The sequence below is a fragment of the Xenopus tropicalis genome, chromosome 5, assembly GCF_000004195.4.
Source record: "Xenopus tropicalis strain Nigerian chromosome 5, UCB_Xtro_10.0, whole genome shotgun sequence".
NCBI lineage: Eukaryota > Metazoa > Chordata > Amphibia > Anura > Pipidae > Xenopus > Xenopus tropicalis.
The window spans coordinates 102,331,150-102,392,097 of NC_030681.2; the positions used below are offsets into that span (position 1 = coordinate 102,331,150).

A 60,948-nucleotide genomic window follows, 5' to 3' on the forward strand; every position below is an offset into this window, starting at 1 on the left:
GTTAGCAGAACCTTCAACAAACGTAATGTCGGAATCGTCATCAGCTAAACTTTTTCAAAACACGGCCAGTGAAATGACTACTAGTATGCAGCCTTCCTCTAGCGAATTTCAAGGAGTGTCTACAATTTCACTGACTGAATCTGACACATCAAGAGGTTCCTCTCCCTCAACACCGGAGCATTTGCCTAGTTCTGCCGATGAATTATCCACAGCCTCTACCGTTGCTGAGCATTCGACACCAGCTTTTGCTATCCCAACACAATCTGTACCCTCAGGAACATCTTCTACTTCAACATCTGAACCTGCAACCCGTTCTGACGTGGAAAGTATGACGCCATCTGTCACCTCATTCACTGAATCCACAAATGCTGCTACCGAAACTGTACCTATTAGAACACCCTCCTCATCATCGACCTTATTCGAAAATGCTTCACCTGACCTCACTAGTAGCATGTCAGCAGAATCTTCAACAAACGTAATGTTGGGATCGTCATCAGCTCACCTTTTCCAAAACACAGCCAGTGAAATGACTACTACTACACAGCCTTCCTCTAGCGAATTTCAAGCAGTGTCTATACCATCAGTGACTGAATCTGACACATCAAGAGGTTCCTCTCCCTCAACACCGGAGCATTTCCCTAGTTCTGCCGATGAATTATCCACAGCCTCTACCTTTGCTGAGCAATCGACAACAGCTTCTGCTATCCCAACACAATCTGTACCCTCAGGAATATCTTCTACTTCAACATCTGAACCTGCATCCAGTTCTGATGTGGAAAGTATGACGCCATCTGTCACCTCATTCACTGAATCCACAAATGCTGCTACCGAAACTGTACCTATTAGCACACCCTCCTCATCATCGACCTTATCCGAAAATGCTTCCCCTTACCTTACTAGTAGCATGTCAGCAGAACATTCAACAAACGTAATGTCGGAATCGTCATCAGCTAAACTTTTTCAAAACACGGCCAGTGAAATGACTACTATTATGCAGCCTTCCTTTAGCGAATTTAAAGGAGTGTCTACAATTTCACTGACTGAATCTGACACATCAAGAGGTTCCTCTCCCTCAACACCGGAGCATTTGCCTAGTTCTGCCCATGAATTATCCACAGCCTCTACCGTTGCTGAGCATTCGACACCAGCTTCTGCTATCCCAACACAATCTGTACCCTCAGGAACATCTTCTACTTCAACATCTGAACCTGCAACCAGTTCTGACGTGGAAAGTATGACGCCATCTGTCACCTCATTCACTGAATCCACAAATGCTGCTACCGAAACTGTACCTATTAGCACACCCTCCTCATCATCGACCTTATTCGAAAATGCTTCACCTGACCTCACTAGTAGCATGTCAGCAGAATCTTCAACAAACGTAATGTTGGGATCGTCATCAGCTCACCTTTTCCAAAACACGGCCAGTGAAATGACTACTAGTACACAGCCTTCCTCTAGCGAATTTCAAGCAGTGTCTGTACCATCAGAGACTGAATCTAACACATCAAGAGGTTCTTCTCCCTCAACACCGGAGCATTTGCCTAGTTCTGCCGATGAATTATCCACAGCCTCTACCTTTGCTGAGCAATCGACAACAGCTTCTGCTATCCCAACACAATCTGAACCCTCAGGAACATCTTCTACTTCAACATCTGAACCTGCAACCAGTTCTGATGTGGAAAGTATGACGCCATCTGTCACCCAATTCACTAAGTCCACAAATACTGCTACTGAAACTGTACCTATTAGCACACCCTCCTCATCATCGACCTTATCCGAAAATGCTTCCCCTTACCTTACTAGTAGCATGTCAGCAGAACATTCAACAAACGTAATGTCGGAATCGTCATCAGCTAAACTTTTTCAAAACACGGCCAGTGAAATGACTACTAGTATGCAGCCTTCCTTTAGCGAATTTCAAGGAGTGTCTACAATTTCACTGACTGAATCTGACACATCAAGAGGTTCCTCTCCCTCAACACCGGAGCATTTGCCTAGTTCTGCCCATGAATTATCCACAGCCTCTACCGTTGCTGAGCATTTGACACCAGCTTCTGCTATCCCAACACAATCTGTACCCTCAGGAACATCTTTTACTTCAACATCTGAACCTGCAACCAGTTCTGACGTGGAAAGTATGACGCCATCTGTCACCTCATTCACTGAATCCACAAATGCTGCTACCGAAACTGTACCTATTAGCACACCCTCCTCATCATCGACCTTATTCGAAAATGCTTCACCTGACCTCACTAGTAGCATGTCAGCAGAATCTTCAACAAACGTAATGTTGGGATCGTCATCAGCTCACCTTTTCCAAAACACGGCCAGTGAAATGACAACTAGTACACAGCCTTCCTCTAGCGAATTTCAAGCAGTGTCTATACCATCAGTGACTGAATCTGACACATCAAGAGGTTCCTCTCCCTCAACACCGGAGCATTTGCCTAGTTCTGCCGATGAATTATCCACAGCCTCTACCTTTGCTGAGCAATCGACAACAGCTTCTGCTATCCCAACACAATCTGAACCCTCAGGAACATCTTCTACTTCAACATCTGAACCTGCAACCAGTTCTGACGTGGAAAGTATGACGCCATCTGTCACCTCATTCACTGAATCCACAAATGCTGCTACCGAAACTGTACCTATTAGCACACCCTCCTCATCATCGACCGTATCCGAAAATGCTTCCCCTGACCTCACTAGTAGCATGTCAGCAGAACCTTCAACAAACGTAATGTCGGAATCGTCATCAGCTAAACTTTTTCAAAACACGGCCAGTGAAATGACTACTAGTACACAGCCTTCCTCTAGCGAATTTCAAGCAGTGTCTATACCATCAGTGACTGAATCTGACACATCAAGAGGTTCCTCTCCCTCAACACCGGAGCATTTGCCTAGTTCTGCCGATGAATTATCCACAGCCTCTACCGTTGCTGAGCATTCGACACCAGCTTCTGCTATCCCAACACAATCTGTACCCTCAGGAACATCTTCTACTTCAACATCTGAACCTGCAACCAGTTCTGACGTGGAAAGTATGACGCCATCTGTCACCTCATTCACTGAATCCACAAATGCTGCTACCGAAACTGTACCTATTAGCACACCCTCCTCATCATCGACCTTATTCGAAAATGCTTCACCTGACCTCACTAGTAGCATGTCAGCAGAATCTTCAACAAACGTAATGTTGGGATCGTCATCAGCTCACCTTTTCCAAAACACGGCCAGTGAAATGACTACTAGTACACAGCCTTCCTCTAGCGAATTTCAAGCAGTGTCTGTACCATCAGAGACTGAATCTAACACATCAAGAGGTTCTTCTCCCTCAACACCGGAGAATTTGCCTAGTTCTGCCGATGAATTATCCACAGCCTCTACCTTTGCTGAGCAATCGACAACAGCTTCTGCTATCCCAACACAATCTGAACCCTCAGGAACATCTTCTACTTCAACATCTGAACCTGCAACCAGTTCTGATGTGGAAAGTATGACGCCATCTGTCACCCAATTCACTGAGTCCACAAATACTGCTACTGAAACTGTACCTATTAGCACACCCTCCTCATCATCGACCTTATTCGAAAATGCTTCACCTGACCTCACTAGTAGCATGTCAGCAGAATCTTCAACAAACGTAATGTTGGGATCGTCATCAGCTCACCTTTTCCAAAACACGGCCAGTGAAATGACTACTAGTACACAGCCTTCCTCTAGCGAATTTCAAGCAGTGTCTATACCATCAGTGACTGAATCTGACACATCAAGAGGTTCCTCTCCCTCAACACCGGAGCATTTGCCTAGTTCTGCCGATGAATTATCCACAGCCTCTACCTTTGCTGAGCAATCGACAACAGCTTCTGCTATCCCAACACAATCTGTACCCTCAGGAACATCTTCTACTTCAACATCTGAACCTGCATCCAGTTCTGATGTGGAAAGTATGACGCCATCTGTCACCTCATTCACTGAATCCACAAATGCTGCTACCGAAACTGTACCTATTAGCACACCCTCCTCATCATCGACCTTATCCGAAAATGCTTCCCCTGACCTTACTAGTAGCATGTCAGCAGAACCTTCAACAAACGTAATGTCGGAATCGTCATCAGCTAAACTTTTTCAAAACACGGCCAGTGAAATGACTACTAGTATGCAGCCTTCCTCTAGTGAATTTCAAGGAGTGTCTACAATTTCAGTGACTGAATCTGACACATCAAGAGGTTCCTCTCCCTCAACACCGGAGCATTTGCCTAGTTCTGCCGATGAATTATCCACAGCCTCTACCGTTGCTGAGCATTCGACACCAGCTTCTGCTATCCCAACACAATCTGTACCCTCAGGAACATCTTCTACTTCAACATCTGAACCTGCAACCAGTTCTGACGTGGAAAGTATGACGCCATCTGTCACCTCATTCACTGAATCCACAAATGCTGCTACCGAAACTGTACCTATTAGCACACCCTCCTCATCATCGACCTTATTCGAAAATGCTTCACCTGACCTCACTAGTAGCATGTCAGCAGAATCTTCAACAAACGTAATGTTGGGATCGTCATCAGCTCACCTTTTCCAAAACACGGCCAGTGAAATGACTACTAGTACACAGCCTTCCTCTAGCGAATTTCAAGCAGTGTCTATACCATCAGTGACTGAATCTGACACATCAAGAGGTTCCTCTCCCTCAACACCGGAGCATTTCCCTAGTTCTGCCGATGAATTATCCACAGCCTCTACCTTTGCTGAGCAATCGACAACAGCTTCTGCTATCCCAACACAATCTGTACCCTCAGGAACATCTTCTACTTCAACATCTGAACCTGCAACCAGTTCTGATGTGGAAAGTATGACGCCATCTGTCACCTCATTCACTGAATCCACAAATGCTGCTACCGAAACTGTACCTATTAGCACACCCTCCTCATCATCGACCTTATCCGAAAATGCTTCCCCTGACCTCACTAGTAGCATGTCAGCAGAACCTTCAACAAACGTAATGTCGGAATCGTCATCAGCTAAACTTTTTCAAAACACGGCCAGTGAAATGACTACTAGTATGCAGCCTTCCTCTAGCGAATTTCAAGGAGTGTCTACAATTTCAGTGACTGAATCTGACACATCAAGAGGTTCCTCTCCCTCAACACCGGAGCATTTGCCTAGTTCTGCCGATGAATTATCCACAGCCTCTACCTTTGCTGAGCAATCGACAACAGCTTCTGCTATCCCAACACAATCTGAACCCTCAGGAACATCTTCTACTTCAACATCTGAACCTGCAACCAGTTCTGACGTGGAAAGTATGACGCCATCTGTCACCTCATTCACTGAATCCACAAATGCTGCTACCGAAACTGTACCTATTAGCACACCCTCCTCATCATCGACCTTATCCGAAAATGCTTCCCCTGACCTCACTAGTAGCATGTCAGCAGAACCTTCAACAAACGTAATGTCGGAATCGTCATCAGCTAAACTTTTTCAAAACACGGCCAGTGAAATGACTACTAGTATGCAGCCTTCCTCTAGCGAATTTCAAGCAGTGTCTACAATTTCAGTGACTGAATCTGACACATCAAGAGGTTCCTCTCCCTCAACACCGGAGCATTTGCCTAGTTCTGCCGATGAATTATCCACAGCCTCTACCTTTGCTGAGCAATCGACAACAGCTTCTGCTATCCCAACACAATCTGTACCCTCAGGAACATCTTCTACTTCAACATCTGAACCTGCAACCAGTTCTGATGTGGAAAGTATGACGCCATCTGTCACCCAATTCACTGAGTCCACAAATACTGCTACTGAAACTGTACCTATTAGCACACCCTCCTCATCATCGACCTTATTCGAAAATGCTTCACCTGACCTCACTAGTAGCATGTCAGCAGAATCTTCAACAAACGTAATGTTGGGATCGTCATCAGCTCACCTTTTCCAAAACACGGCCAGTGAAATGACAACTAGTACACAGCCTTCCTCTAGCGAATTTCAAGCAGTGTCTATACCATCAGTGACTGAATCTGACACATCAAGAGGTTCCTCTCCCTCAACACCGGAGCATTTGCCTAGTTCTGCCGATGAATTATCCACAGCCTCTACCTTTGCTGAGCAATCGACAACAGCTTCTGCTATCCCAACACAATCTGAACCCTCAGGAACATCTTCTACTTCAACATCTGAACCTGCAACCAGTTCTGACGTGGAAAGTATGACGCCATCTGTCACCTCATTCACTGAATCCACAAATGCTGCTACCGAAACTGTACCTTTTAGCACACCCTCCTCATCATCGACCGTATCCGAAAATGCTTCCCCTGACCTCACTAGTAGCATGTCAGCAGAACCTTCAACAAACGTAATGTCGGAATCGTCATCAGCTAAACTTTTTCAAAACACGGCCAGTGAAATGACAACTAGTACACAGCCTTCCTCTAGCGAATTTCAAGCAGTGTCTATACCATCAGTGACTGAATCTGACACATCAAGAGGTTCCTCTCCCTCAACACCGGAGCATTTGCCTAGTTCTGCCGATGAATTATCCACAGCCTCTACCTTTGCTGAGCAATCGACAACAGCTTCTGCTATCCCAACACAATCTGTACCCTCAGGAACATCTTCTACTTCAACATCTGAACCTGCAACCAGTTCTGATGTGGAAAGTATGACGCCATCTGTCACCTCATTCACTGAATCCACAAATGCTGCTACCGAAACTGTACCTATTAGCACACCCTCCTCATCATCGACCTTATCCGAAAATGCTTCCCCTGACCTCACTAGTAGCATGTCAGCAGAACCTTCAACAAACGTAATGTCGGAATCGTCATCAGCTAAACTTTTTCAAAACACGGCCAGTGAAATGACTACTAGTATGCAGCCTTCCTCTAGCGAATTTCAAGGAGTGTCTACAATTTCAGTGACTGAATCTGACACATCAAGAGGTTCCTCTCCCTCAACACCGGAGCATTTGCCTAGTTCTGCCGATGAATTATCCACAGCCTCTACCTTTGCTGAGCAATCGACACCAGCTTCTGCTATCCCAACACAATCTGTACCCTCAGGAACATCTTCTACTTCAACATCTGAACCTGCAACCAGTTCTGACGTGGAAAGTATGACGCCATCTGTCACCTCATTCACTGAATCCACAAATGCTGCTACCGAAACTGTACCTATTAGCACACCCTCCTCATCATCGACCTTATTCGAAAATGCTTCACCTGACCTCACTAGTAGCATGTCAGCAGAATCTTCAACAAACGTAATGTTGGGAATCGTCATCAGCTCAACTTTTCCAAAACACGGCCAGTGAAATGACTACTAGTACACAGCCTTCCTCTAGCGAATTTCAAGCAGTGTCTTACCATCAGTGACTGAATCTGACACATCAAGAGGTTCCTCTCCCTCAACACCGGAGCATTTGCCTAGTTCTGCCGATGAATTATCCACAGCCTCTACCTTTGCTGAGCAATCGACAACAGCTTCTGCTATCCCAACACAATCTGAACCCTCAGGAACATCTTCTACTTCAACATCTGAACCTGCAACCAGTTCTGATGTGGAAAGTATGACGCCATCTGTCACCCAATTCACTGAGTCCACAAATGCTGCTACCGAAACTGTACCTATTAGAACACCCTCCTCATCATCGACCTTATTCGAAAATGCTTCACCTGACCTCACTAGTAGCATGTCAGCAGAATCTTCAACAAACGTAATGTTGGGATCGTCATCAGCTCACCTTTTCCAAAACACGGCCAGTGAAATGACTACTAGTACACAGCCTTCCTCTAGCGAATTTCAAGCAGTGTCTATACCATCAGTGACTGAATCTGACACATCAAGAGGTTCCTCTCCCTCAACACCGGAGCATTTGCCTAGTTCTGCCGATGAATTATCCACAGCCTCTACCTTTGCTGAGCAATCGACAACAGCTTCTGCTATCCCAACACAATCTGAACCCTCAGGAACATCTTCTACTTCAACATCTGAACCTGCAACCAGTTCTGACGTGGAAAGTATGACGCCATCTGTCACCTCATTCACTGAATCCACAAATGCTGCTACCGAAACTGTACCTATTAGCACACCCTCCTCATCATCGACCGTATCCGAAAATGCTTCCCCTGACCTCACTAGTAGCATGTCAGCAGAACCTTCAACAAACGTAATGTCGGAATCGTCATCAGCTAAACTTTTTCAAAACACGGCCAGTGAAATGACTACTAGTATGCAGCCTTCCTCTAGCGAATTTCAAGGAGTGTCTACAATTCAGTGACTGAATCTGACACATCAAGAGGTTCCTCTCCCTCAACACCGGAGCATTTGCCTAGTTCTGCCGATGAATTATCCACAGCCTCTACCTTTGCTGAGCATCGACACCAGCTTCTGCTATCCCAACACAATCTGTACCCTCAGGAACATCTTCTACTTCAACATCTGAACCTGCAACCAGTTCTGACGTGGAAAGTATGACGCCATCTGTCACCTCATTCACTGAATCCACAAATGCTGCTACCGAAACTGTACCTATTAGCACACCCTCCTCATCATCGACCTTATTCGAAAATGCTTCACCTGACCTCACTAGTAGCATGTCAGCAGAATCTTCAACAAACGTAATGTTGGGATCGTCATCAGCTCACCTTTTCCAAAACACGGCCAGTGAAATGACTACTAGTACACAGCCTTCCTCTAGCGAATTTCAAGCAGTGTCTATACCATCAGTGACTGAATCTGACACATCAAGAGGTTCCTCTCCCTCAACACCGGAGCATTTGCCTAGTTCTGCCGATGAATTATCCACAGCCTCTACCTTTGCTGAGCAATCGACAACAGCTTCTGCTATCCCAACACAATCTGAACCCTCAGGAACATCTTCTACTTCAACATCTGAACCTGCAACCAGTTCTGACGTGGAAAGTATGACGCCATCTGTCACCTCATTCACTGAATCCACAAATGCTGCTACCGAAACTGTACCTATTAGCACACCCTCCTCATCATCGACCGTATCCGAAAATGCTTCCCCTGACCTCACTAGTAGCATGTCAGCAGAACCTTCAACAAACGTAATGTCGGAATCGTCATCAGCTAAACTTTTTCAAAACACGGCCAGTGAAATGACTACTAGTATGCAGCCTTCCTCTAGCGAATTTCAAGGAGTGTCTACAATTTCAGTGACTGAATCTGACACATCAAGAGGTTCCTCTCCCTCAACACCGGAGCATTTGCCTAGTTCTGCCGATGAATTATCCACAGCCTCTACCATTGCTGAGCATTCGACACCAGCTTCTGCTATCCCAACACAATCTGTACCCTCAGGAACATCTTCTACTTCAACATCTGAACCTGCAACCAGTTCTGACGTGGAAAGTATGACGCCATCTGTCACCTCATTCACTGAATCCACAAATGCTGCTACCGAAACTGTACCTATTAGCACACCCTCCTCATCATCGACCTTATTCGAAAATGCTTCACCTGACCTCACTAGTAGCATGTCAGCAGAATCTTCAACAAACGTAATGTTGGGATCGTCATCAGCTCACCTTTTCCAAAACACGGCCAGTGAAATGACAACTAGTACACAGCCTTCCTCTAGCGAATTTCAAGCAGTGTCTATACCATCAGTGACTGAATCTGACACATCAAGAGGTTCCTCTCCCTCAACACCGGAGCATTTGCCTAGTTCTGCCGATGAATTATCCACAGCCTCTACCTTTGCTGAGCAATCGACAACAGCTTCTGCTATCCCAACACAATCTGAACCCTCAGGAACATCTTCTACTTCAACATCTGAACCTGCAACCAGTTCTGACGTGGAAAGTATGACGCCATCTGTCACCTCATTCACTGAATCCACAAATGCTGCTACCGAAACTGTACCTATTAGCACACCCTCCTCATCATCGACCGTATCCGAAAATGCTTCCCCTGACCTCACTAGTAGCATGTCAGCAGAACCTTCAACAAACGTAATGTCGGAATCGTCATCAGCTAAACTTTTTCAAAACACGGCCAGTGAAATGACTACTAGTATGCAGCCTTCCTCTAGCGAATTTCAAGCAGTGTCTACCATTCAGTGACTGAATCTGACACATCAAGAGGTTCCTCTCCCTCAACACCGGAGCATTTGCCTAGTTCTGCCGATGAATTATCCACAGCCTCTACCTTGCTGAGCAATCGACAACAGCTTCTGCTATCCCAACACAATCTGTACCCTCAGGAACATCTTCTACTTCAACATCTGAACCTGCAACCAGTTCTGACGTGGAAAGTATGACGCCATCTGTCACCTCATTCACTGAATCCACAAATGCTGCTACCGAAACTGTACCTATTAGCACACCCTCCTCATCATCGACCGTATCCGAAAATGCTTCCCCTGACCTCACTAGTAGCATGTCAGCAGAACCTTCAACAAACGTAATGTCGGAATCGTCATCAGCTCACCTTTTCCAAAACACGGCCAGTGAAATGACTACTAGTACACAGCCTTCCTCTAGCGAATTTCAAGCAGTGTCTATACCATCAGTGACTGAATCTGACACATCAAGAGGTTCCTCTCCCTCAACACCGGAGCATTTGCCTAGTTCTGCCGATGAATTATCCACAGCCTCTACCTTTGCTGAGCAATCGACAACAGCTTCTGCTATCCCAACACAATCTGTACCCTCAGGAACATCTTCTACTTCAACATCTGAACCTGCAACCAGTTCTGACGTGGAAAGTATGACGCCATCTGTCACCTCATTCACTGAATCCACAAATGCTGCTACCGAAACTGTACCTATTAGCACACCCTCCTCATCATCGACCTTATTCGAAAATGCTTCACCTGACCTCACTAGTAGCATGTCAGCAGAATCTTCAACAAACGTAATGTTGGGATCGTCATCAGCTCACCTTTTCCAAAACACGGCCAGTGAAATGACTACTAGTACACAGCCTTCCTCTAGCGAATTTCAAGCAGTGTCTATACCATCAGTGACTGAATCTGACACATCAAGAGGTTCCTCTCCCTCAACACCGGAGCATTTGCCTAGTTCTGCCGATGAATTATCCACAGCCTCTACCTTTGCTGAGCAATTGACAACAGCTTCTGCTATCCCAACACAATCTGTACCCTCAGGAACATCTTCTACTTCAACATCTGAACCTGCAACCAGTTCTGACGTGGAAAGTATGACGCCATCTGTCACCTCATTCACTGAATCCACAAATGCTGCTACCGAAACTGTACCTATTAGCACACCCTCCTCATCATCGACCGTATCCGAAAATGCTTCCCCTGACCTCACTAGTAGCATGTCAGCAGAAACTTCAACAAACGTAATGTCGGAATCGTCATCAGCTAAACTTTTTCAAAACACGGCCAGTGAAATGACTACTAGTACACAGCCTTCTTCTAGCGAATTTCAAGCAGTGTCTGTACCATCAGAGACTGAATCTAACACATCAAGAGGTTCTTCTCCCTCAACACCGGAGCATTTGCCTAGTTCTGCCGATGAATTATCCACAGCCTCTACCTTTGCTGAGCAATCGACAACAGCTTCTGCTATCCCAACACAATCTGAACCCTCAGGAACATCTTCTACTTCAACATCTGAACCTGCAACCAGTTCTGATGTGGAAAGTATGACGCCATCTGTCACCCAATTCACTGAGTCCACAAATACTGCTACTGAAACTGTACCTATTAGCACACCCTCCTCATCATCGACCTTATTCGAAAATGCTTCACCTGACCTCACTAGTAGCATGTCAGCAGAATCTTCAACAAACGTAATGTTGGGATCGTCATCAGCTCACCTTTTCCAAAACACGGCCAGTAAAATGACTACTAGTACACAGCCTTCCTCTAGCGAATTTCAAGCAGTGTCTATACCATCAGTGACTGAATCTGACACATCAAGAGGTTCCTCTCCCTCAACACCGGAGCATTTGCCTAGTTCTGCCGATGAATTATCCACAGCCTCTACCGTTGCTGAGCATTCGACACCAGCTTCTGCTATCCCAACACAATCTGTACCCTCAGGAACATCTTCTACTTCAACATCTGAACCTGCAACCAGTTCTGACGTGGAAAGTATGACGCCATCTGTCACCTCATTCACTGAATCCACAAATGCTGCTACCGAAACTGTACCTATTAGCACACCCTCCTCATCATCGACCTTATTCGAAAATGCTTCACCTGACCTCACTAGTAGCATGTCAGCAGAATCTTCAACAAACGTAATGTTGGGATCGTCATCAGCTCACCTTTTCCAAAACACGGCCAGTGAAATGACTACTAGTACACAGCCTTCCTCTAGCGAATTTCAAGCAGTGTCTGTACCATCAGAGACTGAATCTGACACATCAAGAGGTTCCTCTCCCTCAACACCGGAGCATTTGCCTAGTTCTGCCGATGAATTATCCACAGCCTCTACCTTTGCTGAGCAATCGACAACAGCTTCTGCTATCCCAACACAATCTGAACCCTCAGGAACATCTTCTACTTCAACATCTGAACCTGCAACCAGTTCTGACGTGGAAAGTATGACGCCATCTGTCACCTCATTCACTGAATCCACAAATGCTGCTACCGAAACTGTACCTATTAGCACACCCTCCTCATCATTGACCGTATCCGAAAATGCTTCCCCTGACCTCACTAGTAGCATGTCAGCAGAACTTTCAACAAACGTAATGTCGGAATCGTCATCAGCTAAACTTTTTCAAAACACGGCCAGTGAAATGACTACCAGTATGCAGCCTTCCTCTAGCGAATTTCAAGCAGTGTCTACAATTTCATTGACTGAATCTGACACATCAAGAGGTTCCTCTCCCTCAACACCGGAGCATTTGCCTAGTTCTGCCGATGAATTATCCACAGCCTCTACCTTTGCTGAGCAATCGACAACAGCTTCTGCTATCCCAACACAATCTGAACCCTCAGGAACATCTTCTACTTCAACATCTGAACCTGCAACCAGTTCTGACGTGGAAAGTATGACGCCATCTGTCACCTCATTCACTGAATCCACAAATGCTGCTACCGAAACTGTACCTATTAGCACACCCTCCTCATCATTGACCGTATCCGAAAATGCTTCCCCTGACCTCACTAGTAGCATGTCAGCAGAACTTTCAACAAACGTAATGTCGGAATCGTCATCAGCTAAACTTTTTCAAAACACGGCCAGTGAAATGACTACCAGTATGCAGCCTTCCTCTAGCGAATTTCAAGGAGTGTCTACAATTTCATTGACTGAATCTGACACATCAAGAGGTTCCTCTCCCTCAACACCGGAGCATTTGCCTAGTTCTGCCGATGAATTATCCACAGCCTCTACCTTTGCTGAGCATTCGACACCAGCTTCTGCTATCCCAACACAATCTGTACCCTCAGGAACATCTTCTACTTCAACATCTGAACCTGCAACCAGTTCTGCCGTGGAAAGTATGACGCCATCTGTCACCTCATTCACTGAATCCACAAATGCTGCTACCGAAACTGTACCTATTAGCACACCCTCCTCATCCTCGACCTTATTCGAAAATGCTTCACCTGACCTCACTAGTAGCATGTCAGCAGAATCTTCAACAAACGTAATGTTGGGATCGTCATCAGCTCACCTTTTCCAAAACACGGCCAGTGAAATGACAACTAGTACACAGCCTTCCTCTAGCGAATTTCAAGCAGTGTCTATACCATCAGTGACTGAATCTGACACATCAAGAGGTTCCTCTCCCTCAACACCGGAGCATTTGCCTAGTTCTGCCGATGAATTATCCACAGCCTCTACCTTTGCTGAGCAATCGACACCAGCTTCTGCTATCCCAACACAATCTGTACCCTCAGGAACATCTTCTACTTCAACATCTGAACCTGCAACCAGTTCTGACGTGGAAAGTATGACTCCATCTGTCACCTCATTCACTGAATCCACAAATGCTGCTACCGAAACTGTACCTATTAGCACACCCTCCTCATCATCGACCGTATCCGAAAATGCTTCCCCTGACCTTACTAGTAGCATGTCAGCAGAACCTTCAACAAACGTAATGTCGGAATCGTCATCAGCTAAACTTTTTCAAAACACGGCCAGTGAAATGACTACTAGTATGCAGCCTTCCTCTAGCGAATTTCAAGGAGTGTCTACAATTTCAGTGACTGAATCTGACACATCAAGAGGTTCCTCTCCCTCAACACCGGAGCATTTGCCTAGTTCTGCCGATGAATTATCCACAGCCTCTACCGTTGCTGAGCATTCGACACCAGCTTCTGCTATCCCAACACAATCTGTACCCTCAGGAACATCTTCTACTTCAACATCTGAACCTGCAACCAGTTCTGACGTGGAAAGTATGACGCCATCTGTCACCTCATTCACTGAATCCACAAATGCTGCTACCGAAACTGTACCTATTAGCACACCCTCCTCATCATCGACCTTATTCGAAAATGCTTCACCTGACCTCACTAGTAGCATGTCAGCAGAATCTTCAACAAACGTAATGTTGGGATCGTCATCAGCTCACCTTTTCCAAAACACGGCCAGTGAAATGACTACTAGTACACAGCCTTCCTCTAGCGAATTTCAAGCAGTGTCTATACCATCAGTGACTGAATCTGACACATCAAGAGGTTCCTCTCCCTCAACACCGGAGCATTTGCCTAGTTCTGTCCATGAATTATCCACAGCCTCTATCTTTGCTGAGCAATCGACAACAGCTTCTGCTATCCCAACACAATCTGTACCCTCAGGAACATCTTCTACTTCAACATCTGAACCTGCAACCAGTTCTGACGTGGAAAGTATTACGCCATCTGTCACCTCATTCACTGAATCCACAAATGCTGCTACCGAAACTGTACCTTTTAGCACACCCTCCTCATCATCGACCGTATCTGAAAATGCTTCCCCTGACCTCACTAGTAGCATGTCAGCAGAACCTTCAACAAACGTAATGTCGGAATCGTCATCAGCTAAACTTTTTCAAAACACGGCCAGTAAAATGACAACTAGTACACAGCCTTCCTCTAGCGAATTTCAAGCAGTGTCTATACCATCAGTGACTGAATCTGACACATCAAGAGGTTCCTCTCCCTCAACACCGGAGCATTTGCCTAGTTCTGTCCATGAATTATCCACAGCCTCTATCTTTGCTGAGCAATCGACAACAGCTTCTGCTATCCCAACACAATCTGTACCCTCAGGAACATCTTCTACTTCAACATCTGAACCTGCAACCAGTTCTGACGTGGAAAGTATGACGCCATCTGTCACCTCATTCACTGAATCCACAAATGCTGCTACCGAAACTGTACCTTTTAGCACACCCTCCTCATCATCGACCGTATCCGAAAATGCTTCCCCTGACCTCACTAGTAGCATGTCAGCAGAACCTTCAACAAACGTAATGTCGGAATCGTCATCAGCTAAACTTTTTCAAAACACGGCCAGTAAAATGACAACTAGTACACAGCCTTCCTCTAGCGAATTTCAAGCAGTGTCTATACCATCAGGGACTGAATCTGACACATCAAGAGGTTCCTCTCCCTCAACACCGGAGTATTTCCCTGGTTCTGCCGATGAATTATCCACAGCCTCTACCTTTGCTGAGCAATCGACAACAGCTTCTGCTATCCCAACACAATCTGTACCCTCAGGGACATCTTCTACTTCAACATCTGAACCTGCATCCAGTTCTGATGTGGATAATATGACGCCATCTGTCACCTCATTCACTGAATCCACAAATGCTGCTACCGAAACTGTACCTATTAGCACACCCTCCTCATCATCGACCTTATCCGAAAATGCTTCCCCTGACCTTACTAGTAGCATGTCAGCAGAACCTTCAACAATCGTATTGTCGGAATCGTCATCAGCTAAACTTTTTCAAAACACGGCCAGTGAAATTACTACTAGTATGCAGCCTTCCTCTAGCGAATTTCAAGCAGTGTCTACAATTTCAGTTACTGAATCTGACACATCAAGAGGTTCCTCTCCCTCAACACCGGAGCATTTGCCTAGTTCTGCCGATGAATTATCCACAGCCTCTACCGTTGCTGAGCATTCGACACCAGCTTCTGCTATCCCAACACAATCTGTACCCTCAGGAACATCTTCTACTTCAACATCTGAACCTGCAACCAGTTCTGACGTGGAAAGTATGACGCCATCTGTCACCTCATTCACTGAATCCACAAATGCTGCTACCGAAACTGTACCTATTAGCACACCCTCCTCATCATCGACCTTATTCGAAAATGCTTCACCTGACCTCACTAGTAGCATGTCAGCAGAATCATCAACAAACGTAATGTTGGGATCGTCATCAGCTCACCTTTTCCAAAACACGGCCAGTGAAATGACTACTAGTACACAGCCTTCCTCTAGCGAATTTCAAGCAGTGTCTATACCATCAGTGACTGAATCTGACACATCAAGAGGTTCCTCTCCCTCAACACCGGAGCATTTGCCTAGTTCTGCCGATGAATTATCCACAGCCTCTACCTTTGCTGAGCAATCGACAACAGCTTCTGCTATCCCAACACAATCTGTACCCTCAGGAACATCTTCTACTTCAACATCTGAACCTGCAACCAGTTCTGACGTGGAAAGTATGACGCCATCTGTCACCTCATTCACTGAATCCACAAATGCTGCTACCGAAACTGTACCTATTAGCACACCCTCCTCATCATCGACCGTATCCGAAAATGCTTCCCCTGACCTCACTAGTAGCATGTCAGCAGAACCTTCAACAAACGTAATGTCGGAATCGTCATCAGCTAAACTTTTTCAAAACACGGCCAGTGAAATGACTACTAGTACGCAGCCTTCCTCTAGCGAATTTCAAGCAGTGTCTATACCATCAGTGACTGAATCTGACACATCAAGAGGTTTCTCTCCCTCAACACCGGAGCATTTGCCTAGTTCTTCCAATGAATTATCCACAGCCTCTTCCTTTGCTGAGCAATCGACAATAGCTTCTGCTATCCCAACACAAACTGAACTCTCAGGAACATCTTCTTCTTCAATATCTGAAATTGCAAATAGTTCTTCCATGGAAAGTATGAAACCATCTGTCACCTCATTCTCTGAATCCACCAATGCTGCTACGGGAACTTTAACAATTAATACACCCTCCTCATCATCGACCTTATCCTATACTGCTTCACCTGACCTCACTAGTCGGATGTCAGCAGAATCTTCAACAAATGTTATATCGGAATTGTCATCAGCTAACCTTTTCCAAAACACTTCCAGTGAAATGATTACTAGTACACAGCCTTCCTCTAGCCAATTTCAAGCAGCGTCTACACTTTCAGTGACTGAATCTGACACATCAAGAGATTACTCTCCTTCAACACCAGAGCATTTGCCTAGTTCTGCCGATGAATTATCCACAGTCTCTGCCTTTGCTGAGCAATCGACAACAGCTACTGATATGTCCATGCTTTCTTCTTCTACCATATCCCAAAGTTATCCTTCTCAGTGGAGGGGCAGTGTGCCATTTTCAACAGACAAGCATTTGGTTACAACTCTGACTTCAACCACGGAATCTGAAACTCCTAAAAGCACCTCTTTCTCATCACTAGACTATTTTACTATCTCCCCAACTAAACCGTCCACAGACTCTAACTCACCAGCCGAACAATCAAGTGTCTATATATCTTCTGCATTACAAAGTATTGGTCCATCAACTACTGTAGCACAGGGCAACACATCTGATTTGACAAGCAGTGTGTCTTTTCCCAGCCTTGAAAATACTGCTAGCACTTTATCGACTCCAGCACAATCTGAACCTTCAGGAACATATTCTTCCTCAATATCCCAAAGCTCTCCTTCTCTGTGGAGCAGCAATGTGCTGTTTTCAACAGTTGAAGCGTCCACAGGCTCTACCTCACTTGCTGAAAATTCAGGTAGATATTTATCTTTCTATATTTTTCTCAATCCTATGGAACTGTACCCCCTGTGAAATTTTTATTATCTGCCAGTCTTCTTGTGATTTTTCAAGTAGTTACTCATTTATTCTTTTAATTTAACCATTACCACTTTTACTAATGAAATTTCTTCATTTTCTTCTACATTCTGTCATCTAGAAAATATTTTGCATATTCTATAATGCCCTAACTGACATTCACATCTTTGTCATCTTTTTCTTTTAAAAGTGACATATTTTACTTGGCAATTGGTCAGTCTATTCACACTAATTTACACTAATGGGCAGATTTATCAAAAATTGAGTGGGCATTTTTTGTTGATTTGCGAAAAAACGTAGTAAAAATACACAAACTCAAATATTTTTGTTTACCTTTTTGAAACCTTGAATTGCCATATGTATTAATGTACAAAAATGTGAAAAGTCACAAGACAAACCCCACAATTAAAGTCAGGCTTCCATTGAAGTCAATGGATATAGTGTCTTGAATTTATATTTATTTATTTTCCCAATTCATTAAAACATCTAAGATGTTCATTCCTACTGAAAATAGGATAAATTTAATAAACTAATGTTTGATGGGAAAAAATGAAAAGTCCCTTATGTTTGTTGAGTTTTTTTTCGTGTTCAGTGCTTTTTTTAATACATCTTGAATTTTGATAAATTGAAACATTATGAAGCCAAATTTATTAAATTAGTTACTTTACATTACTTTTGTTTCCTTTCCTTTTATAACAAAGGAATAGGTAATCAGGCAAGAATAAATTTTTTTTTTTTAAAAAATAAATACTTTGTATTGCTTTTGAACAACCTCCAATGTTTGTACCAAATGGCTATAAGGATTATTTTCTCACTTAGCTTAAAGCACCCCTTTTGGATAACTCTTAATACATCTGTACTTTTTTCTAAATTTGGTAAAACTTTTAATGTTTTTCATAAAGTGTGCCATTTTTTTTTTTCTTTTCTTGTAAAGCAAATTAATTGGTATGCCAGGGAGTTCTGCAGGGACTTTAGCCACACATGTCTTGCTTATCCTAGCCTATTGTGTGGCATTCATGCTATAGCTAGAATTGTTTCCTATACTGAAGGCAACCATGTCTACTGTGCCTTATACAGTATTTACAGCAAGGCAAAGATCAGGGACCAGACAGTGGCTCTTGGACTGTCTTTTTACTATGTACTCAAATTACTAAATTGAATCTTTAAAAAAGTGTAGCCTTTCAAAACCCATAAACCTGTGGAGCTCAATTAACGTCACCACTTGGCTGCCCCTTTACCTATAAAGGAAGTGTCAGGTTATTTAATATTGCTTTTACTTTATTATGTCTTTACTAACAAAAATGGGAATATATTTTGAATTTTTCTAGGTACATCATCTACGTCATCAAGAATATTAACACCAAATAATACAACTACTTTACCCACTACCGTGACTAGTGTGCTTACAACTACTAAACCAAATAATATCACTTCTACCAATGTGACAGATAAAGGTAAAAAAAATACATGCTTTAACAACAGTCAGAAAACGAATGTATGTATGTATATTTTTATTTATAAAGCGCTACTTATGTACACAGCGCTGTACAGTAGAATACATTAATACAAACAGGGGGTTAATAAGATAATAGATAAATACAAAGTATAGCAATAAATACAAATAAATACAAGATACAGTAACAGTTGCAATAAGTTAAGAGTCAAAGACACAAGAGGATGGAGGTCCCTGCCCCGTAGAGCTTACAATCTATATGGGAGGGGTAATACAATATAAGTGCTGATTCCCAGATCAGGTGCTGGGCGAGTGCTCCAAAAGGTAGTCTTTTAGTTTGGTTTTAAAAAGACTGAGAGAGGATTCTCTCCGGAGGAAATCAGGGAGGGCATTCCAGATGTAAGGGGCAGCAAGGCAGAAGGGTTTAAGGCGGGAAACAGCAGTTGTAGTGGGGGGCGCAGCCAAGCGATTGCTCTGCGAGGAACGAAGGAGTCGGACAGGGACGTACGGAGACACAAGGGAAGAGATGTAGTGAGGAGCAGAGGAATGGAGGGCTTTGAAGGTTAAGAGAAGAAGTTTGTAAGATATTCTTTGTTTAATAGGAAGCCACGATAAGGCCTTTAGCAGGGGAGGGGCCTGAACTCTCCTGGATGAGAGGAGGAGAATTCTGGCAGCAGTATTTAATATAGACTGTAGGGGGGAAAGATGGGAGTTAGGGAGGCCGGTTAATAGCAGGTTGCAGTAGTCCAGTCGGGATAGGATGAGGGCATGCATGAGCAGCCTAGCTGTTGCAGTAGAGAGAAAGGGACGGATTTTGGCAATATTGCGTAAGAAAAAGTGACAGGTTTTGACAGTGGAGTTAATGTGGTCAGAAAAGGAGAGACTGGAGTCAAAGATCACCCCCAAACAGCGTGCCGAATTGACAGGGTTGATGAGGGTGCCTTCAATAGAGATAGAAAAGGGGGGGGTAAGACCAGGCTTAGGCGGAAAGATCATTAGTTCAGTTTTTGTTAGGTTCAATTTGAGATGGCGTTGGTTCATCCAATTAGAGATAGCCAGGAGGCAGTTAGAGATTTGAGTCTCAGTTTCAACTGTTAACGAAGGGGTCGACAGATAAATTTGGATATCATCAGCATACAGATGGTATTTGAAGCCAAATGAACGGATAAGATCTCCCAAGGACAGCGTGTAAAGGGAGAACAACAACAGCCCAAGTACAGAGCCTTGGGGTACCCCCACATTAAGAGGTACTGGAGATGAGGTTTTGTTAGCATAGGAGACAGTGAAAGAGCGGTTAGAGAGGTAGGAAGAGATCCAGGATGCAGCCTGACTGCGGAGACCAGTCGAATGCAGAATTTGCATCAGGAGTGCAAATGCTAAGGAAGGAAGTCTTCCACACTTTAGTCGTGTAAACATCACTACCTAGAATCAAGCATGCATTTCTTATCACACTACTCTAATAACCCAGTGTCATGATACTGGCAATTCTCTACAGATTTTTTTTAGATTACTTTGTGGAAAATGCCATACCCATGGTAATTGTCTCATCGCTTTTTGCCAAAAACTTATGTATAAAAATAATCAAAACAGGTTTTCTTGTAACTTACATTTTTATTGTCTTTTTGAGAAAATCTTATTGAAGCCTTTTGTACAGTTAGTCATACATGTCTCATTAGGCACTGCAGAGGCATGGTTATAGATTAGCATAGGAAACTATCAGTTATACACAGAGCATAAGGAATCTAAACCAGCATCTCAGAGCCTTGTCAGTTATGTATTGCCCTGTGTGTGGGAGTATAGGTAATTAACAACAGGAAACACAAAGAAAAATAAAAAACAGTAACTTCAGAGAAGACACTTGACTGCAGCTTGGTAATGTACATAGATCCATGGTTAATGGTTAAGAGTAGTTCCCAGGAAAACCAAACTTTAAGGAATTTTATTCTGCACTCGTGCCAAACTGTATTCAAATTGTGTAATAGCATTGACCCTCTGTTTCACTAATCACTATAACATTTCATTCTCATACTGCTCATACAGTGTTCAAAGAAGATTTGTACTTTGTACTTTAGCTACATGTCCATGAAGGTTAGCTTACCTCCAACAGTGAAAAAAACACGGGTAATGTAACCTATAAGAAACATTAGGGTTGATTCACTAAAGTGCGCTAAAACAAGTGCTAATTATAGCATGCTGTAAAAATTAACGCATTCAGTTGCGCACTATTTAACGCACGCGATATGCGTCTTAACGCATGCGATAATACTTTAGCGAATTGCGCATTTTTTTCGCGTCAATTTTAACACAAAAAAGTATGCAATAAGCGTTATCGTGAATCAACCCTATTGTTTTTTTTTCATAAGTCTGTCCTAATCCTATCAAAAATTAATGGTTACCACTATTAGTAAAAGAGTCTCGGGGCAATTTAAGAACGCTTTGATTTTTTTTTTCGTCAATACTCCAAAAAATCTGATTTCAACAATTTGCCAGCTAAAACTTGCCAAGATCATGTAGAAGTCAATAGCAGATGCCCCTTCCCTTCCCTGGAGAATCCTTCTTTCCTTTGAAACTTTATAGGTTTTTGGATTTTTGACGCTGGGAAAAAAGTTGCACTTTCGTGACTTTTCTGTGACTTTTTCCTGTGCTGACTTTTTTCAGTTCAGACTTATAAATGTAAGACATTTGTGGGAAATGAGTTTATTCAAATGTTTAAAAATAAAAAATGAGAAATGTAAAAGTTTTAGTATATCTTTTCTCAGTGTCAAATATTCCCATCTTATAAATATAACTTAATTAATAAGTACATCCTGTTTTTCCCAAAACATTTGTGTATTTTGGAAGCATATAAAACAATTTACATCCACACATTGATCAATAAGGTCATGAAAGTGAAACATTATAATATTTATAATGTAATTTTTACATTTCTGTGCAAAACAAGAAGTGAATGTCTTCTGTAATGTGTCTTGCAGATATATATCAATGTCTAAGCAGTCCCTGTAGGAATGGTGCCACATGCACAATTATGGGGAACTCTTTCTCCTGCCTATGCCTTCCTGGATATACTGGAAAACTGTGTCAAATTGGTAAGTTAAAAGCACTCCAAATGTCCCAGTCTGAGCCTTTAGAAGGATTAATATCAGCATATTGACTATTAACTGTAATATATCAAAAATGGATTTCTAAAAAAAAAAAAAAAAACTAATTCATGATCAAAACCCTGTGCCAGTGTAAAAAAAAATAAAATTTATTTTTTAGATATTGATGACTGTGCTAGTAATCCTTGTTGCAATGGAGGAGTCTGCATAGACAGAGTTAACAATTTTTCCTGTCAATGTCAGAAGGGATGGCAGGGCAACAATTGTAGCCAAGGTGAGTAGAGCTTCCCAAATGTGGTGCAACATTCTATAGTACTAACAATGCTAGATTTCAGTTTTACTAAAAAACGCATTAAGGTTGATTCACTTAAAGGGCCTGATTCACTAAAGGGCGATAAAAATGATTGCACGCTTTTTCGCGTTAAAAAACGCAAAATAATTTGCGCGCGATTCACCATAGTATTATCGCGTGCGAAAAATCGCCATTTTCGCATGGGTTATTTCTCGCACTAGTTTTACCGTTTTGCATTAATTTCCGCGCTGAAAAGAATACGATCGCATGATTCACTATAACTTTTGCGCGCTAAATATCGCATTCGGCTATGCGAAAATGAACACCTACTACAGGCAGGCGAAAAATTATACAAAAGTACAGTAAATGATTTTTTGCAATAAAATATGGACAGTGTTATTTATTCAAGTATGTGTTTCCTCCTAGAGTGACGCAGCCGCCAGTTTGCAGCGAAATGTTCAATTTTAATACAGTAATTTTCTGCAAGTATTGGCGTGTATGGCTAACATGGCGTGCGTTCATTTGCGCGACTATTTCTATTTGGCTACAAGTGATGAAATGTTTCGCAAGGCATGGATTCGCAGCGAATTTTTGGACGTGCGTTGAATTTTTTTCGCGGCAGATTTTTTCATGCGTTTCTCAAAACATTCCGCCAATGGCAAAACGCATGAAAAAATTTGCCACGCAAAAATTCACCGCACATCCAAAAATTTATACAAGCATCAAAAAATAATAGTCACAGCAACAATTTTTTTGCCCGCACAACATTTTTGCCGTTTCGTGGATCTTTAGAAAGATTTGCTAATTTTTCACTAAAGATAACCAGAACACATTTGCTCATCACTAGTGGCTACTATTTATAAGCATCTACTATTTATATGCTACCATTTATATGTGGCTAATATTTATATACATCATTTATATGCGGCAACAATTTTTATACACTATTTCTATGCTACCATTCATATGCGGTGATTATTCGCGTAATTTAGCGCATGTACCGGCAAATACCGCATTGAAATAGTCTTTTCGCAAGTTAAATAACGCATGCAATATCGCGCGTAAAAAAGCGCGAGTATGCTTATAGTGAATTGTGCGAAAAATCGCCAAAATTAAGACGCGGTAAAAATTTTAGCGCACAATAAAAATAGCGCACGTTTTATTGCCCTTTAGTGAATCAGGCCCAAAGTGTGTTAAAACATGCACTATTTATAGCATGCGTTAAAATTTTATCGTGTCTAATTTTCCAAGTTTTAATGCACTATTCAATAAAAGTATATTTGCGTTAATTTAGACGTAATGCTGTGTGCGTTATTTCGCGAAGACTATTTTCATGTGGTATTTCACGCAACGTGTGCTAATGAACGCAACACGCTACTTGGCGCGCGCGCCAATTAACGCACGTGCACTACTTTTCGCGCACACGCCATATTAGCCATACACAGCATTACGCTTGTAAAACTACTTTTTTTTAAAATGACCATTTCCCTGCAAACTGGAGGCTGCATCACTCTAGGGCCAACACATACTTGAATAAATCACACTGCAAAGTCCATGTTGTGTTGCCAAAAGCTCATGAACTGTACTTTTCTATAATTACTGCCAGGCCCAAGTTGGTGTTCGCATAGACTAATGCGATATTTAGCGCGCCTAAGTGTTTGTGAATCATGTGTTAGTATTATTTCTGCGTGAGAATTAACGCAATGCGGTAAAATTAATGCATTCGGTTGTGCGCTATTTAACGCATGCAATATGCGACTTAACGCATGCCATAATACTTTTGCGAATCGCGCATTTTTTGCACGCCAATTTTAACGCAAAAAAGCATGCAATAAGCGTTATCGCACTTTAGTGAATCAACCCTAATGTATTAATAGGGCACTTCTCTAATATTTTAAGAATTTCAAATATCAAAGATCATGTATGCAGTACTAACAGACTGACCTCTTTTTTCATCAATGTAGTTAATAAAACATTTTCTTATTATAGATATGAATGAATGTTCTCTGGATTCCAGTAATTGTGATCCTAATGCTGAATGCATCAATACTTTGGGCTCATACATTTGTAACTGTAAGGAAGGATATAAGGGAAACGGCATTAACTGCAAAGGTAAATATATGTCACTCAAATTGTATGGACCTGCTTTTCAGCTTATTCTCCTTGCCATGCCATCAACTAAATGCAACTTAATATTCAATGCTTTGGCTTTGTGATTAGAGAAACTAACTATCCAGATGTAAATTTCCCTATATACAATAATTTATTACATTTTAATATAATACACTTAAATATAGAGAATGCACCTAAAATTAAACCTAATTAGAAATTAGACGTAAGCTCATGTTTGCTGCATAATAAATATCCATAGAACCGCTAATATATCTGGGATAATTTCAACCACACACAAAGGACTCATTTTTTACTCAAGCTATGAAGTAAAAAGTAAAACGAAGTATTCCCCAAACAGTAGTAGGGATTTCTAGGCAACCATCTTCAGGTTTGGCAAAACAATAAAAGACCCATCTTTCCAAAGGGCAGAATCACTGTCAACACAACGTTATCATTTTTTTATTTCATTCCAAATCCTTTTTTTTTTTTTTTTAATTTTAGCACAAAGTTTGCTAAAAATGAAAAATAGAAACATTTTTGACAAGGGTTGTAGGAATGAAATGAGTAAAAAAAGAACTATGTGGTGTTGGAATTATTATTTAATAGTTCTTGTAATGGTTTATATTGTATACTGTTGAAACTGAGGTAGCCAACCCCATACTAGAGAATAGGCAATGAATAGTTTCTTTATCCTATAGATCTTTATTAATTATGGTTGTAAACTGTGGATTTAAACTGTGACATGGATATTTAAACCATACAATTTAAAATAAGTGTTAACATTTATTTCCCTCACCTAGAAATTCGTCTGTTCCCTTACGGTCCTGCAACCAATGACAGTAAAGCAACCAAACTTTCTAAAGACTTTTCTTCTCCGCTGATCAGTATTTCTATAGGATTCCCATTTGAGTCTGCATTCTACAATAAGCTTTTTGTAAGTATACATTACAGGTGGTTCTGAAAGCTGCTGGTAGTACAACAATGGCATAATAAAGCCTAATAATAACACCTTTTTCAAATACACAATGCACCATAAAAATAACGTTAATCACTTAATGCTTCTGCCTTGTAACTTTTCTTTGTATTTCACAGTTTACAGATAATGGCGTCATCATATTTCAACGAAATCTTTATGATACTGCTTATGTACTGAGTTATCCATATACAAGTTTTGAAAGTTATGACACTTTCACACCGCCTGTGATTGCAGCTTTCTGGGCTGATGCAGACTTTTCAGGAGGCATTGGAGAGCTGTATTACAAGGTAGAATTAAACACCCCTTCCTATACAGTATTTGTCTTTTATCATTCGCATTTTACAAGGAATATTGGTTAAACATGTGCTATACTGGCCTCTCGGCAGGACATGGTTTCCCCAGATACTAAACTACCTGCCCAATCTGTTATATTCAACACTGGCCTTTCGGCAGTACAGGCCCCCTACTAGAAACAATGCTACTTACTCTCTTTGCTATGTTATGTTTACCATTGTTTCTCATATATAGTGATGGGCGAAATGTTTCACCAAACATGGATTTGCAGTGAATTTCTACATTTCGCCATTGGCAGACTTTTTTGCAAAACGGATGAAAAAATTTGCAGCAGAAAAATTTGCTGCGTGTCCAAAAATTGTCACCCATGTAAAAAAAATGTTGCCTGCGTCAAAAGAATTGTTGCCTGTGTCAAAAGAATTGTCAAAGTATATTTGCGTTAATTTAGACGTAATGCTGTGTGCGTTATTTCGCGAAGACTATTTTCATTCGGTATTTCACGCAACGTGTGCTAATTAACGCAACACGCTACTTGTCGCGCGCCAATTAACGCACGTGCACTACTTTTCGCGCACACGCCATATTAGCCATACACAGCATTACGCTTGTAAAACTACTTTTTTTGAAAATGACCATTTCCCTGCAAACTGGAGGCTACATCACTCTAGGGCCAACACAGACTAGAATAAATCACACTGCAAAGTCCATATTGTGTTGCCAAAAGCTCATTAACTGTACTTTTCTATAATTACTGCCTGGCCCAAGTAGGTGTTCGCATAGACTAATGCGATATTTAGCGTGCCTAAGTGTTTGTGAATCATGTGTTAGTATTATTTCTGCACGAGAATTAACGCAATGCAGTAAAATTTGCTGCGTGTCCAAAAATTGTCACCCATGTAAAAAAAATGTTGCCTGCATCAAAAGAATTGTTGCCAGTGTCAAAAGAATTGTCGCACATCAAAAGAATTATCGCGGGCGACAATTTTTTTGACATGCAAAATTTTCACCGTTTCACAAATTTTTCGCCGTTTCAAGAATCTTTTAAAAGATTTGCAAATTTTTCGGCGAAGCCAAACGGGACAGATTCGCTCATCACTCACTACTTATATACAAATGAAGCCAGCAAGTTTTTACATTTTGTCTTACCATGTCCAGACACCATTTTTTGAGTGTTAGATACTGCCTCTAGATGGTGATAGAGTGCAAATATTTGCCAGCAAAACACAATAGAAAAGCTCATAGACCAATGCTGGTATTTTTTTTCCCTGTGTTAAAGAAACAGTAACACCAAAAAATGAAAGAGCTTTAATGTAATAAAAATATAATGCACTGTTGCCCTGCACTGGTAAAACTGGTGTGTTTGCTACAGTAACACTACTATAATTTATATAATAAGCTGCTGTGTAGCCCTGGGGGCAGCCATTCAAGCTGGAAAAAAGGAGAAAAGGCACAGGTTACATAGCAAATAACAGATAAGTTCTGTAGAATACAATAGTGTTTTATCTGTTATCTGCTATGTGCCTGTGCCTTTTCTCCTTTGAATGGCTGCCCCCATGGCTACATAGCAGCTTATTTATATAAATTATAGTAGACTTTCTGAAGTAAACACACAACTTTTACCAGTGCAGGGCAGCAGCACATTATATTTTAGTTACTTTTATACACTTTCATTTTTTGGTGTTACTGTTCCTTTAACTGGAAGAGATATAATGCAACAACATGATAAAGGAACTTGGTAGCATCTGTACTTTGAGTTTTACCTATTAAACCACTATTAAATATACGCTATAAAAAGATATAAAAAGTTTATAGTTTAAAATATGGATATATAATAACTGTAGTATATGTTTACCTTATGCACTTTTTCAAGATTACTTTTAAAAGATGGTGAATTTTCCTGCTGTTTAATACAATTAAAATTAACTTAATTAAGTGCATACTATGACATACAAGCTCTTGAGTACATTGTCATCTTTTTTTTTTTTATAAAGATTTAGTGCTCCGGCTTTAGTGCTTTATAAATGCAACAGTAAAGTTGTAGTATTCGTTGATAGTTATAGCCTTGCCTGTATCTAACAGTATAGTATTAGAAACAACAAAGAAAAACATGTAATCGATTATAAAATTAAAGAACTAGTAAAAACAAAAAAAGTGTTTAATATTATATAAATATAATGTACTGTTAACCTACACTTGTAAAAAGTGTGTGTTTGCTTCAGAAACACTGCTGTAGTCTTGTTTATAGAAATAAGCTACTATGTATCCATAGGAGCAGCCATTCAATTTAAATATCAGAAAATGTACAAATGCAGATAGCAAAATAGCAGATAGCAGTTACCAAATGTAAATGTTACATTTCAAACTGTAACTTTTTTATGTTACTGGTTCCAATTATTTAGCAAAAAGCAAGGTTTTAACCCACTTATGGCTCATTATGATGCTGGATAAATTGCTATTTCAGACTTAAAATGTTGCTATGGACCATGTGCTGCAAAAAAAAAAAAAAAGCATTTTTAAAGTGTCTTTCACCCAAAAAAGAAATGTCAAAAGGCAAAGGGCTCCTTTAATATAGGATCAGAGTGTTGTCCAAATACAGAGGTGTGAACCTATGTCAGCTTACCGTGCTTTAACAATGGGGCTAATTAAATATTTGGAAATAGCAATCTTTTTTTTTTTAGCCTTAGACAACAATAGTGGAGAGGGGCAGGTGAAATAATGGGATACTTGGCTTAAATGTCAGAATAGATTCAACAATACATACCTGTATGATGTTCCAGACAAGCTTTTTAGCTGCAATTTATTGTTTATCACACATGTACTGCAATGGTACAATGCATGCAGCTGTTCTTCCTATCATACATAGTAAAAATCTCTTCTTTGTTCCAATTCCAGGTGTATGATTTCCACTCCTCCCTCTCAGATAAAAGCTTTAAAAATTCATTAGAGAATGCGATTAATGTCTATTTCCAGTCATCTCTGGATAAGCAATTTAATGCTCTCTGGGCTTTGAAAATAACATGGGAAAATGTCCCCCCCTGCACTTCTTTCTACAATACAAATAGATACTGGAGTACACAAAGCAACTATGTGAGTATGAATGTTATTTCAAGAGATATGAACCAGCGTGGTCTCCATTATTTATAGATTTCTACTAAAATTAAGATTTAAGGAGACTTAAGGTTTTGGGGGTTTTTTTTTTGCTCCATAATTTTTATTCCTGTTGAATATTTGCATTTTGTTTTCAGACGAACACTTACCAAGCTGTTTTGACTACTGATGGTGTTTATTCCTTCATTTTGATCCTATTTGAGGATGGTGGCATGAATTGGAGATACAATGCCCTCTCAACTATGCATTTACCAAAAATGGGCTATTTCAGGTAACTTTTCTATACAGGACAGTCTTTCAACAAGCAAGGGAGTAAATGTGTTCTGGGTCCTGGCATTCATGGAGTCCTAAACCCCCAACTGTACAGGTTCTCAGACTATCATATAGTTTTAATGATCATAGATGTGATATTTTTCAACATGCATATAATAATCAAAGGTAATATTATAATATTACAGTATTATAATACAAAGAAAAGAATCTTTAAAGTCATTGAGGCATTTCATGATTTGTACACACCTATTTGGAGGACTGCTAATTTTTAATAATAAGTTAACCTGATTCAAATTGCAATCAGAAAATAGGACCAAACTGTAAATTCATGAAAATATGACCTTTTGGCATCACAAGGACCAAACTTGAGAGTCCAGGTTATAAAATGTACACTATGAAATGTACATTAAGAACTATAATGTAGACACTCAAAGGGTCATTCATTTAAAGTAGGCACAGTGATAGGTGCTGCAATGGTGACCATTTGGCACAGAAACATGCTGCACTTATGATGGTAAAACAGATGCATGACCATGCATTCAAGCACCTACACTTAAGCAGGTGTGCTGTTAAGGTCTGAGTAGATTGCATTATAGTCCAAAGCATCTTGGTTTATTCCTGTTTTATACACTGTGCACTTTGCAAGGGCCATATAGATGATGCTTAGAGCAGTAAGACTGCAAGGGCATTCATGGAAACTTAATGAACAGATAACAATGTTATAAAATACTGTTTGCATTGCTTTATATGTGACACATGCTTTATGTCTCTTTAGTGGTATTCCCAGCCCAAAAAACACCAACAACTTTCCAGCATTTAATGACCCACAGACAGAGCCGTCTGTAAGCATAGAGCAGAGATACACCCCAGATCAATTCAACGGCACCAACACAGGTAAGTCACATGCAATTCTGAAAGCTTAATCAATAGATTATAGCTTGATTTTCTATAAACTACAGTACAAGGCAACACGAACAAAGCTTTGGACACATGAAAGGGAACATTTTGTCAAGAAGAAGACTGAGTTTCTAATTTCTAATGCAGAGGACAAAGATAGTTATCATTGTCACCAGGGCAATAAGAAACATAATCTCTCTATTAATCAGCATGTGTTTTTATTTTTGATGTCTTGAGAATCAATTTGTGTACAATCCACAGGCAAGAAAGGTCAGTGGGCATACCGTCTGGACACTAACTCTCAAAGCAATATTAGCCCAAGGCTTCAGTGTCTTGAATGGTACTTTAAAGAGCCAACGTTCCCCTCACTAAACAGAGCACCCTCCTGCCCATGCACATATAGACAAGCAATGTATGATCCAGCGTTTATTAATGGGGCTAATCTCCTGAAGTATGGCTTTAAGATGAAAAGTTTGACAGGTAAGACACCTAAACTTGCAACTTACATTTTGTAGTTTAATAATGTTTAAGTAATTTATATAAATCACTCTGAGGCGAATGTAAAAATGTGATATCATATGGTTGGTACTTACTGGCACCCTTTAAGTTAATACAACAACTAGAATGACACAAAATGATAGAATGTGTTCTGGTTTCTAAGAGTTTAAAACTACATTTGTCGTATTTAACACTATGGATGAGGTAGATCAGCAAGGTTCTTTAGCTGTGATAAAGCCCTGATCCATTACTCCATTATTTAGTCTCGTGTCTAGTGCTCATGTAAGGGTGAAATAGCCCAACCAAAATATGTTAGACCCTTTATAGCTCCATAAACAAATAGTGTTCAATTTGCAATTGATGCTCTGCTCAAAACAATTGTAGAAACCAAGCATTCTGTAGAAATGGCAGACTAATTGTTATCAACTGGGGTAGCTCTACAATACAATACTGTATTCTACTCCTAGAGGAAAACCCCTTTAAGATGGCATGGAACACTCTTTTTAATCCGAGTTGTATTAAATTAAATGTTTATGTAGGTAAGCTGTCAACTGTATTAACGGTAATCAATTAAAGTCATATAAAATCAATATAAATAGCTAGCAGATTTTAGTTGGTCTTTGTATTGTATCAATAATGTGCTGTTGTTTTCTTTGTAGAACAATATTTGTCAGTGCAAAGTGGTTTTCCAACACCAAGTGGTGCTGGTACAAGATGTTATTATCGTCAGACTGGGTCGCTGCTCTATGGTGAAAAGGAGAGATTCTTTCCCACTCCATGGACTTATTTTGACTTCCTGAAATACCTTTCAAACCAGAATGCCTATAGCGAATACTTCTGGAACACAGCCCTTCCACCCAAAAGAATGCAATACTTAGGTACAGTTTTTAATAATGTACAATTAATTGCAAACTTTCGGAGGGATTTAGGTATTTCCCAGCAGTGAGATATGTTTTTCAATTTATTATTTATTATTATATTTTATTTCTCTGGTTGCTCAGGTAGAATGGGGGAATAAGTGAGACTTATTAACAGTGAAAAGTGGGAGTGGGTGCGATTTGGAAACTTTGTAGGGGGACTTAGCGCGTCACACATTCTGTTTTGACTCCCTTGTCAGGAGTCCTGGGTTAGCCCTGGACTAATTGACTAGGGTGAACTGAACCTTCCAATTTTCATAGACCTATAAATAGGTGTTTTAATTATATTAATAGTATGGATTCCTCTTGTCTTGCTGAAGTTTGCTGGCTGCCCATGCCTAGAATAAGGAGTTTTCAGTTTATCCATTTGAGAACTTTATTACAGTAAGCACTGTAAGGTCATAACCATTGCATACGGACAGTGGGGATACTCCTAATATGTCTCAGTACATCCACTAATAGAATATATCATTAAACTGTTGCACTAATTTAAACATCTTTCATCATGATTTTGCAGATGGGGAAATTGATCCTTATAATGCGTGCTGCAGTTATTCTGGTTCTGACTATCTCTGTAACTTATACCGGGAAAAGAGACCTCTTGATTATTGTGAAAATTATTCTCCACCTCAAATAGGTAAGCTAAATATTTCTTAAATAATAAACAGATGTGATAGTAAGAAAAGAAAAGAGACAGTAATTAAAAATAACATCATTATGTGTCTATTAATTGTTAACAGACATTAATAATTATGTTATTAATGAAATATTTAATTAAATATTTGCATTTATATTGGAAGGGTTTTTCTATGGAGACCCCCACATTAACACACTGGATGGGGCACAATACACCTTTAACGGCTTGGGTGAATTTATTTTGGTAAACATCAAGGACGAGAACAATAATGTTGTCTTCACACTGCAAGGACGGACAGCCCGAGCTGAGAATGGAACCAGCAAGGCAACAAACTTTGTAGCGCTGGCAGCATATTCTTCTTCTGGTGCTCAGGTATTTCAAGTGATACCTATAGCTGCAATTTATATTGCACTATAATGTAAACCTGTTAAAGATGCCTATATATGTATTTTTATCTTTTTGAGAAGCAAGCTATTATATTGGTTAAAAAGAGGAGTATTGCATAATATTCATTATAATATACTATAGATACTTTGCTCCTTCTTGCTCCTGATCATTCTGATAAATGCACTGAGGGTCCAGTTTAAAGGGGTTATACAACTAACATTTTTCTCAGAAAACGCAGTTTTAATTATTTTCTACCATCTTTCCAGTGTACTTTAATTAAACTTCAATGATTTTAAAGTCATTTGCAACTGTAATTGCTACTTAAAGCAGTATCTATCTGTCTTACTCTTTCCATGGCTGGTTCTGATTCCAGGTACTATTAAATTAATTTTGCGGTAGTCAGGTGGCTAGTTAGGTCCCCTCCAGCCAAGACTCTAGGTCCCATAAAGGTTTGTGCATTCTGTAACAGATCTGTGAAAAACAAGAATAACAGAAGGTTGCAAGACTATTGTGGAAAATGGAGTCTTGGCTGTAAAAGGGCTGCCTACTGCTACATTGTTTCAGTGAACTATTATTAAGGGATTAGCAAAGGACAAACAGATACTGCTTCAACAGAAGAATTTAAAATAACTGAAAATGTATAACATGTATATTGGATAGTTCTTTGGAATTATTTTTGTTTTCATTAAACAAACATTTATATTTTGGTTAAACACCCTTTAAAATTAAGCTCCAAATATTCACCTTTGGCACCATGCCCATATTGATATCAGGTGGATGTCAACAGAGTGGTTCTACATTAGTGCATGCTATATGTTGGGCCACTTACAATATACTCACATATGGAGGTGCCAACCCTAAAACAATATTACAGTTAAAACGTTACAGGTGCCTTTTGACATACGGATTTTTTTAAACTATTAGTATTCTATGCATTTCAGCTTCAGTGGACGTTGATCAGTGATACTGAAACATCTCTAATGTACAATGGGACAAGTCTTCCACTCACAGGTAAAACAGAAATCATTAAATAAAAAAGCATCACCACGCACAGCAGACTAAAGAGTCTAAGGCTGAAGTTCCCAAAGTTGGAGTTGTACGTTCTATGGGGGCCCAAAGTAATAGAAAGGGTAGAGGGATAGCAAAGCTGAAGTCCTGTTAGGGTGCTGTGGCAAGTGGCTGTATATTTGCTGTCTTGAATACGGCCTAAATATAGCCAGGTGAATAGTATGATCATTGTAATCCTATTTTGGCTAAGAAAGCCAACCAACAAGAATGAGCCTTTGCTACATGGAAAGTATGAAGTGGAGTGGGGATGTACTAAAGCTACTGCTCACTTAGGCTGTGTTCTAAAAATTAAAGGACGTCGGGAGGTTCTTGTAGCAACAGAACAGAACAAATTGTATTTCCATGACAATCCACAGGGTTGATAAACTTAGACCAGGCAGTACAGCCTGTGAATGTCAATACAGTGATGAAGACAGCACATTGTGACAGCATGAGGAGATAGTTTAGGGAAGTTTAAGGTTCACCATCTAAGGGTTTCAATGCCTCATGTGGTCTGTACCCCATACAGCAGACATGGATCAGGGAGATAATATAAGCCGATCTTCAGTACTGCGACCCCTTAGGCAAGCACAGTCTAGGGAAGAGCTATTCCCTTCTATCTCATAGTTGGAGACCAGACTGCTCTTATTAGCTAGATCTATATGACTTTCTTTCCTAGAAAGTGCTATAATAATAAGTATCATGTAATTCACTAAGACCTCATTCATGGAGCCCCTGTTCCCTGATTTAACTAGAAGGGTTTTCCCTCTAGGGTCGAACACTTATTGGGCCTTGTTCATCCCAGGCAACACCTGACAACCATTAAATCAGAATTAACTTCTAAAATCACATTTCACAGACAGAAGTGTATAAAAGGCACAGTGGGTTGTCAGTGAGTCAGGAAATTGTTTAATGAATTGACACATTTATCAAAGGATTCTATTCTAATGGGTGTAAAAGCTTGGCTACATCCCCCCAAGTCTTGAAGCCTCAGGAAATGAATAAGCATTATCAGAATTTTTCTTTTATGAAATTATATTTACTGTAGGGCTTTTCTCTGTTGAGAAACTTTTTGTATTTAGCCAAATAATTAATCATGTTTAGCTTAGACCCCTATACCATTTCAAAGAACATCTTTTTAAAGTAAAATTCAGCAAAATAGTTTAAAGGACGAATTAACCATCAGAAGCATAAAGATAAATTAATTTGAGGTGTGTTAAAATATGTAAAATTTGTTGTTTTCTTTAACTCAGAAAATATAACCTCCATCGACCAACTAATTCTGGAAAAGAGAGAGAAACAAATAAATGCATATTTTTATGGTGGAATCTCTGTCTCAGTTTCGGCTCAGTTTGGACTATTGGATTTTGTGGTGACACTGCAACCCACATATCTAAATAGGACTGAAGGGCTGCTTGGTAAGTAAGAAGCACTAATCTGCCAGCTGTAATAGATGTTTATCCTTATAGGACCATTTTGTGTCCTACATTAGCTATTTTGTGATTAATCCATTTAATAGTTTTTAAATAGTTTTTGAAAATATTTATGTAATATAGGCTTCTGTTGGAATGAGAAGTTTTACAGACTAAATCTAAATATACTTCTTTACGTACGTTTCTTGTTTCCCCACCATAGGGTTGTACAATGGGGATCCAAGTGATGACCTTTTGTCTGCAGATGGGCACACATTACCATACAATGCAATCACAAAGATAAAGGACTCAAAGATATTTGCCTTCGGCATGACTTGTGAGTAAGATATATGTTTTCTCAATATCTGTTACTTTCTTCGTTCCTGATGTGGTACTGAGAAAATAGCAAGACTTAAACAAATGTGATTTTTACCATTCTTATAAATTGCATAGACTGGTGAGCTTTTTATTTTACCTTTATGCAAAAGTATATCTATTACTGAAAAGAAAAAAGAAAGATAATTGCCATTTGAAAGCCAAAAAAAGACAGTGAACATTTTCATCAAATAATTTTTACATTTAAACACTCTGTGTGAAACAATGGGCTATGAGCTAAATTATAATTGCCAGTATTGTAACTCTTAGATGTTTGAGATCAACCTAGGCTCAGGTTTATCAGTTTTTTACTACATATTTGCTTTACCATTGATAGGTCTACTTCTATAGTAAATATTGGCCTTACACTTGGGTACAGGTTTTCAGTAAATCTGAGTGATTTGAGTATTAGTAGTTAGGTGTTAATGTACTAACAATTTGTGTTTTTTAGGGAAAAATACACCTGAAAATACTATTTTTACCTATAACGCAAGTGTGGGGGAATCTTGGTTCACATACAATAACAGCTTTGTGCCAGTGTTTTTTGATGAACTGCTTTCAGCCAGTGATATGGAAACAATTAATACGGCAAACACGACTTGTGAAGGAGACACAAATTGTTTGTTTGATGTATTAAGTACTGGAAACTTTGACTTGGGATCATCTACAAGGAAAAGTAGTATCATGTTTGCAGAGCAAAGAGTTGTAATGGGTAAGAAAATTTAAGGGTCATCCTTTAACATTGAAGTCTAGGATTTGTAACATACAATGTAACTGTATATTTTACTGCATACTGCATTTACTACATTCACCATCTCCTGTCTATTCCATACAAATGGAAAAAGAGTAGAACACAGGGCTGCGTAATGGTACCAGTAGGCCAAATATGTTATTAGTGGGCTCTACTTCCTCTAGCCATTTGTAATACACTATAACATTGCACAAGCATTCGACCTCCAATATAATAAGGCAGGGAAGAAGAAAGTAATCATCATGCTGTGGGTCGCTTATCTTTCCCCAAATAACAAAAGCTAAACAAAAGACCCCATGTGTCATAGCCCTCTATGGTTGAGAGTTTAACTACTGAAACATGATTCTGCAAATTCTTAATCTTAGAAATCAGCCCTATGAAATCTAATTTAATAGCAAGGAGTAACATATTACATACACCCCAAAAAAGCATCAGAATGAATATGCTTATTCATAGTTTTTTGAATCAGCTTACTGGAAACATGCTCTTGACTATGTATAGAGTAACTTTATCACTTTTAATACATTTTTTATATCATGTTTAAAGTATATTTCCTGCATTGTTTTTTTTAGAGAACATGCCCCCGAATATCACTGGCTCAGCCATAATAATGGCATCATTAAATGTAGAGACCTGGGTCAACTACACTACTTCTAATGCAATTTTTACCGTTGAAACAACATCCCCTGACATAAAAATAACAGGTATGTGAGTAAATAACACCTCTCTTGCTCTAAAAGGAAAGATATACAGTGTATATATATATATATATATATATAAAAGTCCACACGACAGCACCACACTCCGAAAGTTGCTGCAATGTAGCTGCCCCTGTGCACGGAATACCAAATAGATACCAAATCAAACACAACCAGCACCAAGGGTCTTGTGGTTCAAATAAATATTAGTGTATTATAATTGCATGTACAACCGACGGTTGTACATGCAATTATAATACACTAATATTTGTTTGAACCACAAGACCCTTGGTGCTGGTTGTGTTTGATTGTTTGATTTGGTATATATATATATATATACATATATATCTATGCAGTCTATACAATTCTGTTACAAATGACATTTTCCAGTTTGAAACTATACATTGGATGCCTCTCTTTTGTTGTAGAAAATGGATCCCTGATTTGGTCCCCCACGTCTTCAAGTCCTGTGTTTGCTACGCTCAGAGCCAACAACTCAGTAGCTATAACTGAACTAGAACTAACGCTGATCCTTTGTAACTGCAGCAATAATGGAACTTGTAACTATGATAACCCTGTCTTGAAAAGTCAGAGGAACAACTCCAAGTTTATGGTAAGAAGCAAGACATCATATATTGTATAGATTTCATCAATTCTAGTAAAATCAAAGTGCACAATGACAAAGTAATCTAATAGCAATAGTAAAATGTCTGTATTCATATCACAGACAACAGAATCCTATTAATGTGAATACGCTTTAGAAAATAGTGTCTTCTGAAGGATCATCTGAAAAGCAAATTTACCTACATGGACAGATAGCAGCTCCTATCATCTATAGGTAGCGATGAGCGAATCTGTCCCGGTTAAAATTTGCGAAGCGCCAAGAAAATTTGCCAATCGCCCAAAAATTTGTGGAACGCATTTGTCGCACGGTTTTTTTTGGGGGCGCTATCGCCCGTGGGAGAGGAGTTGTCAGCGGCCTTAAGAGTAACTAAGAGTTATGGTTAAATATCAACACCTATAAAGCTTATTTTTGATTAACTCCTTCGATTAGTCATTCTTTTAAATGAATTTGTTCTTTTGATTCTGGCTCCAATTTCTATAATAGTGGGTGAGTTTCCCCTGAAAACTCTCCACCTGGCCTGAATGGTGCTGATACAACCAGTCAATCTTTGACAGATAGCAGAACTCACTAAGATACTCGGTGGCATATTTACTAATGGATTAAAATTGAAACTTGAAAACTTGCCATCTGGGACAATTTTTTTTGGTGAATTTACTTCACATGGGTGAAAATTCACATTTTTATGTTAGGTGAAATTTGTCCAAATATTTCAAAGTAAATTTTCTTCTTTTGCCAATAACACAATAACCACTTCTGCATTTCATTTTCTACATCACCTCTTCCATTCTAATATTCCATAAACATAATATCTTTATGGCAAAAATTCTCTAGTGAATTTTCTCCACTACAATTTTATGACAAAAATCACGAGAATTTTCACAGAAAATTTATGTCAAGGGAAAATTTGTGACATTTCTTGGTAAGTTTGAGATTAATTTGTGTAGATGTATCTGATCAATTGTGGTAAAAAAGTTAGACAAGGAGAAAATTTTACATTGAAATGCTCCCTGATAACCACAAATTCTCTTTATTTAGGATGGATAGACAAATGGTAAAGGTTGAAAGGAATTTCCTTTTCTAACATCTAAAGCAGCTCCTCACTCATGGAGAACAGGAAAATGAGGATGGGAAGAAGTTATGTAGTATATAAGGAAGGGGAATCAGTACCGCCGCTCCCTATACGCAGAGTATGCACTCTGCACAGGGCACCAACTCCCAGGGGGGCACCCAGTACCGCCGCTCCCTACGCAGTCTGTGCACCAACATACCAAGTCATTGTCAGCAGCTCCTCTCTTATGCGGCAACAACAGGCCCTTTTATAAGGTTGCGCCCGTGCGTATGACGTCACACGTCAGCGATGAGGCGCAACCTTATAGAAGTGCCTCTTGCCGCGGCATAAGAGAGAAGGAGCCGCCGACGATGACTTGGTCTGTTGGGGGTACTTTCTATGGGGGCAACTGGGGGCCCTGTGTGTGGGGGCTACTGTCTATGGGGGGTACTGTGTATGAGGCAATTGGGGGCACTGTTTATGGGGGCAATTGGGGCACTGTGTATGGGGGTACTTTCTATTGGGGGCACTGTTTATGGGAGCAATTGGGGCACTGTGTATGGGGGCACTTTCTATTGGGGGCACTTGTAATATATGGTCACTAGGTAGCAGCAAAACGTATGCATGTAAAAGCATAAACAATACAGGATATGCATTTTAAACAACAATAAACAACTATTAACTGCAGGCAGCACAATAAGTCTTCAAAGATTTATTGAACATCCTTGACTGTGATCCTTTTACCTTACAATATATTCTTTACATATCTTTGTGGGTAAATTCAGGGCATGGATATGTGTGCCTTCAGATCTGTACATAGGGCATTTTTTACAAACCATTGGAGAAAACACCAATTCACTCTGATTCGCCCCACAGGCACAGCATCCACCTGTAAGTGCTCACACACTTTTTTGTGTTTTGCATTTTTGTGCCAATCTCCCCCACTGTGGTCATTAGTGTGGATCCATTGGGGTGAATGATGTGGATAGAAGCATTCTCGCCAACATTTTTATATGTGCAAAACTGCCCCAATTTGCTTTGCTAAAAAAAATACGTGAAACCACAGAAAAATTCCAGAAATGACAAAATCCCAAAGAATTTTTGCAAAACAAATTGGAGTCAATGGGAGTTTATTCATTAAAAAAGATGTATCCAATGGCAAAAACAGGATTTTTGATGCAAAACTGTATCAGGCTAAAAAATCTGTTCATCCCTATTTACAGTATTTATTACAAAGGGGAACAAATGGCCACACTATGGGATTCTAGACTGAAGCTCCCTTAAAACAAAGCATCCTAATTTTACTCTAGAAGACATGCATTTGTAGCTTTATTTATCCCCCAAACAATTTTAAGAATAAGGCATAGAAAATAAAAAACTATGGATAACAGAGGCACTAAAAGTGGACGATACAAGCTGTATGGCATGATCATTTACAATGCATATCTCTTGTTTTTCCATCTCATGACTTCGGCTTAACTTATGTAATATTACTGTTCATATTTCAGACAGCAACCTGCGGCTGCTTAGATGCATGGACAGGAGAATTCTGCACAGACAATTTAAATGCTTGTTTTGAGAATAGTTGTTATAACACATCATCTTGTGTTGATAATCCTGCTCCTCTACAAGGCTATATATGTTCACCATGTCCCAAAGGCTTGATTGGAGATGGCATAAAATGTTTTGGTGAGTATCTACCGAACCTTCTTAGCAAATTATGTATTCAAAACACTAATGATCTTTCTCTGATTCTGCTCAAACAAATATTTTATATTGTCCTTATAGATATTGATGAGTGTTTTGAAAACACATCAGACTGTGATCAGATTTGCATCAACTCATTTACGGGTTACAATTGTTCTTGTAATGAAGGCTTCACAATTAACTCACAGAATGCATCTCAGTGTAAAGGTAAGGCATCTGAGGGAAAAATGGACAATATGAACATATAAAACACTAAAAATAAATTGGGCATATATATATATATATATATATACTGTACACTTATTTGGAGCCCAATGTTTTAATCATTATTTGTGGTCTTTTTCAAGGGAAACAAACACAAAGGGTCAGAAACTTTGGGGCTCTAAATAATATATTTGTGACATTAAGACCTGCTGAGTGCTATACTTACCTAATACATAAATATATATATAAAGGTCCTAGGTGAGGACCAAAACTTCAATCAAAGTTACTAATTCAGTAACTTTTGTGATACATTTCCTGGTGTGCATCAGGGTCTTATATATGTGTTTTATTTTGTATTCCATGCACAAGGGCGGCTATCTATTAGCATTTTGGAGTGAGGTGCTGTCGTGAGGACTTTTTTATATATATATATATATATATATATATATATATATATATATATATACAGTGCAATAAGTCACCAGGAATAATTTCTATATTAGCTTTTTAAACTATGTTTAGTTTGTTCCAGTTCTTCGTACCTTTTACTGGTCTTCTGTTTGAAAGAAAAGTGGTTGATAGGGATTATTAGAATTGGCAAATGTTGTGTCTTTTATTATTTCCATTGTTGCCTTTTTAAGTATGGTGGATTTCCAATTTTTGACTAAGTGCTTCTGATCTTATTTAAGACATTGATGAATGTGTCAGTCTTCTAAATCCGTGTGGCGAAGATGCAGTCTGCACAAACAAGCCAGGAAACTATTCCTGTTCCTGTAGAGATGGCTATAGGGGAGATCCATATCTTCTATGTACAGGTTGGTATGTTTATTGGTTGTTTCTCTTTGTTCTCTGTTCTTAAACGGGAGGTTCACCTTTACATTAACTTTTAGTATGTCATAGAATCTCCTATTCCTAGGAATAGGTCCCAGGCGATTGGGCTTTATTATTTATTTTCTATATTAAAACAACGTATTTGCCATTTGAAACTTAGGATGGAACAATAAATTACATCATGTGACTTGGTGGTTCCATAAAACTCCCAAGCAAAAAGACATTAGAACATTCATTGTCTGCTAAGTAATTATCAGTTTAGAAGGTTAGGAATAATAGATATGATCCTTAAGACTAAAACTACTGAGTTGAAACTAATTCTTGAAAATTTACAGATATAAATGAATGTATGAATTCATCATTGAACGTCTGCTCGAACACATCAGTCTGCTTTAATACAAATGGATCTTATCACTGTGAATGCCTGTCTGGATTTACAGGACCCAACTGTACAGGTAAGTAATATATATATATATATATATATATATATAACACCAATGGAGTTGCTTTTGTTGTTAGACTTTCCATTTGCCACTTTTTAATACGTATTTTGCAAGTGGGGGGTATGTTACAAGCTGAACATATTATTTCTGGCTTAGTACATATTATATGTAGTGATGGGCGAATATGTCCCACTTTGCTGAAAATTTGCAAAACGCATTGAAGTCAATGCGTGTTTTTTCACAGCGACTTTTTCCAAGCCATGCAACTTTTTTTGTAATACTTCGAAGTCTATCAGTGTTTTCTTGCGGCAAAAATCTTTGCCCATCACTAATTATAGCAATAGCAGTATTGGGGAGCTCAACCCTCTGTTAACTTACCCAAACGGGTATCAGGTGCAAATACTGGAAGAACCTCACCTTGCATGGGGGTCGATATCCAACAGCAAAAAAATCCAGTAGCACACTGAAGATGCAAGCCGTGAAAAAATTGTATTTTATTTGCCCAAGTACATATAAACAAGCAAAGAGCAACGTTTCGGAACCTTTCGGACCCTTTCTCAAGCTTGAGAAAGGGTCCGAAAGGTCCCGAAACGTTGCTCTTTGCTTGTTTATATGTACTTGGGCAAATAAAATACAATTTTTTCACGGCTTGCATCTTCAGTGTGCTACTGGATTTTTTTGCTGCCATCACTAATTATAGGGCTGCCTTTTCTGATTAAAAAGGAATCTGTTGTCACGGGCTTAGTTTGAAAGTTTTGGCATTTCAACATTCTCAGGTTTATTAATTTTGGTGTTGAAACTTTTAATACAGAAAGGTAAAAATGTTGTTTCGCTTTACTGACAATGTTGTGAACTGCTGAAAATTTCATAAAAACGAAAAATTTCACCAAGATGCTTTTGAGTTAATTGGAAGACAAAATTCTGGTTAAGGCATTTTTACCTTTGCTATAGCATATGCATTGCCCTGCCTTGTTAGAGAATCTCCTTTGCACTATGCTGCTATTCTTTTTCATGTAAAAAAAAATGGCCCCCATGTTGCCAATTTCTTGCATACTCGTGTCTAATCAGCTCCTTTACTCCACAAATTTTGCTGTGAAAGAATTCCCTGGTAATTCCTTGGCATTCCTTCAGTAAATACTATATGCTACTACCACCAGCTAAATTCATTGCTCATATCTACTTCTCTCACTTTGCTGACTCCTGATCTTGGTCATCTACACACTCTGGGGTCCATTCAATAAAGAACGATGACCACGATTGGGAAAAATTCGTATTTTTTCTAAAGTTCAGAACTTTTCATACTGTTAAAGATAATATCATTCGTACTTTGCGCAACGACAGCGAAAATTTTGTTATTCATTCAAGCTTTGGTATGGTGACTATCTTTTGGCCAGGTTGGAGCTGCAGAGTGCCATTGAGTCCTATGGGAGGCTTCCAAAATCATGCATTGAAGTTTCAAAGTCAGAAAGGTTTTTGCACCGTTTACGATCGTTGGATACGAAAATTTCATAACTTTCGGATCGGAACCACAATATTTTCGTACGTCCAAGAAACAAATTTTCATGACGTTTTTGAACATCAGAAATTATTGTGGTTACTCCGAATTTTTTCCAATCATACTTTTAACAATCAGAAATTTGTACTTTAATGAATGGGCCCCTCTGTGTCTCATAGCCCTTTCTCCTTTACAAATGTAAGTGCTATTAAGCAGAGCCCTCCTTACCTCATGTCTTGGCTGTGTTTTTGTATGTAATTTGTATGTTCAATTTCACATGTTGCCATCTACGTACAGTACTATGGAATTTGTAATAATACTAATGGCAACAATTAAAGGAAACAGCACAAGTGTCTACCAGTAAATCCTATGTTTTTATTTCTTGCAGATATTATGCCTTCAACCACGATAGCCATTGCAACTACTGGAATAAATGCCACAACAGCACAGACAACATCAGAACCAATCAATTCATACACAACTTCAAGTTCATCACCCTTATTAATAACTACAACATTGGAAATCATGACAAGTACAAGTGCATCCAATTCAGAGAATACTTCAGTATTGCACACAAGTACTCCAGCAAAATCTCCAGGAAACTTTTCTTCTAGTACAAGTTCTTTTGTAACAACCACCGTTACAGCATCTTCTCAGGCTGATCATCCAAAGACTGAAGCTCCAATTACTCCCACTAGCGTTCAAAGTTCAGGGGGGACTTCAGCACATTCCTCAACAGTTGCCACTATAGGTAACTACATTCATTTTTATTTGTAAGAAATTGCAGCCATAAAATTATTATATATTCAACTTTTTCCTTATTCCTTTTTGCACTGTTATTTACACTCACCAAAGCATTGTGTTCTCCTATTTTACATTTGCACAATCAAGTACCTATCCTGCAATATTCCCTTTGTTTAAATGTCCTGCTTCTTTGCTGTATATACAATTATAGCCATGTCCTATGTTTGAGAGTTTAGCAACAAGGTTAATATTTTATAAATATAAAATTATTTGCCAAAAGTGTAAAAAAAAATATAATACGAGTCAAGGAGTTACTAAGGATGCCAAGAGTGTCTCAGACTGGGTATCCCTGCAAAGCAGACTTGCAGCCAAACCCTCAGCTTTATATTCAATCATAGCGTCTTACTCTTTACCTTCAATGTATTTCCTGTGGTCAAAAATCTTCTGTACATACTACCCTAATGTTTAGTTCTTAGTACTTGCCATAAACAATATAATATTTGTATTTAATGTGTATGATTGATTTCCTGGCCATCTGCTGTGCAGTGCCGTGGAATATGTTGGTGCTTTATAAAAACCCAGTAATAATAGTATTAATAATAAAAGGAAATCGTATATTCAGTATCTACCTATAAAATCCTATGTATATATTTCTTGCAGAGATTATCCCTTCATCTATGGTGCCCATAGCAACTACTGAAACAACTGTCACAGCAGCACAAACAACATCAGAACCAACCAATTCATTTACAACATCAAGTTTATCACCATCATCAATAACTACAACATTAGAAATGAAGACAAATACAAGTGCATCTACTTCAGAGAACACTTCAGTATTGCACACAAGTACTCCGGCAAAAACTCCAGGAAACTTTTCTTCTAGTACAAGTTCTTTTGTAACAACCACCGTTACAGCATCTTCTCAGGCTGATCATCCAAAGACTGAAGCTCCAATTACTCCCACTAGCGTTCAAAGTTCAGGGGGGACTTCAGCACTTTCCTCAACAGTTACCACTATAGGTAACGACATTTATTTTTTTTTTGTAAGAAATTCCAGCCATAAAATTATTATATAGTCAACTTTTTCTTTACTCCTTTTTGCACTGTTAATTACACTCACCAAAGCATTGTGCTAATCTATTTTACATTTGCACAATCAAGTACCTATCCTGAAATATTCCCTTTATTTAAATGTCCTGCTTCTTTGCTGTATATACAATTATAGCCATGTCCTACGTTTGAGAGTATAGCAAAAAGGTTAATATTTTATAAATATAAAATTATTTGCCAAAAAAAAAAATATATCTCGAGTCAGGAGTTACTAAGGATGCCAAGAGTGTCTCAGACTGGGTATCCCTGCAAAGCAGACTTGCAGCCAAACCCTCAGCTTTATATTCAATCATGGCATCTTACTCTTTACTGTCAATATATTTCCTGTGGTCAAAAATCTTCTGTACATACTACCCTAATGTTTAGTTCTTAGTACTTGCCATAAACAATATAATATTTGTATTTAATGTGTATGATTGATTTCCTGGCCATCTGTTGTGCAGTGCTGTGGAATATGTTGGTTCTTTATAAAAACCCAGTAATAATAGTATTAATAACAAAAGGAAATCATATATTCAGTATCTACCAATAAAATCCTATGTATATATTTCTTGCAGAGATTATCCCTTCAAACAAGGTGCCCATGGCAACTACTGAAACAACTGTCACAGCAGCACAAACAACATCAGAACCAACCAATTCATTTACAACATCAAGTTTATCACCATCATCAATAACTACAACATTAGAAATGAAGACAAATACAAGTGCATCTACTTCAGAGAACACTTCAGTATTGCACACAAGTACTCCGGCAAAAACTCCAGGAAACTTTTCTTCTAGTACAAGTTCTTTTGTAACAACCACCGTTACAGCATCTTCTCAGGCTGATCATCCAAAGACTGAAGCTCCAATTACTCCCACTAGCGTTCAAAGTTCAGGGGGGACTTCAGCACTTTCCTCAACAGTTGCCACTATAGGTAACTACATTCATTTTTTTTTGTAAGAAATTCCAGCCATAAAATTATTATATAGTCAACTTTTTCCTTATTCCTTTTTGCACTGTTATTTACACTCACCAAGCATTGTGCTCACCTATTTTACATTTGCATAATCAAGTACCTATCCTGCAATATTCCCTTTATTTAAATGTCCTGCTTCTTTGCTGTATATACAATTATAGCCATGTCCTACGTTTGAGAGTATTGCAAAAAGGTTAATATTTTTTAAATATAAAATTATTTGCCAAAAAAAAAAATATATCTCGAGTCAGGAGTTACTAAGGATGTCAAGAGTGTCTCAGACTGGGTATCCCTGCAAAGCAGACTTGCAGCCAAACCCTCAGCTTTATATTCAATCATAGCGTCTTACTCTTTACCATCAATATATTTCCTGTGGTCAAAAATCTTCTGTACATACTACCCTAATGTTTAGTTCTTAGTACTTGCCATAAACAATATAATATTTGTATTTAATATGTATGATTGATTTCCTGGCCATCTGTTGTGTAGTGCTGTGGAATATGTTGTTGCTTTATAAAAACCCACTAATAATAGTATTAATAATAAAAGGAAATCGTATATTCAGTATCTACCGATAAAATCCTATGTATATATTTCTTGCAGAGATTATCCCTTCACCCATGGTGCCCATAGCAACTACTGAAACAACTGTCACAGCAGCACAAACCAGCACAACCAATTCATTTACAACATCAAGTTTATCACCATCATCAATAACTACAACATTAAAAATGAAGACAAATACAAGTGCATCTACTTCAGAGAACACTTCAGTATTGCACACAAGTACTACAGCAAAAACTCCAGGAAACTTTACTTCTAGTATAAGTTCTTTTGTAACAACCACCGTTACAGCATCTTCTCAGGCTGATCATCCAAAGACTGAAGCTCCAATTACTCCCACTAGCGTTCAAAGTTCAGGGGGGACTTCAGCACTTTCCTCAACAGTTGCCACTATAGGTAACGACATTTATTTTTTTTTTGTAAGAAATTCCAGCCATAAAATTATTATATATTGAACTTTTTCCTTATTCCTTTTTGCACTGTTATTTACACTCACCAAAGCATTGTGCTCACCTATTTTACATTTGCACAATCAAGTACCTATCCTGCAATATTCCCTTTATTTAAATGTCCTGCTTCTTTGCTGTATATACAATTATAGCCATGTCCTACTTTTGAGAGTTTAGCAAAAAGGTTAATATTTTATAAATATAAAATTATTTGCCAAAAGTGTAAAAAAAAATATAACAATGAGTCAGGAGTTACTAAGGATTTCTCAGACTGGGTATCCCTGCAAAGCAGACTTGCAGCCAAACCCTCAGCTTTATATTCAATCATAGCGCCTTACTCTTTACAGTCAATGTATTTCCTGTGGTCAAAAATCTTCTGTATATACTACCCTAATTTAGTTCTTAGTCTTAGTATGGTTGATTTCCTGGCCATCTGTTGTGCAGTGCTGTGGAATATGTTGGTGCTTTATAAAAACTCAGTAATAATAGTATTAATAATCAAAGGAAATCGTGTATTCCGTACCGATAAAATCCTATGTATATATTTCTTGCAGAGATTATCCTTTCATCCATTGTGCCCATGGCAACTACTGAAACAACTGTCGCAGCAGCACAAACAACATCAGAACCAACCAATTCAAATACAACATCAAGTTTATCACCATCATCAATAACTACAACATTAGAAATGAAGACAAATACAAGTGCATCTACTTCAGAGAACACTTCAGTATTGCACACAAGTACTCTGACCAACACATCAGCACTGAAGAGCACAGTAATGGAAAACTTCACTTCTCGTACAAGTTCTTCGGTAACAACCACCGTTACAGTATCTTCTTCTCTTGTAACAACCACTGTTGCTCCAATTACTTCCACAAGCATTCACAGTTCAGGGGTAACTTTAGCACTTTCCTCAACAGTTGCCACTACAGGTGAGTCCATTTATTTTTCTTGCAAAAGTATCCAACTTTCTTGCAATGTTATTTTTTTAACACTCACCAAAGCATTGTTGCTCATCCATTTTTCATTTGCACAATTACCTATCCTGGAATATTTCCTTTATTTTATTTTTCTGCTTTATTGCTGTATTTACAATTATACCTGTGTTGTTATTATATATATGATAATATAAAAATATGATAATGTAAAATGAAATCATTTGACCAACAGTGTCAAAAAATAAAAACATAAGTCACAAGTTTCTAAGAACTAGTGATGAGCGAATTTTTTTGCCAGGCATGGATTCGCAGGTAATTTCTGCATTTCACCATTGGAGAATTGTTTAGTGAAACTTCAGCGAAAATCCTCCATGAAAACATTTGTTGCGCATCAAAAAAAGTTGCAGACATGTCAAAATAGGAGCAGTTGCGGCAAAATGGGCACATCACAGCAAAATTAGGCACTGTTGTGGCAAAAAAAGATGGGCGACAAAAAAAAAGATGCGTGTGACAAAAAAAGATGCGTGTGACAAAAAAAAGATGCGTGTGACAAAAAAAAGATGCGTGTGACAAAAAAAAGATGCGTGCGACAAAAAATTCACGAGACAAACACATTTCAGTTTGCGAATTTTCCTGACGTTCCGTGAATTTTTTGGCAAAGCAAAATGGGGAAGATTCGCTCATCACTACTAAGAACTGCAATACCAAAACTCCAAGAGTGTCTCAGACTGGGTATTCCTGCATAACAGACTTGCAGCCAAACCCTCGTGCCTTACGCCTTACATTAAAAAGTATCATGTATTTCTGTGGTCAAAAATCTTCTGTAAATATTTTATATTGCAATTACAAAAAATTGTCTAGTATTTTTTTTTGTGGGTTCTTCTGTATTTTTAACCTGTGACTGGATTACTGTTCAGTTAGAGATTTGATTGACTATAGAAGTAGGGAGATGATCTTTGACAAGTGTATTTCCCTTATTTTAGGTGCTCTGCAAACAACTACGTCATCTTCTACCTGCATGATTGTGTCCTGCCCCTCCGGATTCTGTAGCAATGGTGGAACTTGCAGCATCAATGTAACCACGTGTACTCCATCCTGCATGTGCCCTCCAATGTTTACAGATGATAGATGCATTTTGGCTGGAAACAGTTTCGCACCTGAGCCCTCCAGAGGTATGTCAGGGTATAAAACTTTTCTTGCCATCGCTGGCACCAAAGGGAGGTATAATATTCAGATTAAAAAGAGTCATCAAACGTAACTTATTAAAAGGGATCTATCAAATTTGAAATTCCTTGAATTCTTATAGGTAGACAATATAAAACAAAGTTGTAAATGTGAAAAAATCCTAAAATAAATTAGCATTTTGCAATGTAATATTCTTTATAAAACAATTATTACATTGTGAATTTTAATTGAGAATAAGACCTGCTTAAAGGAGGTGTATTTGCGATTAGTTTTAAAGGATGAGCGAAAGATATTGTAGCCAGAAGAAAACAAGCACGAGGTAACTGAAGTCGGGGATTTGGGCCTAAATCGAAACTTAGTTATGGCAGCTACACTTTTATAAACAAAGAACTTTTACATTGACATTTACACAAAAAGTTGAAGCCCAGGGTTAGTAGTAATACCGCAGCTCTATAAATAGCTATTTTATTTGATACCTGATGATAGACTTCTATTGATACCCATACCCCTTGATGTGCTTAAAGCGGCTTCAATCAGTCAATGCAGTTTTATTAACTATGTTCAGACCCTCAGCCTTAGGACTTAGGCAATCATAAAGGAAACCCTGCTAACGCACATAGGTTCAGGAGAAAAAAGCTGAACTATTTTGAATGTTTGTTGCTTCATTTTTTGAATCCAAAGAACACAACTGATGGAATTAAATGGCTGTTAATGTTACTGTTCTACAAGCCTCTAACTTGGGGGTCATTAACAACAATCGAGATTGTGTTTTTCCATGATTTGTAAAAAGATTCTTAAAAAAAAAACCCACAAACGCTAGTGTAATTGAATATTTTTTGAAAACTCAAACTTGCGACTTTGTGAAGAAAAAGTAACGTGTTGAGCACAACATGTCTGTCTTTTTTGTTAATATGTTAGTGCTCAAGAATTTTAAAAAATGCAGTCATGGAACAAAAGTTTTTTTGCCCACAAACTGGAAAATTGATAAATCTAATTCCCTTTGTCAGTTACTCTAAGGGGCACATTTACTAATCCACGAATGTCCGAAAAGCGTCCGAATGCGTTTTTTTCGTAATGATCGGTATTTCGCGATTTTTTTCGTAAATTGTCGCGACTTTTTCGTAGCCGTTACGACTTTTTCGGAAATTGTCGTAAGTTTTTTGAAGCGTTACGACTTGCGCGAATTGTCGCAACTTTTTCGTAGCCGTCGCGCCGAGTACGAAAGTTTCGGATTCATTCAAGCTTCAGTATCGCGACATTCCTTGGGCCAGGTTGGAGCTGCAGAGTGCCATTGAGTCCTATGGGAGGCTTCCAAAATCATGCAGTCTGAAAGGTTTGCCCGCCGTTTACAAGCGCTCAATTAGAAAAAGTCGCGACAATATACAAGCAAATCATTACGGCTACGAAAAAGTCGCAACAATTTACAAAAAAGTCGTAACGGCAACGAAAAAAATCGCAAAAAATACGAAAAAGTCACAAAATGTTCGTTTCCAATCCGAATTTTTCCCATTCGGATTTGGATTTGTGGATTAGTAAATGTGCCCCTAAAAAAGGAGAGAATATAAAATGTCCGCAAAATTTTTATTTTCTTGACATCCACAGAAATCGTTAAGAGAACTGTCGAAATTAACGTTTGGCTAAAAGGAGAAAATGGTTCGGGGCTTTCTATATCATCAGACAAATATACTCGTCTGCAACAGGATGTGCAATACACGGTAATACCTCAGCAGGAGGATCAACTGAAATGAACTACATAGTACTATTGGTGGGATACTTGTTAAAGGATGAAAATAAAGTTCACTACAGGGAAAACTTTTCCCTGCTGACTAGTTTAGATTTTTCAAGATCATATTTATCTAGTGAAAGTAAATATGTCCCTTAAAGGGGTTGTTCACCTTTGAGTTGACCTTTATTATGATGTAAAGAGTAATATTCAAAGGCAATTAGCAATTGGCTTTCATTCTTTATTATTTGTAGTTTTTTAATTTTTCAGTTTTTGTTAGGCAGCCAAATTACCTTAGCAACCAGGGTGTGGTTTCAATGAACTAATGATATATGAATAGGAGAGGGACTAAATAGAAAAATAAGTACTATAAAGTGACAATAACAATTAAACTGTTGCTTTGCAGACTAAATAGAAAAATAAGTACTATAAAGTACAATAACAATTAAATTGTTGCTTTGCAGAGCAATAGTTTCTTGGCTGCAGGGGTCAGTGACCCCTCTTTGAAAGTTGCAAAGAGTTAGAAGAAGAAGGCAAATATTACAAAACTATGAAAAACAAATAATGAAGACTAATTGAAAAGTTACGTAGAATTGGCCTTTCTATAACATACTAAAAGTTAACCTAAAGCTGAACCACCCCTAAGTCCCTACAACAGCTCTGAAATCTTCCTCTGGTGCCTTTCGGCTTCAGCAGTCATAAAGGAAACCCCACATAAGCTTTTAGTTGCTGAACTTTTTACTATTTTTAGAAAGCATGCTTTGGAAAATACCTAAACTAAGGAAGTATTTTGGCCAGAAACCCGGTGTGAGTTCCTTAACTCACAAGGTGTTTCCTTTATGATAGTATCCTAAATTCAATTCTGACTTAAATGGCCCAATTGCTAATCACAAAACTCCACTCATAGTACCTCTCATAGTAGCAGAACTATGAAGTGCTGTTTGCACCAGAAGTCTAATAAGGTCGGATGTATTGTTATTCTTAAATCATTTTGGTACATCTTTTGCAGAGTTTTCTGACGCAAAGTTTTTGAAACTCAAATTTTTTAAATACAAAAACTCAACCAAAAATGTTGAAAAAGAGTTGAAATTTAAAAAAAGACAAAATTGAAACTTGGCAAACTCAAGGGTAAAATGTGATTTCAGTGCATTCCAGTTGTTTCTTCACATTTTTACATGAATGATGTTTCAAGATTTGAGATTTTTTTAACAAATATACCAACATTCGGAGTTGGCAAGTTTTTTCAAATTCTAAAAAAAACTCAAAAACTAGAATTAGATGTTTGATAAATCTGTACAAGAGCTAATTATCCTCAGATATCTACTTTTTGTTTTCTTGTCCAACTTCACTTATCAACATAAAACAGTTCTTTTATACAGAAAAGAAAACAAAGGCCACATTCAAATATGTTAGCTAGGCAATAGACATTTAGCATTTAGAATGGTTTGCAAAGGTATGTGTATGACATCAGGAGGGGGAGGTATTAAAGGACATGTAAAGCCTACATTTGCCTACAATGTATATCAGTTGGGCACGTCTCCCCCACCCAAATGGCATCATTTGTACTGCATATATCCCCTCCGTTTGCCAGCACTATCACATTTTCCTAAAGCAAATAGCAGCTTTCACCCGGTGGCCATTTTTACTCTGATACATAATCAGTTACATTTAAATCTGCAAACAGCATACACATACACAGACCCTTATTCAGCATACATTTCATCAAGAATACAGACTCACACAGGCACAACTGTCTCTGATAAAAGTTCTGCATTGTTAGAGCACTGTAATGGTAAAGCTGAGTATAGGAGAAAAAATTTGAAGCAGACAGCTAGAGCTGAGTTTCTAAGGGAACCAGAAATGCCATCTCTTCACTGGCTGCTAGTCTGGGGGGGGTGTTTAGTAATCTGAGCTTAGAACAACTGAGCATGCCCACAAGCCAGAAGTCAAAGCAAATTCCTGAGGGAGGGGTTGAGTGGGTTACAGGAGGAGAAGGAAATCTAAGTGATTAAGGAGATTTTGCAGCCTTACTATTAACCTCTGGACAACCAGTGTGACAGGTACTGAAAATTTTCAAAGAGGCTGTTCACTGATTACATTTTTGTGTGTGGGGTTTGCATGTCCTTTAATTCTGAATAGGAAGCTTCCACACCAATAGTTGCATAAATATAGAATACATAGCATGCCAAAAACTGTAAAAGCCTGTACAGTAAAAAAACAAAACAAACAGCTTTTTTAGCTGATGTTGCTAATGTTAGCCCCGGAGCAGCAAGGTTGGAGGAGGGGCTGCATGACCCAGCCCAGCATCACTAGCGGGGATAGGTCAGTTCAAGGCAAAAGGGGGGGGGGGGGGGAGAAAAAGGGGGAGGAGAGGGTATATAGGAGAGTAGTGAGGGCTGACTATCCACCATCTTGGAAGATAGCACCCGCCCTTCCTTAGCTGGGGGTTGGTTCTATTGGGTTACTTACTTTAATGTTTCTAGTTGTCACTCATGTGGCCTTGGAGGGTTAGGGTACACAGTATTTAGCTAGAAAGGGGGGAGAAACAGGATAATGACGTGGATGATCGGCATCATGGTAGTTGTCACAGCTTTGGCGGGTCCTTGTCAGTCTGCCGGGGAGGGAAGCTTGTTCTGGAATGCCAGATCAGGTAGAGTGGATGGTCTAACCCCTAAGGTGGGTGACCATTGGTGGATGGAATAAGAAAGGTGCGCTGGGTGGGTACTGACATGGCTAATTGAGAAAGGGGACCGGATAGGTCCCGGATTGGTGGCGGTTATCCTCTGAGCTAGGGATTTGGCGGCTGGAGGATAGCATGGCTCAGGGTGGTTGTGGAAGGGCAGACTGGCAAGGGGCTCGGGGTCAGTGTTTCCGGTTCGTTAATGTTTGCACTTATTATTTTGATGTATTGTTATGACTAAATATGTTACAAGTTTTTATTTAATCTATATGCACTGTTTGTATTTATAAATAAAGCTGTGGCCATTATCATTTCCAACAATGATATCGTCACGCAGTTTTTATAGGTGAGTAAGGTGTGAGCAAGTGTAGGCGGATGCGTGGGTCATGTAATACTGTAATGTTACAATATATGCATGTTTTTAGTTTGTTTATTTCTATTTGCAGGCATCCCTTTATTTAAAAGAACTGATGGCTTTTGACAATATCAGCAGCGTTTCGTTTAGGTGAGCATTCTGGCTGTGCAAAGGCATAATGGGAATTTGCTATATTTTAATTCGAACCATCAAAGATCTCCCAAGGATTTGGATTATCTGGTTAATTAACTAAGCAATCTCAGTGCAAATGAATTAATATGGACCCTTAATGACTGCATATACTTTGATATAACCAAAATGTATTTATAAACCAACACAGGAGAAGTGATGTCTGAATGAAACTATTATTTTACGGGTATCTGTGATCAGTGAATGAGATTTTAAAATATTTTGAATGACTTAATTCTTTTCATTATACTTATCAGTGTTTATGTGTACTCTTAGCAACACAGATGGAAAAGCTCAGTCCCATATCACATCCAAGTTCACATACACCAACAACAGAACAATAATCACTTTCCTAAATGACAATCTGATTGGGAGCATTGTGGGTGAATTCAATAAGCACCTTACTGCCAGGAGGAAAAGGCAGATCGGTGTTATCAGTTTCGAGCAAATCTACAGTGAAAACATTACAAGCATCACAAAACGTAAGTCTAATGGAAAGTGTTGGTATTCACATTTTCATATCTAATATAATATTTACGTACACAAATAAGGCATACTTGGTGCAGAAGTTGTCAGTGGTGCCAAGCCTGGCTGTTCTGCCACCCAAAGCAAACCTTAAAAATTATCCCCCAGCCCCATACACTGTCTACGTTGCTACCTCAAAACTTTACTTGAAACAGCAGTGCGCTACACAAAGTGTGACGATGTTTTAAACAAAATTGTAAAGACCTGGAGCACCTTTTCCATTAAAGCACCCAATATAGAAACCTTATCTGCCTACTCCTAGGTTCCAGCACTGGTGGTTATTGATCTACATAATTGGGAAGCAGTGTGTATCTCACTTCTTATAACAAAATAGTATATAATTGATGTCCATAAAATTAAACATTTAATTATTGGCAATATGTCCTCTGTTCCCCTTTGCACGTGTGCATACCATTAATTTCATCCATGCTCCCTAAAAAGTTCTAATGCATTAACTTCTAATGTTTTTTCCCCAGTGTCTGATGATGAGCTGAAGCAATACTTCGTTTGCAACAATACTGGATTTTCAGGATATGTTTTAGAGTATTCAACTGCTGGATTTATATGTGTGTCTCCCTGTAATCAGAATTACTGTCAGAATGGTGGAGTGTGTGAACACCAACAGAATGGGCCAGTGTGCAGGTAAATACCTGATTGTTCTTATAAGCAACTTCTGGTATATTATGCTCCCTCTTAGCCTGTCTGACTACATTTTGTGTTCATCCTAGATGTGGCACCTTCTCCATTTATTCTACAAACGGTGACCATTGTGAAAATCTAGCCATAAACCTCAGTGCCTTTTTTGGTATTCTGTTTGGATCACTAGCATTTTTGTTGGTTATCATAGCTGTTATAATCCTAATTGTTTATTGCTGTCGAAAGAAGAAACAATTCGAATGCAGGTAAATATACATTTTATTGACATGTGGCAAAGGCCCCCAATGAAAACATTATAAGCCTTTTTACCTATTACATGTTGACAAGTATTCTAAATGTGAAATGCCCAATTTATTTTACCCAAACATATAACTATATATAACATATAAATATTTTTTAACAAACTTTCTCTCTTTAAAGTCTAAGGCTCACTGCAAAATTCTCATTTTTTTAACCAGTCCTTGACAAACTTAGTTTCCACTTCTCTCTCTAATTTTTCTTTTGCTTCTCAATACCACCCTGTATGCTGATTATTCCCACAATTTCCTTCCTTCATTTCTTTTCCATCACAGGAGCAAAGCTATCTTTCTCACATCTCCATTGCTGCCTACCAGTACCTGCAATTAAACATTTTCTAACATGTTATTAAAATATGAACATATTCATCCAATAGTCAAGTCAACTTCACACTCACTCTTACTTAATAATTCTCTAATGCATTTACGAAAGTCTTTCTGATTCTATACCCATTGCTTATGTTTATGAAACATTTCTCGAATAGTAATTGTAAGTAAATGACATTACATGATACCAGGGCATAAGTTCAATTCCATAACGTGTCACATTTTTACAAATGCACAAAAAACATAAGAGAGGGGGGGCATGGGATAGGTCATGCAAATGATTTAAATGTAACAATACCAAACTGCTATCTTTCTCTTCAGCAATGATGTGAACTTTTACTGGGGATTAAAGCAAATCAACTGTAAGTATGGAATTCTTCATTTTTTGTATGAGATGTGACTTTTAAAGAAAACTTAGATCCTCTTCTTGAGTGAGGAACATTAGCAGGATGTGTATTGCATATAAATACTCATACCTTTTGCCAGCATCTTCACATGTTGAAATGCACTGCTGAAAATGTTTTTGCAAAGATGATAATGAAAAATTGCACAATATTTTATTGCCTTTTTATTTCTGACTATTTTGTAACATGCATATTTAATTATACAGCATTTACTGACCTTAAAGAAACAAGACTATCCGGTCATCCAGAACTGAAATATTGGTCTGGCTTTGATAAAGTCCCAATCACACCCCAGGTATTGTAATGTATTTCTTCTAACATTGCATGTAGTCAGGTTATCTACAGATAATTGGAAAGTAGCAACTTCTAAATTACTTTTAATTTTTTTAAGTATTTTTTTTAAACCTACGACTAAATGCTTTTATACAAATATGAAACTCCTTGGGGACTTCTAATATCTTTATATTTTACAATAAGGGGTAAATAATTCCCTGTATACAGGGCAAGAACCAGGGGTAGGCAGAAGAGGCATGTGCCTAGGGCGCAATGCTGAGGGGTGCTAGGCACATGCCTCTTCTATTCCCCTATTCCATGCCCTTGTCCCCCCATAGGCCGCTTCTTTATGCCAATAGCGCAGTTGTCGTGCTTATTCTTGCTCACTCGTCGCACTCCCCTCTATGCTGCCAGCGCGCGCCTGTCAACGAGTGCGCTCTGACAGAGTAGGGTAATGCGATGGAAGAGGGGCAGTGCTGTGAGCGAGCTGGCCAGCCGAGCTGCCCAGGCCCGGCACTGCCTATATATATATCAGGGCCACTCCCGCCAAGAGCCAATGGGAGAACCTCGATTCAGATGACAGTAAGTGGCCAGTTACAAGGTGTGGCAAAAAGCTGTTTTTCTGATTTTTAAAGTTGTGCTTTCTGCACTAGCAAGTAGCCCCCTCTTGACTGCCAAAGATGTAAGCGCTGAGTGGGTAAGGGGCTGCTGCCTTAGATACATTGCTTACACTAGCATCATAAATAACCTAGAAATATATCCTTAGAGTTTCACAGTTAACAGTGAAATCATCAGTTAATTGGTGCTTAGTGATGTCACTTGTTTTTGTTTACTTTATTTATATACAGGTATAGGACCTGTTAGACAGAATGTTTGGGTTTTGTGGTTTCCCAGAAAAGGGGTATTTCCGTACTTTAGATTTCTATACTTTAAATCATTAAAAACATTTAATAAACCCAATAGGTTTATTTGCCTCCAGTAAGAATTACTTATATCTTAGTTGGGATCTAGTACAGGTACTGTTTTACATTTTTTAATATTTGAATTAGTTGATTAAAATGGGAGGGATCCCATACCTGTATAACCTGGTGGAATGGCCTTGCCAGTATTCAGAGTCTGCTGGATGTTTCTGAAAATAGATCCCAAATCTGCATACCAATTAAACTTCTTTGTACCTCTTTTACACCATTATTTGAGTATGATGTAAGTAGGGCTATAAAAGTACAGCTCAAGCAGTTAAAGCCTTGGTCGTGTTTATTACAATGAATGAGAACGTCCTTTAAAAATATAATGTATTGGGGTTTTTTTTGGTTCTTTTTTAGATAAAGATTCAGAGGCCTTCACTGGAAATGGATCTTCGGCTTGCGAGAGAATAATAACAGAACCAATTAGTTCTTATAAATAATACATATTTATACATGTGCAACCAAACACATGGAGTGATGTGTCTTCACAGTGACTTTTGCCTCTATTTTAATACTGTTTAATAATGGCTAGCCATCCTAAAATTATTTATTGTTTATTAATAAATGTATATGTTCTTTATATAAAGACTATTAGGTCAGAAACAGTGTTATAATAGGTTGCTCCATAACTATTTTAGACTTCATTTACGTCAGGGCAGTGATCCCCAACCTGTGGCTCGAGAACAACATGTTGCTCCCCAACCCTTTGGATGTTGCTTCCAGTGGCCTCAAAGCAGATGTTTATTTTTATATTCCTGGCTTGGAAGCAAGTTTTGGTGGCATAAAAATCAGGTGTAATGACAAACAGAGTCTCTTGTAGGATGCCAGTCCACATAGGGGCTACCAAATAACCAACAGCAGCACTTTTTTGGCACTCCCTATGACTTTTTCATGCAGGTGTTACTCCCTTACTCGTTTTACATTTGAATGTGGCTCACAGGTAAAAATGTTTGAGGACCTCTGTCTTAGAGTGTGAACAATATAAGCGAATGTATAATTACAATTAGTAGGAAGAGAATGTTATAATGACAAAAGCTTTTGCACAAAGAAGTCAGTGCAGCATTAATATTTGTATGAACCTCTTTGTAGGTTGTAGAAGCAATTTCTTCATACAGAAACGGAGATATTGTTAAAACGGAGTCAGCAAAGACATCTAAAAAACAAAAAGTGCCAAAAAGTCATGTTGTGGCTCCCCCCCAAAAAACTGGCAGTATTGATTCTCCTTCTAGTAGAAACAGGCATCAGATTGTTTACAGTAAAATGAATATACCTCAATAGAATGTATTTGAGAAGAAAGACAGAAAAGTATAATAATGCATCCAACCAAATATATCTAATGATGGCTTTCCTTTAATGACTTAACCTGGAGTCAAACTCTGGATGTCAGTACATGAATTGCACTTTTTCATCTGACCTTTTATAATTTCCAAGAATAAAGTATTATTTTTAATTAATAACTGAAACGCCTCTTTTTTCTGTAGCACTATTATGACAGTATAAGGCCACACCAGGGGTTTTCACTCAGGGCTGGGCTCTCTCTCTCTTTGTAGTGAGAGGATTATCAGAAAGGTTGTGGTGTGAATTAAGATGAAGAGTAATGGCGCCAGGAATTCTTTAGAAAGTATATTTATTTATACAGCAACTGAAAAGTAACATCTCAGTACACTGTTTAAGTATTACAGTGGTGACAGTGAATGCAATAATATAAGCAATCAGGCAAAGTTATATAATAGCAGGAAACAATGCAATATAATTTTAACAAAGAATATGAGCAATGCTCTATGGTCTCACCCAGCCAGATCTGCTGACGGACACTGCCTGTAGAATGGGAATCCTCTCTATAAGTAACACCCTCCTTACCACTGAGGCCCCTATTCTGGGTTGCCAGGCATCAACCTGTGTACAACCAGGGAACTAACCCACTGACCTCCTGTTGGAGCTTTGGACTGCTCAGCTACCCTGACTTACACTAAGTGGGTGCTGACCCACTCCTATAACACAAGCTGGCTAATTCTTACTAAAACTAAGAGAGGATTCCTTGGGGGTCTTACCCTCTATGCAGGTAAACAATTCTCTCTCTCTCCCAACGGCTGTCTGTAACAGTCCCTGTAGCTACCAAGACAACCAGGAAGTCAAAATCTGGAAGAAACCATTCTTTCCCCAGAGACAGGGGATGTTGGTCTCTCAAACTATTTACAGATAGGATGAACTAAAGATACAGTGACACCTACTGGTAAGGTGTCAAATAGCTTATAGCAAATAGTTGCAACCCTGAGGGTTACACTCTTCCCCAGCAAAAGACCCTTGACGTCCTCGGCAAGGTATAGTAAACACAGAGGGCAAGTAACTCAAGAGCACTGTACTTGAGTGCATAGCAGTAACCCACATACGTTTCAACAAAGAATACATCAGCTTCTGGGTATTTGTGGATTTTAAAGCCACAATAATAATTATACAGGACATTCTATGGTCATAGAATATATCAGTTAATCTTAAAGACCCTAAAGGTCACAGCATTCACTTATTTAGACACAACCTGAAGAGGCACAGTAGTTGAAGTTCCAAGTACATCATAAGTGAGCTTTTGCACAGGCTTATTCACTCTAGCTGAGCGACGTGGAGTGGGAACAATGTCCCCATCATGTGGCATACAAGGTTGAGTAAGCTCTGCCCCACCCTCTTGAACAAGAGTCTCTTGGATAGTATCTTGAATAGTATCACACTCCTTTTGGGATGAAGCATCAAGCTCTGGTACATCCTCCCGAGCAAAAGTCACATCAGTGTTAACACCTTTATCATCTGCCTCATCTACCTCAATTAAAGGGGAGGCATCTTTAACCAATGAAGGGTTCAGGTAGGACTCAGACAAAAGTTCAGGTTGAAAGGGTCCTGCTTCTGGATTCAGAGGTATAACACTCTGCAAATTAGGAGGTGATGAGCAGCTATTTGGAGGTTGCTGAGCCTCCAAAACAGGGGAGGCATCTTGAAGCACTCCATTTTGAAGAGTTAGCCTATCCCATTCCC

The 60,948-nt window shown here is 39.1% G+C and overlaps 2 protein-coding genes across 2 annotated transcripts; both read left to right on the plus strand.

The window, feature by feature from the left end:
* The first annotated feature begins 11,587 nt into the window (after nt 1-11,587).
* On the plus strand, nt 11,588-12,728 carry LOC116410979 (uncharacterized serine-rich protein C215.13-like). The gene is made up of 2 exons (XM_031902729.1): nt 11,588-12,092; nt 12,725-12,728. The coding sequence occupies exons 1-2, from the start codon at nt 11,650-11,652 to the stop codon at nt 12,726-12,728; spliced, it is 447 nt and encodes a 148-aa protein (XP_031758589.1). The 5' UTR covers nt 11,588-11,649.
* Nucleotides 12,729-16,940: 4,212 nt separating this feature from the next.
* On the plus strand, nt 16,941-59,381 carry LOC100485319 (mucin-4). Its single transcript, XM_031902358.1, has 38 exons — nt 16,941-17,935; nt 19,323-19,448; nt 22,420-22,533; nt 22,706-22,819; nt 24,827-24,949; nt 25,750-25,883; nt 26,042-26,212; nt 29,112-29,306; nt 29,465-29,598; nt 30,376-30,494; nt 30,759-30,977; nt 31,655-31,873; nt 32,430-32,549; nt 32,713-32,921; nt 33,878-33,947; nt 35,237-35,401; nt 35,619-35,732; nt 36,222-36,482; nt 37,094-37,225; nt 37,648-37,832; nt 40,401-40,581; nt 40,681-40,806; nt 41,493-41,618; nt 41,970-42,089; nt 43,961-44,323; nt 44,977-45,339; nt 45,987-46,349; nt 46,995-47,351; nt 47,959-48,339; nt 49,329-49,517; nt 51,133-51,245; nt 54,380-54,438; nt 54,754-54,959; nt 55,479-55,644; nt 55,731-55,904; nt 56,604-56,644; nt 56,893-56,981; nt 58,282-59,381. The coding sequence occupies exons 1-38, from the start codon at nt 17,077-17,079 to the stop codon at nt 58,333-58,335; spliced, it is 7,254 nt and encodes a 2,417-aa protein (XP_031758218.1). The 5' UTR covers nt 16,941-17,076; the 3' UTR covers nt 58,336-59,381.
* Nucleotides 59,382-60,948: the final 1,567 nt, after the last annotated feature.

Bases quoted from the DNA above. Each gene is read 5' to 3' on its own strand.
- LOC116410979 (XM_031902729.1), top strand. From the start codon at position 11,650: ATGACGCCATCTGTCACCCAATTCACTGAGTCCACAAATACTGCTACT.
- LOC100485319 (XM_031902358.1), top strand. From the start codon at position 17,077: ATGGAAAGTATGAAACCATCTGTCACCTCATTCTCTGAATCCACCAAT. The intron at 40,807-41,492 runs GTAAGGCATCTG...ATCTTATTTAAG, and splicing joins GAATGCATCTCAGTGTAAAG to ACATTGATGAATGTGTCAGT. The intron at 44,324-44,976 runs GTAACTACATTC...TATTTCTTGCAG, and splicing joins CTCAACAGTTGCCACTATAG to AGATTATCCCTTCATCTATG.